At 44.2% G+C, this 72089-nt stretch overlaps 2 protein-coding genes and 1 non-coding gene across 4 annotated transcripts; all 3 read right to left on the reverse strand.

Annotated features, from left to right (window-relative positions):
- Positions 1-12630: 12630 nt before the first annotated feature.
- LOC127292481 (uncharacterized) lies at positions 12631-15798 on the reverse strand. The gene is made up of 7 exons (XM_051321895.2): positions 15628-15798; positions 15028-15087; positions 14269-14410; positions 13987-14156; positions 13556-13847; positions 13115-13278; positions 12631-13038 (listed from the first exon to the last, which is right to left on the reverse strand). Exons 2-7 carry the CDS (start codon positions 15053-15055, stop codon positions 12884-12886), a joined length of 951 nt encoding a protein of 316 aa, XP_051177855.1. The 5' UTR covers positions 15056-15087; positions 15628-15798; the 3' UTR covers positions 12631-12883.
- A 9612-nt stretch (positions 15799-25410) lies between these two features.
- On the reverse strand, positions 25411-25484 carry TRNAR-UCG (transfer RNA arginine (anticodon UCG)). Its single transcript has one exon. It is a non-coding gene; the product is annotated as a tRNA-Arg (tRNA).
- A 1074-nt stretch (positions 25485-26558) lies between these two features.
- On the reverse strand, positions 26559-35686 carry LOC127292497 (uncharacterized). 2 transcript variants are annotated; one of them, XM_051321914.2, is made up of 18 exons: positions 35344-35686; positions 34267-34473; positions 34007-34102; positions 33663-33715; positions 32778-32874; positions 31733-31806; positions 31257-31374; positions 30394-30504; positions 30004-30080; positions 29755-29821; positions 29168-29233; positions 28504-28611; positions 28216-28346; positions 27901-28042; positions 27743-27810; positions 27565-27658; positions 27261-27331; positions 26559-27159 (listed from the first exon to the last, which is right to left on the reverse strand). In XM_051321914.2, the coding sequence occupies exons 1-18, from the start codon at positions 35473-35475 to the stop codon at positions 26826-26828; spliced, it is 2046 nt and encodes a 681-aa protein (XP_051177874.1). In that variant the 5' UTR covers positions 35476-35686; the 3' UTR covers positions 26559-26825. The 2 variants fall into 2 exon arrangements, with proteins under 2 accessions (XP_051177874.1, XP_051177882.1); XM_051321922.2 differs by having other exon boundaries at positions 27901-27967; positions 35344-35682.
- Positions 35687-72089: the final 36403 nt, after the last annotated feature.

The following is a 72089-nucleotide window of genomic DNA, read 5'->3' on the forward strand; positions in this document are numbered from 1 at the left end:
ACAGTATTTTAATCCTGCTGTTTACTATAATCACTACTGTTGTCTTTGTTACACTGCTGCTGCTATTTCACTACTGCTACTGCTATAAAATTGTTACTACTGATAAACTCTTGCGATCAAGTCTGTTTCCAGGTGCAGCTGAATTGAAAACTCCGCTGTTAAGGCTTTCAAGTATTCTTTGTCTCCCCTTGTGTCGAATCAATAAATTGGGTTTTACTTCCCGCGAAGACTGTTGCGATCCCCTATACTTGTGGGTTATCAGCGTGCGGGCGTCGTCGCCGTCCTTGCAGTACGAGTGCGGCAGTGTTTTGATCATGGCGTCGTCTACAGCGCGGGCGACGTCCAATGGTGGTGTCTGGCAACGTCCTGGTAGGGTGTTGAGTGAGCGTGCGCGAGGAGAGAGGGAGAGGAGGACGACAGCGATGAGTGCAGGGCCGTGTACTGGCGCGTCCAGTGGCGTGCCAGTGCACGCTCTGGCGCGCCCGGGCGTGGTGATCACATTTGGTTCAGGGCTATGTAGTGCACGATTTGGCTTGGGATCATGTCTAGTAGATTCAGCATGAGTAGGGTAACTAGTTTGGCAAGGTGAGGTGGAGAGGAGAGGTCCAGGGTAGGGTTGGGCATGGTGGCCGGTGAGCACCATGCTGACATGTGGTGGCATGGAGGTACTTTGGGCATCTTCTTAGGTTCACTCTTGCAGGGTTGTGTTCAGTGTGATAAGGCAAGACTAAGGGACAAGGTGAGAGTGAGTAAAGGAGTAGAATGGCAGGGGTTGGCATGGTGATGTCCAAATCAAGGACATGGCTTGGCATTGATCCATTTGTGCTCAATTCTTGTGTAACCAAGGTTCTGCAAGATTGAGTGTGGTGAGGTGAATCTATTTGACATGGTGCACAAGGTTGGAGAGGCTAGATGTGTGCACAAAGGATTAAAGTGAGAAGCATATGTGGCACATGCAAATGAGTGGCATGCTTGAGCATGGTGATCATGGCCAAGGTGGTGTCATTTCATTGATGTGCCTTTAGGGTACAAGGTTTACTATCAAGGAGGACAAGGGAGAGAGAGAGGAAAAGTGAAAAGTGAAGATAAAGTGGTTGTACCTCCATTTCACTTTATGTGTACCTCCCATTTCTAAAGCAATGACCTCCCTTGTGTTTAATTTTGGACAAATGGCTGAATGGTTGTGTTCTAAATGATGTTGTGCAACAATGTGTGGCATTGGTTTGAAATTTTGAGAGGTTTTGTGAAAATTCAAAAAAGTGGAGGGAATCTAGAATCTGTTTCAAAGTGGCATCTTGGCTTGACAAAATGGAGCAACGGTCAAAGATTTGGTCAAAGTGGTCAACATCAAAGTTGCTCATCTTGATGAGGTCTTGGATGAGGTGCAAAGAGTTGGCAAGGTTTGGTTTAAGAATTTCTTAATAAAAGGGCTCAAAGTAGGTATGCTGTTAAAAATGTCACATGTGACCATTATCACATGCCACAAGGTTTTTGATTTTTCTTTGATTCGATTTGATTTTCTTGACCCAATTGATGTTACTTAGTGTTGAAATGGTATAGGGTAGAGATCCAACCATTCACACCAAGTCTCAAGGTCAGTTGCTTAAATTTGTAATTTTGCTATTTCTTCTCATATGCCTCTATGGCATTTTTATTTTCTTTTTCTTTTATTTTGTTTTACCTTAGATTTGTTTGGTTAAGTACTAGTTAAGGTTTAATAAGGTTTTCTAAACCTCTAAACAAGGTAGAAGGGCCTAGGGTAAAGTTTTACAAAAATAGCCATAGCCTCATATATGAAGCTAGTAGCATTTCTCTTTTTCTTAAAGGTCTCACTTTGATCCAAAAGATCATGGATTAGGGTTTAGTGGAGTTTAACCATGGTTCACAACCATTTGGAAAAGTGGCTAGGGCAAAAGCCAAGGTTTGCAAATTAGGGTTTTAGGTTATTTTCAAACACTAAACAAACCATCATGGCAAAGATCATCACACATATGCATTAGCACTATGCATCTTGATCTATTAAAATAAAGTTTTTGTTGGTTCCAAATTTTGGAAAAAAGGAAACTCGTTTTCTTCTTTGTTTTAAAATCTGGGATGTTACAATGGGCTAGAATCAAATAATGGCTATGTAGTCGTTACTAGCCCATTTAAATTATTTTCAAATTTAGGATTTTAAATCTATGAGGTGTAGCCCCTCATTTAAATCATTTTCCCAAGTAATGTAAGGTGAGGTGATGACCTTAGCTACATTGCCTCATACTTGCTTATTTGAGGATATTAAATCTTACTAAGTTTAATGAGAGGAAATTATTTTTCCTCACCATAATTAAGTAAAGACCCTAGTGTTAAGTGGAGTGATGTTTGTGATGATGCTAGATCATCTTGAGTGAGCCATTAAAGCTAAGTATCCCCTTAAGTATTGATTGGTGATAGTTACCTCGTATAGACGCTAGTACCGAAGGCTGCGAGGAGGAGGAGGTCTTCTACGAAGAGGAAGAAGAACACTTTGACCAGTACACCAACCAAGGCAAGCTACCCTAATACAAGCTCTACTAAGGCCAAGTTACTAGTGCAAGATACATGGCACTAGTATTGGTGTTTCAAGTTTTATCTTTCCAACTCCCAGTTTTTATCTTACAAGCTTTTACTTTGCTTTACCAAGTCTTGCTTTGAGTTAATTCTGGTCTAAGTATTAGAGTACCACAAGAGAGTCACACTTAGTCTAGAAGAGCAAAAATGTAGTTAGCACCCCTCATGATTAGTGGCTAGTGCTAAACAAAAATTGACCTACTCTAGGTGGGAACTTGTGAAACAAATAATTTTGAAAACCTTGGAATGATGACTCATTCTATTGAAAGTTTTTAAGGTGAATGTGACTCTTGAATGACATGGTGAATCTGATAAAAACTGATGGTTGGGTTCGGATGCGATACCATTCCAATTTTAGAGTACCCCCACAATACCTGATTATGGGTAAGGCTTTAGCTGGAAATTTATGTACCTTAGTATGGGTTCCCTCTAAACAAGCGTCATAGAGGTTATGCCGAGGCTGCCTCCGTTGAAAGTAAAATAACGTGAAAAGAGTTCAATGTCCTTCCCAAGTCCTGTGCAGTTCCTAGGATGGGAGTTTGCTATCACTAGGAGGCCAAGCTCATGGGGGAGATGCCTATACTAGAGTATGTAAGTGAAAGGTTAATGGTTGCTGATCCGTATACTGAGTTATGATAATTCGGGGCTATCCCTGACGGATGTAATCAAAAGCTGTGGCACAAGTGTACAACCTCTGCAGAGTGTAAAAATATTCGAATAGCCGCGTCCGCGGTCATGGACAGTTGGAAAGGCCATACTGTTCCGTTGTCAGATATTTTTCCAAAATGAATGGTGACTTGAATGGAGACTTTGACTTGAATCACAACTCCACTTGAGTAAGTCTAGGTAAATAAAGAGTCTTAACTAGTAAGTGCTTATGAAATAAAACCGGCTTTGTGCAAATAAACCTAGAGCTTAGAACCTACTTAGAGCTATTAGTAATTCTATTAGTATAGATTGCGAGTACTTTAAAGTACTCATGGCTTTGTCCCTAGCTATTCAAATGGCCAGACTATGAAGAGAAGAACCAGTACCCGGAAGGTGATCAGCAGGACGTCTACGATAACTAGGACTACTTCCTGACGTCAAGCGTTGCCTGTGAAACAGATGAACCACCACTACGTATCTTCCGCTATGTGTTATGTATTTGATCTCTAGATCAATTGTTGTAATAAGACTGGATCATGTGATTCTTTGTTGTAAGACAATTATGGTTTGTAATAAATGATGTGCTATGATATGAACTTATTATGTCTCGCAAAAACAATCTTCCTGGGATTGTGATGTATGGCATAATAGGCATCTGGACTTAAAAATCCGGGTGTTGACACGCCGGCACCGGCGCAGAGGCATGGTCAACCAGCGCCTGGAGCAACGGCCTAGAGCAGCCTCTCCTCCTCGCCGCGCCTGGTTTCGGCGGCTACACCGATGGCCTGGAGCATGGGGTGGACCTCGTCGAACTCCGCCGGCGTCCGACCAGATCGAGGACGAGCGCGGAGGGCACTGCGCCACGGAGGACTTGATTGATTTTCTTTGTTTTTTTAGGGTTCCAGATGCAAAGTTTACAAACTTTAGTTGTATTTTGTCATTTGAATCCTGTAATAACAATTGTTTATAATAATAGAATAAATGTGCTTTTTATCGATGCTTCAACTCACCTGCACCGGTACCACAACCAGGTCCCACGTGGTCTTTTTTTATTTTTCAATTTATTCAACAAGCAGTGGCGCACCCGATTGTGGCGCATCCAGTAACTTTAGGAGTGGCGCACCTTTTACCTAGTAGTGGAGCACCTATTAGTGCGCCACTGCTGTATAACTTAGGAGTGGCGCATCACTAGTGCGCCACTACTAAAAGTTAGCAGTGACGTGATATCAGTGGTGCACCACTAGTGCGTCACTGATAAGCAAAACAGGTGCGCCACTGATAAGCTGTTTTCTAGTAGTAGTGCAGTGGAGAGTCAGTGACGGATCACAACAACCTTCTTTTTGGAATGATCATAGACGGTTATGACCAAAGTTGTCGGTCATAGATTCTATGACTAGAATTTATGGCACTAACAATTTAGCCTATCCACGTTAGATCCTTATTGAAGGCTTCCTCGGTGTTTTCCGTCCCTCCAGGGGTGCTCTTGGAGATGCACCTCGAGACACCTTCTTGTTGTGGTTTCGAACAAAAGCTTCCAAGGATGAAGATACTGAGCACCGTTTCCTTATTTTACGGTGGCAACAATTGGGTTGGTATGGTGCCCTTCGACTTTAGAATTTGTTGGTTGTGTAATCTTGGTTGATCGGCCCTCTTCGACGGTGCAGGTCGCCTCCTCAACATGCAAAGTGCTTAGGGATGTCCCTTTGGTTGAGTCTACGGTCAAGGTTCGTGACGTTGGTGGAATCTCGGCCTTGCAACTCCCTTCGATGCTATTGGAAGAGGCTCCTCGCACTTTTGGCACCCAATCAGCCGATGAGCTTAGTGGTTGCATCATTCCCTTGGCAAAGTTACGCCCTTGGACAATGCCAACTCCACTCGTTGATCCTCATATGCTCCTAATTGACATCTAGTGGATAGTTGACATACAAGCATGTGATAGTGGTGCAATCTACAAGGTCTTGGAATTGTGATACCCTTCGATTGCATTAGTGTCACTCCTCAATGCACTGCTTATGTTTATCTTCCTGGTGATGGTCGTCGTGCGAGCATGCCAGTTAGTGCTTCTCAATTGCAAAACCATGTAGACAAAAATTGAATAAAATTCAGGTAGAGGCTCTTCTCCCTCCCCTGGTAACATTTCAAAAGAAAATACAACAAAACTTACCAAACGTGTTGGCAACCATGTCCGCTTCCCTCTTCATCGTCACCATTTGACCCCTTCGAGGCATCACATAACATCAAAACCCCCCATGTTTTTGACATCAGCAAGGTGGACAAGTCGGGAGACACAGCACAAAGAAGATGGTGGACATAGGAGCAATTAGTTTCAAGAATAATAGACATACAGATCCATAACAACCGCAACCCCATAGTCAAGTTTGAAGCTCGGCCTTCTGTGCACTGGAGCAAACAAGCAGTTTTTTTCCTGGCCGACATAGGAAATAATCATTTGAATCATAGGAGCAAATCATATTCTTTCAGCCTTAGTCGAACCAGCTTCAACATTTAACTTTACCGATCCTCCGGGACATGGTTATCATCGCATGAAAATTCCTCACTCTCCCCAAAGTCCTTGCTCGGCTGCGGTTGGCATGTATGTTGTCGAGACTAAAGTAAACTTGCTCTTTTATTGTGTGCAATTAAACTTTTACTAGAATGGGATAGAAAATGCTGCCAAAGAATTAATGAAATATAGAAGCTAATCTTGAACTGTGGTACTCCTTAGGTGGGATTAATGTTTGTATACATAGTTAATTGCTGTCTTGTTTTCCTTCAGCAAAACCTTCTTTATCTTCATATTTGCTCCTCGTTATGCAGCCATGGCATGATGCTTCTTCTCTTTCATCGATTCCCCCCTACAAGGGTAGCAACTAGCAACCTACACCCGCTTCTCCATGCCTCCTTGGCCGCTTTGTCTAGTGTGAAGTGGAGATGGAAGCTAGGGACGGTGCAGTGTGAGTGACACCGGCCCCATGCCATGTCTATTGTTCGTTTCGTGTAAATAGGTAGGATCCATTTTGGGCAGCCCCCTACGTGTCGACCAGCCGGTGGTGTGGTGCATTGCCCAAGTCTGAGCACGGACTATATGGTTTTTGCTTAGCAGATTCTGACATCTCAAATCGAAGATACGTTCGATTCCGAAGATGCTAATTGATCACGTGTACCGTCAATATCGTTGCAATGCTCGCGGGCGGGTTCCGAGTTGCAAACATGCGGACATAATGAACATATCCAGTCGCCCCCCAAAGCCGTTCATTTTCTTTCTAGTGGGTCTCTTCAAAGTTGTTTTTGGACCGGCACTAGCCGATTTTGCTATCGGCGCTTCCAGCCCGCTCACAACCCAAAGGGAGGGCAAGCGGGGGCGCCGGTAGAACGGGCATCTTCGACGGGACCTGTCTTGCAGTGACACATCGCGGCGGCAAAGCCTCGTCCCCCGTGCCTGTAGCTTTTCCATCAGCGGCGGGCATACAACCAGGCTCTCGTCGCATTAATGGCACAAGGCGGCGTTAATGCAATGCCACTGGCCCATCGGCTTTGCGACGTGTCTGTCCGCACGTATATCTACCCCTCTTTGCTCTCACGCCGCGCACAGTCCAGATCTCGTCGACACAAAAAACCCTAGCGCCATCCACCCACCAGCCGCTGCAGCCATGGTTGCACTCTACGAATGGGACGGTGCCGACGCGAACGGCTTCGGTCACCGCACCCTGCACGAGGAGGAGGCGGGCGCGCTCTACGGAGCGGCGTACATGGCCCCGCCGGACATGCGCGCGCCCTCTGGGTGGCGGCTGAGCGCGGGAGGCATCTCGATCCCACCGGAGCCGCGTGGGAACGCGCGCGCGTAGGCGATACACCAACACTTCTACGCCGAGCTCATGCCGAAGCAGCGCGCAGACCCACACTAGAACCTGGAGAACACCCCGATGTGGGACAGCTTCTTCATGCAGCGGCGCTAACATCGATATGCTATATCAGGTACTTAGCATTACCATTCCTGGTATGAAGTCCAAGATGGAATAGGCGAAGGCCCACGAAGAAAGATACATGAAGCCGAATCCCAGTTATTATGTAAATAGGAAAGCTAGACTCATATCGGGTAAACTGATATACACAATGTAATCGACTTCGAGGTGGACCCTGAGACCTAGCCTACTATATAAGGGCTAGGAGGAGCCACCATGGGGAGATAGATTCCACAACTCGCAACACTCCTCTAACCCTAATTCTCGATAATCCAATCTCCGTGATTTTCCTCCTTGATCGTACTTTCATCGGCTGCCTAGTTTGGCTGACTGGTCTTTGAATTCACCAGCTCTCCTTCCTTGAAACCCAAGTCTATCATTATGGGCATTGATAAGATGACCCCTTGTCAGGCGCCTCTTCGAGCTCAGCACTACTAGGGGAACGAGTCGCCGCCCGCTAACAACAACACGACGGCGTGTCGGATCTGGTGCGGCACCCCCGGCGGTGCTCGAGCACATTGCCTACGGGAATGAGCAACCACTCAAGTTCCCGGCGATCTCGAGGAGGTGGATGCCGTGGAGGATGGACACCGCGTCCTTGTTCTCGTCGTCAGGCTCAGGGGCCTCCTCCGCGGCCACGCCAAGGATGCCAAGGAGCGGCGGCAGACTCTTCATCCAACAAGTGTCGTCGGCAGGAGCGCACCGGCAAAAGCGCGAGGACAGCGGTGGCGGCCCCACATCCAAGAGGCAGCAGGAGCACGCCGTCCGAAGTTCGAGGAAGGCGGTAGTGGTTCCTTCCGGTCCAAGAAGCCGAAGGCGGAGGAGCCGGAGTGGACTCCGCCTGAGAAGTACCGTACCGGCTAGCTCCTCTACGCCATCGTGGATGACCCGGAGGAGTTCCCGGGGAAGAGGGTGGCGCTTCTGACGTCGTTCAACGAAGTCCTGCCATTGTTCGACAACTTCGTGTTGGCGTGGTCACGGTCCAAGGTCAAGAAAGAGGCGGCTGAGCGCGCGTGCTGCATCGGCATCCTCGTCGAGTTGGAGGACTCGCCGCCAGAGTGGCGTGGGTATCCCGGCCAAAGCTGCTGCTGCCCGTCGCCGGTCCCCAAGGATGAGCCCAAGGATGACGGCAGCTCCGACAAGGACGGCGGTGACTACGCCGTCTTCTTATGTCGCCTAGGGCTCAACTAGTTCTTTTTCTGTTTTTTTACATTTGTTAATTATGTTTCGATGAACTCGGTTCGATCGGCGCATTGTTGGCGCTAGATATCTCTCTATATCGTCGCCGTTTTCAATTTTAGGGGTGCTATGGGGGGCACAACTGGGTAAATCCCCCCCCCCCCCCACCCCATAATAATTTTATCGTCGGTGCCCCCCATATAGCCGACAAAGCGTCTTTTCTAGACGCCGTATGGGGAGGACGGCTGGAGATGCCCCCAAATCACGCCAGATCGAGCATTTGGGGGACGTTTTTTCTTTATGCCGCATTTGAGGCGCATTGCTTCCCTGTCGCATCCCCCAAACGCACCCCCAAACATTAAAACAACTCTTTTTTGCATTTTCGTTTCAATAGAGAATATGGTTAAAACATTACACAAACTAATACATAGTTTGGAACATGGTTAAAACATTGCAAAATAAGTAAACCTAACTAGTGTTGGCCTCGTCGATTTCATGTGTTCGCTGCCAAGAAAGAACAGTCTCAGACACTCTCAGTCACCCAAACTGGAAAATGCAGCTAGTTGAGAGAGTGCTCGGTTGTTGTTCTTCGATGCGCGGGAAGAACATCCAGAAACCTACACTAGTGGCTTCAATTGACCAGCGGCCATCTTCGCTGCAAAGAAAGAACACTCGCCGTGTTCAATCATCGTCTTCGCCGTCGTTGTTGTGGTAGTGCCAGCGGAAGGACGTGTCGTCGAACACCTTCACGCTCAACTCATCGGGCCTTGGTAGGAGAATGTGAGCACGCAACCGGCTTGGAGGTCGTGGTAGCGCGCGAACTTCTCCCAGCAGGTGTGGAGGTACATCTTGCCACGTCCGTCGAAGAGCACGTCCACCGGACACCGGCAGAAGCCCAGCCAGCCTACCACAGTTGCAGCGTGGCCGGCTCGTTGCCGACGATGAACTCGACGAACTTGTCCGGCAGCCTCTGGATGTCGAGTGGGTCGCCATTTAGGATGACGATGAACTCGAACTCCCACTCCCCATCAGAAGACAACGATGGGCAGGCAACGGCGACAGCGACCGTGTAGGCGTTAATGCTCCAGCACGGCCACCGCGGCCACGGCTGCGACCTCGACCTCTACCTCTACCAACCATGGAATGGCCCTCGACTCCTGAGATGGTGGAAGCTAGGGTTGGGGAGAGAGGCGCTAGGGTTTGTGTGTGAGAGATGATGCGCAAGCACCCCTTACTATACGCCGGAGGGAGGCGAGGGAGCGGTGGCGCGCATTAAGGCTCGCACGGTGAGCAAGGCGCGACGAGATGTGACGTTGCGTCTCTGTGAATACTGCACCGTCGCTGCGTGCAATAACTTCCGTCGTGAGGTAGGCGACAGTTATACATCCTTGGTGTGGATTGAGATGCTCTTACATTTCTAATATAGGGTACTTTCCCTATGTATGAAAGCGACGCACAGCAAGGGAAAACCCTCCAAAAGCCAAACCGATAGGATGGTAGCAATGTCTTTTTTTGTTTTGGGTGACTTGGGCCTTGCCTTTGTTTTTCCACCCTTCTCTTCTTTGTAAAAGCATCTCCAGCCGTCTCCCCGACTAGACCCTCGGCAGACGTTTTTTCATCTGGATGGTGTTATTAGGCCTAGCCGCGCCCCCGGTTCTTCGTTTTCTCCCGGAATAGGCCCTTAATCCATCCGGAGAGCCCAGACCATCCCCAGCCCCCCGGGGTGCACTCGGGGACTCCGGACGAGAGAAAAGCGGTGACGGGCCTGCTCTGTCGGCGAGAGAACACACGAACCCCACCACTTTCTCGTCACAAACCCCCCTCCCTCTCGTTGCGTTGTCGCTACCAGCACCACCCCTCGCCAATCCGCCGGCCGGTTTCCTGCACTCCGCCATCCCTCCTCCCACCAGCCTATATTCCGCCGTCCGTCATGATGTCTGCCTATATTCCGCCGTCGAGCAACTCCTCGCGTCACGCCTCATTGACACGCCCGGCAGGTGTTCGTCCATTTTCCTGGGCGGACATGGACTCGGATGAGGAGGAGGAGCAGATGTTTGCCGAGATTTTTAAACAAGAGATAGCAGTCGCCGCCCAAGACGAGGAGCAAATGTTGATCCTAGCTTTCCTACCCGGCTTGTACGCGGAGAATGCCATTGGTCGCCGTGGTGGATCGGCACCAGGTCACCGGAAGTGCAAGCCGAGGCAGCGAATGGAGGGGTACTGCATGCTCTACGCCGACTACTTCGCCGACAATCCATTGCACGGTGAGGCTGTTTTTAGGCGTTGTTTCAGGATGAGCCGGAAGCTCTTCCTGAGAATTGTGTATGCCCTTGGAGAGTATGACTCCTATTTCATATGCAAGTTGGATTGCACCGGCATGGCAGGGTTTTCCGTCCTCAAAAAATGCACGGTGGCTATGCAAATGCTGAGCTCCTGGTGATTCTACCGATGACTATCTTCGGATGGCGGAGTCCATCTCCCTTGATTGTTTCTACCGGTTCTGCAGGGCGGTGATAGCAGTGTTCGGGGACATCTACTTGAGATCACCCATTGTACAAGACACTGCTCAGATCCTCTCTTTCAATGAAGCTCGAGGATTTCCGGGGATACTTAGTAGCATTGATTGCATGCATTGGAAATGAAACAATTGACTGTTTGCCTGGCAGGGAATGTACAAGGTCACAAAAAAGGCTGCAGTGTGATACTTGAGGCAGTGACTACCCATGATCTCTGGATTGGCACTCCTTCTTTGGTATGCCGGGATCGAACAACGACATCAACGTCTTGCAGTGCTCGCCGATCTTCTCCAAGATTGTTGAGGGTCATGCTCCCCCGGTTGACTTTTGTGATCAATGGTCGGTACTACAATAAGGGATATTATCTTTCAGACGGTATCTATCCAAAGTGGGCAATATTTGTAAAGACTATCTCAAGCCCCGTCCTTCTGAATGAGGTGGAGTTTGTTAAGGAACAAGAAGGTTGCTTAAAGGACGTCGAACGTGCAATTAGTGTCCTCTAGCAGAGATTTGCTGTAGTCCGGTTCTCCGCTTTGACTTGGTCCAAAGATCAGATGTGGGAGGTGATGAATTGTTGTGTGTGCTTACACAACATGATTATCGAGAACAAGCTAAAGTATCCAGTTCCTCTGAGCAAACAAGCTGCACCATATGACAGAGAGGGTCCTCTTGCATAGCCTAATCACCAGGTGCCGGCATCGTGGGCTTCGTTCATCGCTATGCGTCAAGAGATTCGAGACTCCACAATGCATCAGCAGCTGCAGGCTGGTGGAGTACATATGGAGGCTTCGAGGCAACACAACTAGTTTCCATTTGATTTGTTTGAAAACTTGTCAAATTGAGAACCAACCTGAGGTTGGGTGGTTGGGAGGGTGGTTGTACCCCCAGCCCACCAGAGTTCAAACCCCAGGTTTGACATCTGTGTGTCTCATAAAGGCGGAATATTCTTTCAGTGGGAGGCGACGTTCCCGTCGATAGCGAGGCGCCTGTGGTGACTTCGTCAATTTCAAGATCCAATCCGCCGGCTCGGTCTTCCGGAGGTGCTCATAGGGGTAGGGTGTGTGTGTGTGCGTTCATAGGGGTGAGTGTTTGCGCGTGTATGTGAGCGCCTGCGTTTGTACTGTGTTTCTCAAAAAAAAAAAAAAAAAAAAAACTTGTCAAATTATTTGCTTGTTTTGTTGAAATGTAACATTTATTTGTTAAAATAAACCAAATATTGGTAAAATTTATCAAATTCGCCGAACTGTGAATTTATTTGTGAAACTAAGACAAAAACATCTCCGGGCGTCTACCTGGAGAGACGGCTGGAAGTTCGGCGCTCCCCACGCCAAAGTTTTGTCCAATCCGGCACTATTTATCGCCGGATTTGGTCGTGTGGAGCGCCAACGGCTGGAGGTGCTCTAACAAACTTTCTATCTAATCAAGGAATTTAGCAACTCTCCCGCTAACATTCAAAAAAAAGATAGGATGGTAGCAAGGTCGTGTCACTTGGGAGTTTTAATTTTAAGTAACCTTGCTGAGAAATTTGAATTCACTTTTTGGTTTTTGAATTTGTTCGAGAACCGGTCAGGATTTCTCGGTTGCAGCGGTAACCGGGAATCCCGAGCCCCGTCGCGGGAAAAAAAAGAACTTGTCGGGAACAAAAACCCGAGCACAGTAAGTTTCATGTTGCAAATACTGAACTACCCTACCTATGTAAACTTTTTTCTTTCTTTCTCAACCGAGTATTATGCCTCTAAAGTTGAAGATGTCCGCAACAATGCACAGGGCATCTTGTCATTTCTATTCGAGTGTCTTCCACTAAGCATTTACTTCTATCTAAAGCTTCACCCACATGCATGAAACACATCATAATACATGTCAACGTCATCAGGTTTAGACTCCTTGTACGTTCAGCACAAGCAAACGACTAAATACCCAGAGGCAGAATAGCAATTCAAGTTAAATACAGGCACACAAATGAGCATATGCGGAAGACGAGTAATCTAGCTACTCTATCTTAGAGGAACCAATGACCGCAATCTGAGCTTCAATGCAGCACTTCTTCTTCAAGAGAAAACCATTTGACGAGTCCTTGAAATCTTCAAGCGATATGAACTTGGGCCATCCCCAACTGGGTGAATTCTTTGAGAATTGGCACCGGTCTAAAGAAAAAAACAACGCGTCAATCAGGAAATTTGGATGATAATACTTCAAGTAGCATTCTACTCAAGAACAAACCTGATAGTTTCCGGTGCTTGCCAGTTTCCTGGTCTTTGATGCTTATGCTAAGTTCTACCAGGTTTCCAGAGCTCTGATGGAGAGTATCCGACACCTTCATTCTCAGGTACAAGGAAAGGTAGTTCCCACTCTTATCTTCTCCAGATGGATGGATAGTGATGAACCTGGAAATCGGAGAGCATCACATAGTTTAGTCCATCATGAACAAGAGGTCAAACCCCGGCAGTCTTTTATTTTTGTTTAATCCATCATTAACAAGATGTCAAATTGGAGAGCATCACATAGTTTAGTCCATCGTTAACAAGAGGTCAAACGCCTTTCAAACTGAATTCAGCTAATTCTGGAGAGGTGCCCGGGTTCTTTAACACGAAGAATCCAGTAACTAAGAATTTTTTTGAGGCAAATCCAGTAACTAAGAATTAACATCATCAGTATCGTTACCATTTGTGTCCACAAAGCTCAAACTCTGGAGAGGTGCTCGGGTTCTTCAACAAGAAGAAGTCGTCAATGCTCCAGTTGTAGACTTGTGAGTCACTGCAGATGTTGTTAATCTTCTGAACAAACAGCGTCTCCGACATAAAATTACCTTTAGCAACCACAACTCTTCCAAACTCAACACCAAAAATACAGCAATTCTTATCAAGGAGTCTGGACGACTTCTCCCTTAGCGTCCTGAGAGGTATCATGTATGAGGTTCCAGAGATTGAGCTTGTACTCTGAAAGTTGTGGCTCACTGCAAAGAACCCTCTTTTAGAATAACAGATATTTTTTCTTGTAAAACAGGCTATAAATTGTACTATCATTCTAGTAGGCGACTAGCTATAAAGGTCCAATAACCTACTTTACTTTTCAGGAATAACTTGTTAAGGTACCTTGATATTCTTTATTGTGCTTTCCATATGACTGGTCATATATCAAGAACTTGAAAGATGCATCCACAACCGTGCCAGATCTGACGTGTTGTTGGGCTAGCACAAGCTTAAGCGAAACATATTCTTTCACACCGCCAATCTTTGTATCCCTTGGGTTCAGTTTTAAGTGCCTGCGAAACAAGTCCACAGAAAGGAAGAGAACAAAAAAATGAAAATGAAATTTGTTCATGACATGCTCTCTGTTGGAAGAACTGAAATAAAATAGTAGCATGGTTATCGTACCAGTTAAGCCCCCTGATCTGAAACACACTGGAGTTGGTCCATCCATTACCCTTATCAAGAAGGGAAGAGAAACCATCGACCGTCCACTTGAAGGTTGTCTGTGCCCCGTTGGGTTCCTGGCTCTGTCCATGGTTTGACTGGACTGGAACAGCAATGCAACAATTCTTGCATCAGTAACATCTTTAGAAGATCACAATGTATGGCAGCTCAAATTACTGCTACAGATAATGAGACAAAGAGGCGCCATGATCGATCAGTTTGATTAGTGCAGCCTTGTCGATTACTGTAAAGTACTGTCGTTCTTCTCATTATGTACAAATTAATTTAATGTCATTGTGCACCACATAAATGGGGTGAGGTTTATGCCATCTTCTTCCTGTGGACTTCGGACAGACACAAACATTTTCCTGAGATCTGGGACTGAGGAAAATTGATGGAAGAAACTGTATTATATGATACTGGGAATTTCCTAGTGTCCGTATGATAGTTACTTTGGCCAAGCAGGAGGTGAAAGAAAAGGTAGAACTTCTGCTTTTGCATGGAAAAATACATAAGAAATTGTTAATCTTATTTTTGCTCATAAAAAGAACAGTCTGAATCTTGTTTGTAAAATGAACAATCAAGCCTAATTCCAGTAGGAAGCAGAAATATGCTCAAAAGAAATACTTCCAGACACTAGAAACAGCAATGCTTGCATTGGTATAAGGGGATCAAAATTAACACAAGCTGCAAAGTAAAAAGCTCAAAAGAAACCCTTACCGGAACCGGTAACACATGAGTTGCCCATAGCTCTTGGACCAGCTCTCCCCTTTCAAAGCTCTGTAATAGAATCACGATGCCATGAATAAATAATATGGTATACTTGTGTTAAGAACATCATACATAGTTGTGCATAGTAGAAACAAAAGAACATGCTAATTTTCAGTTAGTGTTGATCGATCTCAGTCAAATAACTACCAGCAAAACGGGCAAGGAATCATCGCAAACAAGAGAGGAAAAAAAAAACCCGAAAAGGAAGAACAAGATCTCCACGAACAAGGCAGACTGAAAGTAAGAAAGAGCACTCCACTCTCAGTCGGTAACATACCCTACATAAAGATAGCTAAGAATTTGCACCTCAAACCGACCACAACTCATGAAAGATGGCAAGCTAGTCCCTTTCCATTTCTTCTCCCCGCTCACAATACCCCATCAGATTTATGCACATCACTAAATAATTGCCGGCAAAAAAAAGAAAGACCAAGAGCTCCCCAACCAAATCAGATAGAAAAGAAAAGAAAAACAACACATCACTGAACTCTTGATCGGTAAAATCCCGCTCATGAACAAAGCCAAGAACTTGCATTACGAAACCCCTACCCGTGCACATATAATTTCTTCCCTTTCCAGTTTTCTCCTCAGCTCACGGTATCTGGTGCGCTTATAATTGGCCAGAGAGACAGAAGGATGGGGAAGAGGATTTAAACATAAGGGCCTGAAGGCCCGGCTTTATAATAAAGCCTCAACGAGGTAGGATGGGGATCTCCACCTGTCCGAAGTAAAACAGACACCTCGGTTTGGATCGGGCCGCGGACACAACATTGGCCGCGCCGTCCTTCTTATCCGTTTGGGTCGGAGGCTGCCCTAGCGCACCGACGCAAATGTTTTTTTTTTTTGTAAAATCTATTGATAGAATACATAATTTACATAGATAAAAAATGGGGAAAACATTAAAATTAACAAGCCGAAACCTAGGCCTACTCTACTGCTCGTTGTCGTCGTCCTAGGTGAGGTCCACGGTCACTGGCTTCTCCCATGGCCAGTTGGGTATCGGCATCGGCAGAGGGTTCACCGCGGCGGAGGAGGAGGGACGGCCGGGGTAGACGGTGGTTCCTGCTCCAAGGGCCAGTTGGACGCCCCATGAAGGCAGAGGATATGCCGTTGGAGGAGGGGGTGAGGCCGGGGCAGGCTCAGGCCACTGCTCCCACGACGATCATGGCACGGGGGAAGGGCGGTGCGCATGATACGACCCTGAGGGTCTCCTCCTCGGAAAGCCGTTCCTGCATGAGCGCCGCGACATAACTGTTAGAGTAGATATGTGTGTATTATATTTTGCCCATATGTTAGGGGCCCTTTTGCATATTGCACCTGTACATTGTACTATATATTGTGGCCTTTTGGCCCCCAGTAATACAACACAGATTATTCTCCTATCATGGTATCAGAGCCGTAAGGCTTCTTTTTTCGCATCGCAGCCGCCGCCGCCGCCCGCCTTGGCATCTCGCCGCCGCGCCCGGTCGCCGCCGCCGCCTCTCCTTCACCAGCTCCGGCCGCCCGCCCTCCAGGGCCGCCGCCTCCGTGCCGCCCGTCCGCTGTTTCGGCCTCCCGCCGGCTGTTCTCGCCGTTCCGGCCGCCTCCCGTCGGCCGCCCGCTTCGCGCTGCTTCGCCGGCCGGCTGCTCCGGCCGCCGCCGGCTGCTCGCCGGCCGCTTGCTCCGGCCGCCCGCCCTCCAGGCCGCCCGTCCGCCTCCAGGCCGCCCGGCCGTCCGTCCGCCTCCAGGCCGCCCGGCTGCTCGTCCTCCAGGCCGCCCGTATGAGCTTCTGCTCCCGATCGATTTGGAGATCGATCTGATCTCCTGATCGGCTCGGCTCGGCTCGGCTCCTTCGGCTCGGCTCCTGATCGGCTCGATCTGAGCTTCGGCTCGGCTCGGCTCGGCTCGGCTCGGCTCCGTCAGTTAGTAAAAAAAAAAAAAAAAAAGCAAAAAAAAAAAAGAGAAAAAAAAAAAACGACAGAGCTATGTCTTCCTCGTCGGGTTATGTTGCGATTCCTCGCTGCCCGGTGACTTTTGATGGCGCGAATTATCCTGATTTCGCTGCCTTTATGCGCGTCCACATGCGCGGTCTTCGTCTTTGGGGTGTGCTTTCTGGCGAGGTCCCTTGTCCGTCGCGCCCCGTTGCTCCTACGGCGCCTACTGCACCGACGCCCGTTTCCCTTGCCCCCGATGCTTCTCAGGAGGACAAGGATGCAGCCAAGAGTGCCGCTGATACTGCTCTGGCTGATTATGACCGGAAGGTTGAGGAGTATTCTCATCGCTGTTGCGACCTACCGGCTGGATCCGACCGACTACACTCGGTGGATCGATGATGATGCTCGTGCTGCTGCTGTTCTCACTTCCAAGTGTTCTCGCCTCGCATGTCGCCGACTTCATGAGTCTTCCCACCGCCGCTGCTCGGTGGGCTTTTCTTCGTCGCGCTATCAGCCGTCTGGGGATGCTCTTTATCCGTACGTGGTTCGTCAGAGCATGATCTTCAGCAGGGTGATTCTACTATTGACGAGTTCTATACTCAGAGTGCTGCTATTTGGCGTCAGCTTGATTCTCTTCGTACAGCTGTGTGTGGCACCTGTCCCTGCTGTCTGACTGTGCGCGCGGATCTGGAGTTTCAGCGCGTTTTTGAGTTCTTGTCGCGGCTCCGCACGGAGTTTGAGCCGCGTCGTGCCCAGCTGCTTGCCTGTGGTCGTGTTCCGCTCTCTGAGGTACTCGCTGAGCTGCGCGCAGAGGAGACTCGTCTTCGTGGTGCTGGTCTTCTTGCGGTTCCCTCGCACTTGCCGCTCGTGGTCCTCCCGTGCCGTCTGCTCGTGGTTCTCCCGTGCCGTCCCCTTCGTTGCGGTCTCCAAAGACCGCCGTTACTCTCTCCTCCGCCGGTCCAGGGCCGAGTCGGTCTCAGCAGCCTCGTGGTCCTCGTCCTCCCGCGCCTTCGTGGCAAGGCTGGCCACGACGTCTCTCGGCTGCCGGAGGAGGGACCCCGCCTTACGTCGCCAGCACCTTGATAAGCTTGCTCGTCGGCAGTCGGTTCTTCGTGCTCGTCTCCGTTGCGCTCGTCTCGATCAGGACATTATCCGTGGTCTTCGTGGTCTGCTCGCTACATGTGCTCTTCTTCGACGGGTACCGCTGGTTCTCGTGTCCGCTCTTACGGCACCGCGCGACCACCACCTTCTACACAACAGTACGTCATCCCCGTGGTATCCGGATTCTCGAGCTTCTTTTCATATGACTTCTGCGTCTTCTATCCTTTCCGCTCTTCGCTCTCTTCTTTCTCCTGTCCGTGTTATCACGGCTGATGGTTCCTCTCTTCCTGTTTCCAGTCGAGGCACCCTTTCTACTTCATCTTTCTCTGTTCCTGATGTTTCTCATGTTCCTAGCCTTAAGATGAACCTGTTTTCTGCTAGTCGCCCATCGATTTCGGTTGTCGCGTCATTCTTGACGCTGATTCTTGTGTCGTTCAGACCGCCGTACACAGTGCCCTGGTTGGAGCTGGCCCTCGCAGCCTTGAGTCCCCGGGCCTCCGGGAGTTAGACTGCTTCGCGCTCCTTCCGCCGACACTTCATCTGCCAGCTCTCCGCAGCTTGCCGCTTCGTCACTGGTTCTTTTCAGCAGTGGCATCATCGGCTGGGTCACCTTTGTGGCTCCCGTTTATCGTCATTAGTTCGTCGTGGTCTTCTGGGGTCTGTCTCAGGAGATGTGTCTTTACATTCGTGTCAGGGTTGTAGGTTAGGCAAACAGATTCAGCTTCCCTATCCTACCAGTGCGTCTGTATCTCAGCGACCTTTTGATTTAGTTCATTCTGATGTTTGGGGTCCGGCTCCCTTTGCTTCCAAAGGGGGCCATCGATACTATATTTTGTTTATTGATGACTTTTCCCGGTACACCTGGTTGTTTTTTATGCGCTCTCGCAGTGAGGTGCTTTCTATTTATCAGCGCTTTGTGGCCATGGTTCGTACTCAGTATTCCACTCCCATTCGTGTGTTTCGTGCTGACTCTGCAGGAGAGTATATCTCCCAGCACCTGCGTGGTGTCCTTGCTGAGCAGGGCACGCTTGCCCAGTTCTCGTGTCCCGGCGCTCATGCTCAAAATGGTGTCGCCGAGCGTAAGCATCGTCATATTCTTGAGACTACCCGTGCTATGATGATTGCTTCCTCTCTTCCGCCGCATTTACGGCGGACGCTATCTCTACGTCCACTTATCTTATTAACATTCAGCCTTCTCGCTGCTCTTCAAGGTGGCATTCCTCTCGAGCGTCTCTCTGGCAGCTTGCCAGACTACTCGACTCTTCGTTTATTTGGTTGCGTTGGCTATGTTCTTCTCCCTCCTCGCGAACGCACCAAACTGACGGCTCAGTCTGTTGAGTGTGTTTTTCTCGGATACAGTGATGAGCATAAGGGCTATCGCTGTTGGGACCCCGTTGGTCGTCGGATGCGCATCTCTCGTGACGTCACGTTTGATGAGACGCGTCCTTTCTATCCTCGTCCCACCTCTGGTACATACCCGGTGGATGATCTCTCTTTTCTTCTCCTTCCTGATGCACCACCCTCTGTCCCTCCTGTTTCTCCTCCTGATGCGCCCCCTCCGACTCCGGTGCCATCGTCGCCTCCTAGTTCTCCTTCCTCTTCTTCTTCTGATTCCACTGGTCCTCCTTCTCCCTTGTCTCCTTTTCCCTTCCACTATTCTCGGCGTTCTACAGTTCCGGACTCTTCGCCTGATGATCCTTCTCCCTCCTCTTCCGATGAGTTGTCTTCTTCTGATGATTCTCCTAGTTCTCCACCTCTTCCGCCTGTTCGTCAGCGTCGTGCTCCTAACCGTTTCTCTCCCGGGCCAAGACGGTCTCTCCGTCGCCTCCGAGCCGACTTCTTATCGGGATGCTAAGTGCCATCCTGAATGGCAGCTTGCCATGGCTGAGGAGATCGCTGCGCTTGAGCGCACTGGCACCTGGGATCTTGTTTCTCCTCCTCCTGGTGTTCGTCCTATCACGTGTAAGTGGGTCTATAAAATTAAGACCCGCTCTGATGGATCTCTTGAGCGCTATAAAGCGCGTCTTGTGGCACGTGGCTTTCAGCAGGAGCACGGCCGTGATTATGATGAGACTTTTGCTCCTGTGGCTCATATGACCACCGTGCGTACTCTTCTTGCTGTTGCTTCTGTTCGACGCTGGTCTGTCTCTCAGCTTGATGTTCAGAACGCTTTTCTTAATGGCGAGTTGAGTGAGGAGGTTTACATGCAACCTCCTCCTGGGTATTCTGTTCCCGATGGGATGGTTTGTCGTCTTCGACGTTCTCTTTATGGCCTGAAACAGGCCCCTCGTGCCTGGTTTGAGCGCTTTGCCTCTCGTGGTGACTCGCTGCTGGTTTCTCTCCTAGTTTTCATGATCCAGCGCTATTTGTTCACACTTCTCCTCGTGGACGCACTCTTCTCCTTCTCTATGTTGATGATATGATCATTACCGGTGATGATCCCGAGTATATTGCCTTTGTCAAGGCTCGTCTTCGCGATCGGTTTCTTATGACCGATCTTGGTCCTCTTCGCTATTTTCTTGGGATTGAGATTTCCTCCACTTCTGATGGTTTTTATATCTCCCAGGAAAAGTATATTCACGATCTCCTTACTCGTGCTGCTCTTGTGGATGAGCGCACTGTTGAGACTCCTATGGAGCTTAATGTTAAGCTTCGTCCTACTGATGGTGATCCTCTTCTCGATCCCACACGCTATCGCCATCTTGTTGGGAGTCTTGTTTATCTTGCTGTCACTCGTCCTGATATCTCTTATCCTGTTCATATTCTGAGTCAGTTTGTCTCAGCTCCTACCACCGTTCACTACAGTCATCTCCTTCGTGTCCTCCGTTATCTCCGTGGCACGATTACTCGTCGCCTTTTCTTTCCTAGTTCCAGTTCTCTCCAGCTCCAGTGCTACTCGGATGCTACTTGGGCGAGTGATCCTACGGATCGTCGTTCACTTTCTGCTTACTGTGTGTTTCTTGGTGGTTCGCTTGTTGCTTGGAAGACGAAGAAACAGGTAGCGGTTTCCCGTTCGAGTGTTGAGGCTGAGCTGCGGGCTATGGCTTCGTTGATTGCTGAGGTGACCTGGTTACGGTGGTTGCTTGCAGATTTTGGGGTCTCTGTTACGACACCCACTCCACTTTTGTGTGACAGTACAGGTGCTATCAGTATTGCACGTGATCCGGTCAAGCATGAGCTGACCAAGCATATTGGTGTTGATGCCTTTTATACACGTGCTCAGGTGCATGATCAGGTTGTTGCGCTTCATTATGTGCCTTCAGATTTACAGTTGGCGGATTTCTTTACAAAGGCACAGACTCGCGCGCAACATGACTTCTTACTCTCCAAACTCAGTGTTGTGGATCCACCCTGAGTTTGAGGGGGGGTGTTAGAGTAGATATGTGTGTATTATATTTTGCCCATATGTTAGGGGCCCTTTTGCATATTGCACCTGTACATTGTACTATATATTGTGGCCTTTTGGCCCCCAGTAATACAACACAGATTATTCTCCTATCAATAACAAGGCAGCACGCGTGGCAGCGGTAGCTACTCCAACGAGGCCTTGACGGCAAGCATCATCGCCTCCTCCTCGCCCACGCCTTCCATCATGACGGGAAGGCTGGTCCCCTGCGCTCTATTCCTTGGCCTTCTCCACTAGGTAGACGAGGTAGCCGATGAAGTCTTCGGTGTCTTCGCATTCCTACTCGTCTGGGACCTAGTCTCCTCCTTTTCCTCCTCCGCCTCCACCGTCACTTCCGGCTTCAGGGGAGTGTCGTAGTCGAACTCGTCTCCGCCTAGGAACCTGGGTCAGTGGCGTAATTTCCACTCAAGATGGCCAAATGTGTCCGACATAGCCGAGTTGAGGCCGTACGTTGGGTCCGCGACGAGAACCGAAGGCAGAAGTGACCGGCGGCGAGTGATCTCTTGGTGCCCCTCGTGGCCCTGCCGCGGCACCGGCGGCATGGGCACCCTCCGATGGGTAAGGAGCCAGCCACCAGGGAGGTGGACGTTGCTCCACCCCACACAAGGGGTTCTGTTGTTGTAGAGCGCCCCCGCCACATTGACACTGACGGGGACGCGGCTGTGTGGATTCATAGGCTCCCCACCGACAACCCCGCCTCGTGGTTGTTCTTGGGCTTCCTAAATTTTTCGATAAAGTGAATATATTAATATCAAGAAGATACCAATTACATCCAGCCTCTGCAACAACGCACCACCCTAATGGCTTCCTAAATGGCCACCCCTTGTACATGGCCGTCATGTAGTGGCCTAGTGGTGATGCATATTCTCTCGGAAGCAGAAAAGGGCAATGGTGGGGGCATTGGCAGTGGATGGGTAATGCCACTGCCCTTAAAAAGGCTGGAGATGCGGCCGCTTTCAATGTCGGCGATGGATTCCAGGCGTGTGCCATTGATGGCGGTGCGCCTCCTAGCAGTCCTGGTGCGGCCGCTGAAGTCGAAACGTGTCATTGATGGCGCCGCAGCGACCAAAGCGTCTAGGAAGGGAAGAGAAGCATCAGCCGCCATGCAGGCCTGAGGTGGTGGAGGAGACGGACACACACACGTAGACTATGTTGTGTCGACGGCGACGCATTGCCAACCCAAGTTTGAACCGCAAATATATCGCCGCGGACTAGTCGATCCTTTTGCTCATACCGTTAAGCTGGAGTTTTGCTTCCCTAATGTCCGTAGGGACCAAGACGGACAAATGCGGTTCGTCGCTGGAGATGGTCTTGCCTCTCACACCGGTGCCTTGAGGGTCGAGCAGCGGAGGTGAGAAAGTTTTGTCCGTCTTGGTCCCTCACGTTTATGTTGTTCTGACTAGAGGAAATTTCAACCGGCTTTCAGGTTTTATGACGTAGTATAAGGTGAACGTTTTGGATTTATAGTTGGAATTCACACTCTGTGGTCGACATGTAAGACTTTTGCAGTGCAAATTAAACTTGTTCTTTTGATATATATATTTGCAATTAACCTTTTACTTTTGTCATCTCAGTCTCAGGTATGAAACGATGGCATGCATGATGCTTTCTTCTCTTTCGTCGATGCCGCGTGCAAGTACAAGCGTGTGGCTACCTACACCCACTTCTCCATGTCTCCCTGCTTGGCCCGTACTGAAGTGGAGAGGGAAGCTAGGGACACCCCGTGCCATCCCTGTTTCTCGTTTCTCGTAAATAGGTAGGATCCATTTTCGGCACGGTGGCTACTTTAGGAATGCCACAGCCCCTGCGTGTCGACCATCCAGCGGTGTGGTGCACTGAGCAAGTGTGAGCACAGAGTGACTCTTTTCACTTCTGTTGGTTGAGCAGAAATACGCGGTAGCTTCCTCGTCGATGGAGCAAAGGTACCCGGCGGACAGCAACACGTACGCTCTACAGTGATTAAACAACTGTTTCACCATGTTTTTTTAGGGCAAAACACACTTAGCTTTATTAATCAATAATGTTTATTACAATAGATGGATAAAATGGAGGGTTTATCAGCCATACATGGTGGCCCTCACAAAGGCCTAAAGCGTGTTTTGTGAGGCCATGTGCCTCACTACTCGAACTTCTACCTTCATGTATAATAGAACAAGAGGTAAAATCTCTATCAGATAAACCAATCTCTTTAATACCGCAGCAAAAACTCTTCCAACTCCTTGATTGATATAATCCACGAGGTTTTGCCATGTGTCACTGCATGTACTACAACTAGACCTATCCATGGGCATCTCCAGCTCGGCCCATCTTGAAAATGAAAAGTGTCTGCTTTGGTTTGTTTGGATCGACCTGTGGGTACGAAATTGGCTATCTCGTCTTGTTTGTATGTTTGAATTGGGGTTAGTCCTAGCGGTCCGACCCAAAAGAGAGAAACCACGATATGGTTATATTCCATGTTCTATTTTAAGATGAAAAATATTTCATAGTAAAATGATGGAGCAAGAGAAGAAACAAAGGTACAAATAAAAAAATAACTAGAACAAAGCTAAACTCTTCGTAGTCGGATGCTCATCGCTCGGGATGCATGTCGTGCCGCCAGAGGACACCGTCCACCTCTACTCTTCCTCGTCGGAGTCGAGGAGGACGATGCCGGCCTCCGTAGCCGACCGAATGAAGGCTACTTTGCGGGCATTCTCGATGACGTCCTTGACGTTGCGACCGGGTCTTGACCAGAACGTGATCCGCCCGGCCATGTTTTTCTCCAGTGGTGAGTGCTCACCGCCGAAACGGTTCGACGCCGCCTCGCATTACACCGCATTACACGTGAAATAACGGTGTCCAGTACTTGCTATCAGCGTCGTACTTTGGGTCGAGCCAAAACGTCTGATCCTGCCTGCGACGGAATACCTTGTATCCGAAGTCTTTCCATTTGGGCAATGGAGGCACAGGCACCCCGCCCAAGCTGATGGTGAAGCCCTTCGGCACCATCACTTCATGTGTGGCGAGGATGTCATATTTGGCGAGCTCGGTGGCCTCGTGCCTGGACACCCAACGTCTATCCATGGCGGCGATGGGAGAGAATGCTTCCATTGCCGGTGGTCTGGGAAGCAAACAACGACTTAAAGGGCAATGGCAATCACTCGCAGGTTCTGCCTGGTTAAAAAGGATGTTTGATGCCCATCGTCAATGCCGGTGGAGGAGCCGAGCGGTCGGCTTTGATGGCGGGTAGAAGGCGACATGGCTACTCGATTGCTGCCATGCGCGCACGAACATGGCCACGAATGGGTCGTCGCGGGCACGCTTGTCCGTTTGTGTCGGGTCACTAGGCTAGGGTTTTGGTACTCGGCTGCCCACGCGGACCAAAACCGATATGCGCGGTCTATTTATGTCGGGCCACTAAAGATGCTCTAATATTGTGTCTACAAACTTAGTAACTCCTGCTTGTTTTAGCTTATATTATTACAAGTTACGAATTTCTTGTGCTCACCTAGCACCGGTCGTTGATCTCGAATTGCATACTTTCTCCATAGTGTCTGCATACATCTAAAAATTTAAATAAAGTAAAGATATCTTTTGAGAGGACGGAGGGAGTGTTAATAAAATTTACGGAGTACCACATTTGCTAGTGCGGATGCTTGTCCAGTTTTCCCTTCTGGTGATGTAATTCATTTATTTTGACGGAACATTGATGATATATCTTCGATACTGCATACCATACGCGCTTGGTAAATCGCCACCGGTTTGAACCATGTCATTGATCCAAGTTTTAAAGTGAAATTGGATATCCGGCTCTGTGATTTAACAAAACGAGCGCGAAACAAAATAAAAGATATCACAACTGAATGTGAAAATTAGCGGCAACTCAATGAATGCAGAATAGGTCATGACAAATGAGTGTGAAAAAAAAAATTGCGACCACAGTGGGAGTCGAACCCACGACCTTCTGATCCGAAGTCAGACGCGCTAATCCACTGCGCTATGCGGTCTTACATGCCGTACTTCACACAACTACACTATAGAATTTGTTTATCTACATCCCACTAACCACCCCTAGTCAGAGTAGGAAATCGTCATGGAGATATGGAGTTGAGTGATGGAAATTTCTTGAGAAATTCAACACCGTGACTCGTGAGATATGGTTTGACTTTTTTGTATACTTACCAAGATAGTTAATTCCGCCGGCAAGCTGCTGAAAATGAATTAGATTACAATCAACAAACTTGTTGTGCAAACTAAATCTCAGTAAATCACCGATACAGCAATACTGGCAAGTGCAAACGGCAGTCATGCATTGTACACGTACATCCCTGAGCAGCAAAGAATTCACATGTGTTCCACTTGAGATTGCTTTCGGGAGAAAATCTAAACGTTGAATGACAATGTAAAGTAATGGCTTAAATTACCCAGAAGAGCCCATTGCTTTGGATCGTGATGTATAACAATACAACGAGATTGAAACATGCACATTGATTACTGAGCGTGAACGTTTCTTTATGAAGTTTTGTTGCACTTCATATAAACTAACCTTAAATAAACTTTAGATGCTTTTGTCGTAACAAGGGTTACATAAACAGTTTATATAACACAGAAAAAAAATGAGGTGAATTTAGAGCTAGCTACGGTAGCTAAGCTACCCCTCCGCTCCACGAAAAGATGTCGTTTTAGACATACGGCCATATAGATTTAAATTTTCTAAACATTAGCCATAGTATGATTTTTAAATATTTAGATTGGTCGCTTAGATTTATATGTGCAATTTTGTCTCTTAGACTGAGATTTTATTTATATATCACAGTAAAATTTAATTACCAAAGTTTTTAAGATGAAATTTAATTGACAAAGCTGCATTTTAGAGACCATGATGACATCTATGAAAACAGCTATTAGGGGAACCAGAGGGGGTTTTAATTTCCAAAAAATGTACAGCATTAAGCTCTGTAAAACAATACACCTTCAACTGAACGCCTTTCAAGGAGGTGGATGAGTTCGCCAGCAAGAAATGAGTGCAGCTTTTAATCAACACCTTAATCAAAGTGTCTCTCTGTATTTTCTTTTAAAAAAAGTCCAAACTTATAAATCTTACAACGGTGTTGTTCAGTAATCAGTACACATGTAAACTGGGACATCATCATGGCAAGAACAAACAAATAGCAACTGTCTTGCCAAGGTTACAGGTCAGTCGCACAATCTGCATACCTGCAGACAACGCGAAGATGCAATCGAACAGACACCGCTATATACATCCGACGCTACACATTTCTGTGGCATGTCGGAACTGGAGAAATACATGTTAGTGCAGATGCTCGATTCGGATGATGAGTCGGCGCTCAGTCCTCTTCGAGCTCATCAAACTCCCACCCACTGATCTCCTCACCAGAGTAATCTTTGTCATCCTTCCCGAAACCTGCTCCCAGGTCTGCAAGTTCAGCATCAGAATGCACCTGCTGCTCGGCCTTCAAGGGAGATTTGGGGGAATCGACATGCGCGGCTCTAGGGGTAACAGGTGCTTGGATAGGTGAAGGGCTCAAGTCAGATCTTTCCTCAGGTAGTGGCCTTGATTTGTGGTCTTCTACACTTAGTGTTGGCCTTTCTATAGATTCAAATGCTTCCCTCAGTTTCTCGATCTCATCAATTAGCTTCTTGACCTCTGGGTCATCTCTCCTGAATAAATATGTCAAGTTCAGAGTTCAATTTCCACAGAGTAAGACCACGTGGATGCCAAATTGAAAATAAATCATCAAAGAGAGAACAGCCGACAATACCTAGAATTAGCCCCATGCTCAGAATAGAACAGCTTCTTTATGTGATCAGCGATGCTGAAAGCAATTATGATCTGAAAAAATTGTTACTATCAGCCATTTACATATTTTTTTCCTATGAAAAGCAGAACAGATATCAAAGTTGTAAAACTAAACACAAATATGGAAGCATTAGTATAACAAATGACCCTATCACTTCGGAGGCTGCTGCAATTATGTCCAATAACATTGCGTAAAAGAGATGTGAAAACACGTGAAGGAAATCAACCGTAAAAGAAAAAATGCAGTTAAAATTTGCAAAACCAACCTTCTTTTCAGTTTCCAAATATTCCTCCTCGAGGGATTTAAGTGGGTTTGTCTTCTCTGATGATTCATCATCTTTATGTTCTCTTGTCTCTTCCCTACAAGATAAATTCAACTATAACTGCGATACCACATGGACACCTACAGTGTGAGAAATACAGAATAGGCAGAGACTGCAGTACCTTGAGTTCAAGACTGCCAAATTATCCACATATGTTTGGATACTCTCAATCGACGGGCTTAGGACTTCCTGGTAAATACAAAATTTGCAGATGATACAGAACAAAATGGAGACGTAATATCCAAGTGCATGGATGCTATGGTGAATCGCAAGACTTACCTTGAAGGCTGAAAGGTGATGTTTGGTCAACTTCAGAAAATCACTCACACATCTCTCCAACTCAACACTGCAAAGTCCATAACATATTATATTACAAAAGGGCAACTTCAGAAAATCACTCACACATCTCTCCAACTCATCACTGCAAAGTCCACCACATATCACATTACAAAAAAAGGGTAAAAATAGGTCGTTGACCAATTTCATGCACAATAGTTTAAATATTGGAACACTTTTCAAATTAGAAATTTTACATGAGAAGGAGACACATCAAATAGAAGGAGCAATCAGGGTACAGCAACAAGCGCTTCATACCTTGTTTTCTTTTCCTTCTGTTCATTGTATGAGGACTGGAACTGCCAGGTGTTCTCAAGGAAATCGATCCAGGTTTTGACTACATTGGCTTCAACATTACATAAGGTGATGGATTTCGAGAGGTCGTCTTCCTGAGTTGATGTGGAAAGAAAACTTGTCAAGCACCATCTTGAGCAACAACTATGTTAAAACAAAATTAAAGACGGGTAACAGTATGACAAAGAGATTGTTGTTGAAAGTAGCTCCTCAACAAAACTAAATCCATCACAAACAGGAAAGTATCAGCACCTTCGTTTTTAAACTAAATATAATTTGGCTGTTTGCCTCATCAAATTGGTCTCTCTCTTCCCTGGTTGTCTTGAGCCGCACAGAAGCAGCCTTTATTGATATATTGACCTGCCAATGAGAAATGTCTTCATAAGAGAACATAATTCAAAGAATATTCTGAAGATACTAATGGTGGATATTAATTGAATCTCCTATTTCAATTATGATGTACGGAAATCTCTACACCTAGTAGTTCTCTCTTTTCACATCAGTAACTCAGATGGCAACCAGATAAATGACTAATTGTTTTTGGCACAAAATCAACTATTTTGTATAACCGGTCAGATACACAGCCTTACTCTCTTGCATCGTGCACACTCTAGTGTACTGAAAGAGAAGTCTCAGGCCACATTACTTCATTTTTACAGTTTAACCTTACTAACAAAGCATTATAATCAGATCAATAGAAAAGTTAGTTGAAATAAGTTCAAGCAACTTGTCACCATACCATCATATATGTATAAGATCTGAACTGAGATTGGGCAAATAAGGTGTGTGTGTAACTAAAATATGCAAAGCTCCATCAAGATATATATTTTAGGACCAAGTGGTACACGTGGTGAGCAACTAAACAATTGTTAAAAAAATATATTTTAGGAACCTACATCAAGGGGAGAGAAGGTACCTTTTTCAACTGAGCCTCAAGTTCATCTCTTTGCTTCTCCAATTCAGTAATCTCAGAAAGCAATCCCTTTATCAGGACATAGAAAGAAAATAACAGTAAGGATGCCACACTTATACAGAATAAGCAGGGTGGAAGACATATAGCTTAACCATCAAAATATTTTTGTAGCATATCTGGATATACATGCAAACATGAAATTATGTGCAACTAAAAGTGCATGTTCTGCGGGGACCATACTAAACATGCATAAATTACTTCATAGCATGCAAGTTCTAGGAAATAAGAAGCTACGATATAAATATAGAGATTACAGACACAGGTACTGGATATAAGTCAAGGTAGTTGCCAGTTGAAAACTGAGAGGCTGACCCTACTTGGGCACAGGAATTATGTACGGATTACAGAGGAAAGCAAACATCGAGGCCATTAGATCTGGAGTTCCCTATGGAATCCAAATGAGATTGGTTTCAAATGGCTGCATTTTTTTTGGAACAAACAAATGGGTGCATGTTTCAATCAATTCATGAAATTAAAGTCCCAAATATACACCGATGTATTTCAGTTCACATTCAATCTAGCAAACTTACCTTCTCAGCTGCATTCACTTCATTCTCTTTTTTCACACGAAAGTTCAGAGCATCTTCTTTCTGACGCCTGGTATGAGAACGAGGTTAGACATGATAGAAGACCAAGAATTTCTGGCAACAATGAACAGGAAAAGCATAAACCTGCATACATGCTATACAGATGAGAATGGATAATTAACACAGCAAATGTCTTTCATATCAAAAATATTTCCAAGAAACTATAAAACAAAATATTCTCAGAAACAAAACCTGTGGTCCATGATCTGCTGTTCTGCTTTGGAGGATGAACTAGCAAGGGAGTCTGCCAGGACCTTAAGCTTGTCGACCTGCAAGATTTAGTGAAGATGGTGAGTAACCGAGACCACATATTTGTAGGTCTCCATGATGAATCTATTTTATATTTAGCTGAAAAGCATACATGGTAACCACCAGTCACCAGTCACCACAATGTAAATAGCACACTAGTTTGAGCTATACAAATCCTACTTGCTATACTTTCTCGTGGTGGAACTATATTGTCATTCTTTTGTAAGTCTGGCAACTATCCCATGAAAAGTATGAACTCCTTAACATTTCAAGGAATGTAAGGCTCCATAACTCAACATCAAAAAAGGTTATAAACATAAAACATATGCATGCCTTCTGAGAATGAATCTCCATGGAGTCCCCAGGAGCAATCGACTTCTTCTTCAGTAGAAGTTCTTCCACTCTAGAGCAAAAGCGGACTTCTGTAAGTGCCTCTTTCAAAGCCTGGGAAAAAAAATCAGTGTTACCTTCCTTATGAGCATTGAAAAGAAACACCTTCAGAACAAGATGAAAAATATCCACAAAAAAGTTAAAAATTATTGGTCAGGAATAAATTAATTCATATCCATGTACAGTAAGGAGGGAATGAACGAATGGTTGTAATCAATACAGAGTTAATTCATACAGCACATCTCTCTAGTCAGACAAAAAAAAAACTAGCCCCTCCTTTGTGAAATAAATGTTTTGGATGCATGAAGTCTTTTCTAACTTTGACCATAATAGCTATTTAGACTGATGCTCTGAGATGATACCTCTTATCGCAGGATGGTACTGATACCTCTTTTGTGTGATGATACCATTAAATTAGTTATCAAAAATGTATTTCATTACATATTATTTTATGCAAACGCATTATTATGAATTAAATATGATTGGCAACTTACATATGGGAGACCATGTCTATGTCAAAAATCAAATACATCATGTTTTTGAGACAGTAGCACAGGGACATAGATTTTTATGGAGGCAAATAAACATTTAGAAACTTCTATGAAATATTTGCAGTTTGAAATTTTTAACTAATCGATTCTGAAGCCAGAACAGATATAAATAAATTCCCAACCCAGATAGAGAAATTATCAATGCCGAACCCCTTGGCACATCTAGCCGCCAAGTACTAGACACTAGGCAACAAAGTATGATAAAATAAGAAGGGAGGCAAGCACAAAGTCATAGTATATATGACTATGTAATACCTCAATATTGGCAACAGCAATCTTCTCTGATGCTTTATCTTCATTTTCAGTTGATTGAGACCGTGAGTTCTCCTTCCCTTCTAGTTCTCTCCACAACTCAAGGGTTTCAGCATCTATCCTGAAATTTAATACAAGGTGCACACTAAGAAGCTAATCTAGCTTGAAACCGTAAATAAAAGCACCACAGTATTCTGGGACCTTTAGGTTGCAGGAACGCACGTGGTATTTGTAATACTGATCTGCAATATTTGATATTTTAAAAATTCTGTAGAGGACTTCACATGAGTTCAGTTTGTACTTGAGGTGTTACTAATTCAGAAAGTAGAAGTGCAAACACCATTTGACTTTTTTTTATGTTCTGCATAAATTAAGCTACAAGCTAAAATGTCTGACTATTCAGAACAGATTGCAGTTTCTGGAGGTAACAGCTACTCTGAATACGAGATAGGTAATTAGGAGATTAAGTAATAATTCACCTCATAATATCAGCATTTCTCTTTAGTCCTGAAATAATATTCCGTGTATATTCAAGTAACTCTTCACGCTTCACCTGTTCACACAGATACAATGAATTATCGAAGTTAGACACACCATCTACAGAGCTAAGTAATGGGTGCATCAGTCATTTTTGAACTTAGAAAATGCTTCCAAAAATAAAAATTGGTAGCAAGAAGTTGTCTGTTAAGAACTGTTTCTTATTTTTCTGCAGTGTTCTAAAAAAAACAGACACCACATAAGCAGTTCCCTAGTGTTAATTCTTGGAGCAACATTAAGGACAGTTCAGAGTCTGGAGCCCAATCAAAAAGATCCAACATGTTACTATAGGTTCACCTAAGTGTCTTCATGAAAAACACATTTAATTTAACGTATCCACAAGAATTACTGAAGGGAATGCGCCTGTAGTCATGTCTGGTATGACAGTAAGCAACACTTGAACTCGGTTAGTTCTGAGACAAAATTAGGCTGCTGTTTGAAAGAAGAAAATACTGCTAGTGGGCAGTCAATTCAAAATTTTCAACCACTTCAAGAGTAAAAACTTTTGTACACCCACGCATGGGTGTGGGTGTTTCTATCACCGTTCATTTATTCCTCGAGATTCGTGTCCACCATGGTAGATAGAAAGATTCCTTTCTCTCTCCTCTTTTTATCCGAATCTTAAAGCACAATGAACGGTGACGGAAACACCCACACCCATGCGTGGGTGTACAAAATCCACTCTCGTAAAAAGGTACTCCCTCCGATCTTTTTTAATTGACTCAAATTTAGTACAAAGTTGTACTAAATTCGAGTCAATTAAAAGAGACCGGAGGGAGTAGAAGATGGGGATAGATCCAAAAGGCCCAGTTCATACGGAAAAACTTCATCTATTTGCTCTAACCAATTAGACTAAAGTTCTCTTTATGAGACACTCATGGTAGCGACATGTACGAACAACATGAGTAACAGAGCACTGTGTACCATTATATTATGCGGTTAAGGTTTTGATAAAACATATGCGATTAAAGGCAATAGGGAACTTACCAGGACTTCATCTTTGTAATTTGAGAATGCATTGGCCAGATCTTGCACACTGTTCACGATTGCCTTGTTGACTTCTTTCCCACCAGTGAGACACAGTCTGCAAAACACAATATTAGTTGCAAATTAATAAATTATAAAACGTTTCACTGATGAGAGAAGAGTAAATAAGGTTATGTGTGAAGTGTCAACTGTCAACTGTGAAGTACCTGAGAGAAGAGTAAATAAGGATCTGTGTGCCCAGAAAAACTATGATCTCAATAAACTAGTATTGAATATGTTTACTAAATAACAGTTAAGAGTGTCCAAGTGTCAGCAAAAAGCTAGTAACATAACATAAGGAATGTGTAATGCTACATTTAAATGGTAAGCCCAATTGTAAGACGAAAACAAAACTTCCAGTCACTAGCTTAATACAATTCAATAAAAGAGGTGGCGAGCTATCAGTTTACACCCCTACACCATACAGATAGTACAAATCTAAACAACACAAGGCAATGGAAATGCTGTTCAGCGAAAGCAAGGACTTGCTACAGGGTGCATTATGTGAAACTTCTTTTTCATTCTTTGTTACAAGCTCTAACTATTCCATACTTGAGTTTGATACAGTATAGCCCAAGCCCCAAAGCTGAGTGAAGTATAGTAATAGTCCTGAACTTTGTATTAGGAATTCAATTACTTCCTCTGATTCATATTAGTTGCCACCAGCATGGATGTACCTAAAACTAAAATATGCCTAGATACACCTATATTAGTAGCACCTAATATGGATCGGAGGGAGTAATAATATTGATAAATAAACTCTGTTGGCTGGGACAATTTTAACTACGTTGAAAAAATAACAGATGACAGAAAATATATAAGCAGGCTATTTCAGAAGCAACTGACCCAAAAATTTCCAGGAGAAGTGAAACTTCTTCCTCAGATGGAGCTTCAAGAATCTGTTTGCATAAAAAAAATTAGTAGTGTATAGCGCGAAGCTGAGCAAGAACTAACAGTAGCATTTTACAATTTAACGTGTGGACTGGTTTCAAAAAAAAAATATATATATATATATAAATATATAGCTCAGACATATTATTAACTACTCCCTCCGATTCATATTAATTGACTTCAATATGGATGTATCTAAAACTAAAATGTGTCTAGATACATCTATATTAGAGTCAATTAATATGAACCGGAGGGAGTAGTAATTATGTGGACAGAGCAGGATGGAAGGGTCAACTCACCATGGATTGTGTAATATCTTCAAGCGCCTGGCTGTACAGGAACACATCACGGAAGTTCATAGGTGCTCCTTCAATATCAGGATCATAAAACAAAGCCTGCTCGCGACAGTTCAGTTTAAAATATAATTATATGAACTCAGGGAATTTAAAATATAACAAAGGTATGTACAAATGAAGATAAGAGAACTTGACTAAACTCAGCTTCTTCTCAAAATAATTAGGCAAAACAAACAAACATGAAATGGAAAAGACTAACTCACCAATGGTGGTTTTAAAGCATCTAATTCACCAGCAGAATCATGATGTTCAGCATCCTTCAAATCTGATCCGGCAAGTTCAGCCTCAATGTCTTGTAGTACTCCCAACCAACGCCTTAACAGTTCAACTCTATCGCTCCCATGACATGAAACTGCTGCCTCTTCCAAGCGCATTACTGTTTTCTTGAAACTTTTGAAGCTCTGTGTACCCTGTGAATTAAACAGTAACCGTTTGCATGAACCGTACAATATGCAAATCTAATCTGAAAGTAATCCACATTCCCCATGAAGCCTCAAATCTAATCGGAAACTAATCGACATGCCCCATCAAGCCTTAAACTGCAGACCCCATTCCTTTTACTTGTATTCGATCTGCCACCGTGGTCAAATCAAAGCTAGAAAACACTAATAGATCAGTAGAGTTCTTTTTTGATGAACTGTACCATCATGACTCGTGAGATACCATGATGAACTAATCCACATTCCCCATCATCCCTCACTTCCTACTAGCTATATACCCATGAGGCACGAAGTTGGACTACAGTTGTTCCATTCCTCAAGCCAAAACTTGTTAGATTCGCAGCTATGATCCGTCACCATCCTGTTTCTCAAGCCGCACACATCACAAGTCCACGGACTTGCTCTGAGTACAAAATGCCACTGGGGAACCATGAACGCTCTAAGGAAGAACAATGTAATCTTGTTCTTGTGTGTGGATGGAATCAAAAGGCATAAGCGAAAACTAATACTCCTAGGTGAAACTGTGAAAACTCATCAGCACAACAAGAGGCATCGAATACCCGTACTGAGGCTCTTCTTGGCCCGTCCAATTCAAGGCACACACAAGCTAGGGCACTGACCGCAGTGGTCGCATGGCACAAATTAGAGCTTCGATCCATGAACTAGTGCGCCGCGTTCTTCACATTGCCGTGCGGGTGCGACGAATTAGCCCCTCGGAAAGCCCCGGCACTTGCTCCACGCCGCCAGAGGAAGCCGAATTTGGATTTGGCGGCCATTCGGGGAGACCGATAGGATGTTGGCGGGGAAGGAAGAGGGGGGAGGGGGGTTCCGTGAGCTCACCCCGCGGTCGTGGAGGATTTCGGAGACGGCCTGGCCGGCATGGTGCGCGACGGCGTCGGCGTACCCTTTGACGGCGCGCGCGACGCCGCTGCGGCCGGCCCGGCTCACCGCGCTGCGCAGCCACGACGACATCTCCGCTCCGGTGGGTCCCCTTTGTGGAAGCTAGGGCAAGGGGCTTGGGGTTCTGATGGCGCGGGCGCCGACGACGAGGTAGGACGGCGGCGCGGCGACGACTTCAAGTGGAGTGGAGGCTACGGCGAGAGAAAGGAGGGCGACGTCCCTGGATTTGGGTTTTGGAGTCTTCTCTCCGCGTGGTTTACTCTCTAGGCATTCTTTCTCGGTGACGTCAGCCGCTTAACATTTTCCTTCTTTCGGAATTGCTAGGTCCAGGGCGACCACCCAAACGCCCACTCTAAGAAGGGCTCAAGCCAGGTTTTTAAAGAAACAAAAATTGTTAGAGGAGATCTCAAAAATTGACCGGTAAACTACATGGGTTAGGGAATGTTGCTATCAGGAGGTGTATAAATAATTTTTTCCATGCACGAGACTAGATAAGGTCAACATGCGAGGGATGTTGACAATACTGGTCTAAGATTTGGTATTCAGGGTCAGCCACCGCTAGGAACGAATAGGCATCCTCATAGAGAAGGGCCTCAAAATTGATTAGTGGACAAGAATATAGAATATCCTAGTCAAGCTAGTTGTTAGGAATCTTGTTCTAAACGTTATTAGTGCTTATGCCCCACAAGTTGGGCTCGACATGAGCGCTAAGTCGTAGTTTTGGGAGGACTTAGAGGACGTTGTTGGAAGTGTACTGACAAACTAGAAGCTTTTCATTAGAGGAGATCTCAATGGTCATGTGGGTACAACTAACATAGGGTTTGAGGTTGTGTGTGGAAGCATCGGGTATGGCAATGAAAACCAGGACAGCAAAGTCATCAAAGGTTTTGTGCTTGCCTACGACTTGTTGGTAGCTAACACCTTCTTAACGAAGAGGCGATCTCATTTAGTGATATTTAGCAGTGCTCAACAATCTAGCCAGATTGACTTTGTTCTTACTAGAAGAACGGATAGGAGGGATTTCTTGGATTCCAAAGTGGTCCCTGAGGAGTGTGTTCTAGATCAACATAAGCTTGTGGTTGCCAACTTTCGTTTTCACTCTCGTGTAACATCAGACAAAGGCTCCAAAATAATAAGAACAAAGTGGCGGAAGCTTAAAGAGAAAGTGCAACAAACCTTTAGGGAGAGGATGATCATGGAAGGACCGTCAGACGAAGTGGAGGTGTGATGAGTCCAAAAAGCAACATGTTTTTCATTACATAAACATTTTTTTGTCTCATTACATGCTCTATCTAGTTTTGAGTATGTCATAAATGCATGATTACAAGTATTGAGCCATTTTCATTAGAGATTTGCACAACTCGTAGTTTTATTTAGTAAGATTTTATCCTTTTTCCTTGTCTTTGATGTGTGTAGGTGATCCAAGAGCCGTCTCCGTCTCCTCCTTCCTCCTTCCCCCTCCATGGCGACCACCACGAGACTAGATCAGGAGGTGTATAAATATTTTTTTGCATGCACGAGACTAGATGAGGTCAACATGCGAGGGATGTTGACAATACTGGTTCTAAGATTTGGTATTCAGGGTCAGCCACCGCTAGAAACGGCATAGGCATCCTCATAGAGAAGAGCCTCAAAATGGATTAGTGGACAGGAAGATAGAATATCCTAGTCAAGCTAGTTGTTAGGAATCTTGTTCTAAACGTTATTAGTGCTTATGCCCCACAAGTTGGGCTCGACATGAGCGATAAGTGGTAGTTTTGGGAGGACTTAGAGGACGTTGTTGGAAGTGTACTGACAAACTAGAAGCTTTTCATTAGAGGAGATCTTATGGTCATGTGGGTACAACTAACATACGGTTTGAGGTTGTGTGTGGAGGCATCGGGTATGGCAACAAAAACCAGGAGGGCAAAGTCATCCAAGACTTTGTGCTTGCCTACGAATTGTTGGTAGCTAACACCTTCTTTATGAAGAGGCGATCTCACTTAGTGATATTTAGCAGTGCTCAACAATCTAGCTAGATTGACTTTGTTCTTTGCTAGAAGAACAGATAGGAGGGATTTCTTGGATTCCAAAGTGGTCCCTGAGGAGTGTGTTCTACATCAACATAAGCTTGTGGTTGCCAACTTTCGCTTTCACGCTCGTGTAACGTCAGACAAAGGCACCAAATAATAAGAACAAAGTGGCGGAAGCTCAAGAGAAAGTGCAACAAACCTTTAGGGAGAGGATGATCATGGAAGGGCCGTCGGACGAAGCGGAGGTGTGATGAGTCCAAAAAGCAACATGTTTTTCATTACATAAACATATTTTTTTGTCTCATTACATGCTCTATCTAGTTTTGAGTATGTCCTAAATGCATGATTACAAGTATTGAGCCATTTTCATTAGAGATTTGCACAACTCATAGTTTTATTTAGTAAGATTTTATCCTTTTTCCTTGTCTTTGATGTGTGTAGGTTCTATGAACCTTTATTGATAAAGCACGATAAAAGGAGCCAAGCGGATGAAATATGGGGAGTTACGGGCACCAGGACTTTGCCATTTCAAGGGTCGAAATAACCTGATTTTTTTATCATAATATAATAAAGATCCAAGATCATGGTGTTATATCCCTCGTCCATACAACTGCAACGAGCCTAAGAACACCTAAATGGAGTATGTATGAAGAAATAACGCTCAAATTACTTCACAATCCAAAGAACTTAAAAGAACACCCCCTTGGATTGTTCTCTAAGTTTGTTGAAGCCTTTTTAAAACTCTAGAAGTCTCGCTAAAGATCTTGCTTTAGGAAAGTTCAGTAAACTTGGACAAGAGAAAGAGTACAATCATGTGAAAGGATCGTATGCCGCACCTAGAGGGGGGATGAATAGGCCGGTGCTAACCAATTTTTAGTTCTTTTTCAATTTAGGCTTGACACAAAGGTAAATTCTCTAGATATGCAACTAAGTGAATTTACCTATATGACAAGGTAATCAACTAAGCAAGATATAGCTACGCAATATAAGAGATAGAATAGGATAGAGGTAACCGAGAGTGGAGCACGCGATGACACGGAGATGATTCCCGTAGTTCCCTTCCTTTGCAAGAAGGTACGTCTACGTTTGGAGGAGTGTGGTTGCTACGAAAGCCAAACCAACAGCCACGAAGGCTTCACTCAGATCTCCTGTGAGCAACGCCACGAAGGCCTAGCCCACTTCCACTAAGGGATTTCCTCGAGGCGGAAACCGGGCCTTTACAAGGTTCTTGGGGCACACATCCACAACCAAATTGGAGGCTCCCAAATCTGTAACAATACAACAATCAACAACAACACATCAACAGCAATCAACTAGGGAACCAAATAGGAACACTAGCAAGAGATCCCTCAAACAAATGAGAGGGAAATGTAAATCGCTTCGGTGAGGATGTAGATCGGTGTCTTCTCCTTCGAATATCCAAAGATCAAGAGCTTTGGTTGGGGGAGGAAGGAGATCTTGCAAATCTTGTGTTCTTGAGGTGGCTCTAATGGAGGTGAGACTTGGCAGAATTTTGTGCAATGATTGAGCAAGGAGCAAGGTAGAAGAAGGGGGTATAAATACCCCTCTCCAAAATCAAGCCGTTGGGGCTTCCGGGGGGCCGGATAATCCGGCCTAAGTAAGGGCCGGATAATCCGCCCCCCCCCCCTGGAAAATCCGGCCTCAGGGACAAAACCTAGCAAATATCCGGCCAAATGTCCGGCCCCTGTCCAGAACTGCTTTTCTTCGGGTCCTTAGCCGATTTCGAGGGGGGCGGATATTTTGGAAATATCCGGCCCTGGGACAAAACCGGGCAAATGTCCGGCCCCTATCCAGAAGCATACTGAGCCACAATTCCTCAAGTCCTTAGCCAAAAAATGGGGGCCGGATATTTTGGAAATATCCGGCCCAGATTATCCGGCCTGGTGATCCTGTTCAGCTTCCTTTTGACACAACTAACCACATCCATCACACATATATATGTATCTATAGATAAAACATGTACCACTTAAAAAAACATTAGTGTATCACATACATTGACATCAAACACACAAAACATAATATGAGAGATGTTCTTTCAATCTCCCTCTTTTTGGTGTTTGATGACAATATACGGATTTGCAAGAGAATCACTATAGAGTCAAGCATGATGGCAAAACATAGAGGCACTCCCCCTACATGTGTGCATATAAGTAATTTGCATTTGAATACAAATACACAACACATAGGTGCGAGGTGCCTCAACACAAGAGGTATCCAATCATGAGCTCTAACAAGAGACATAGACATATATGAAGTTGAGATAAGGTGCTAGAAATCATACCCATGTGTAGATATATAATACGGAGATATAGCATCACACATAATATAATAACATTGATCTCAACAAATAGAAATCCGAAAACCATAACAATGTCTCACACCACATAGCACATAGTTTTAAACGGAACACAACCAAAACAAATAGTTCAAATAAGAGGGAACACAAGCAATAGAAGAATGATAAACGCATATGCTTGTGCCCAAACCATGCAAATCCCCGAGAGAAGTCCTAATAGAACACTTCTCCCCCTTTGGCATCGAGACACCAAAAAGGGGACAAGCGCGATGCTACTCGCTCCATGGGGATCACTCGGAGCCATCTTCGTCATCGGACTGGTACGCCGCTTCCTCTTCTTCATCTTCAGTGTCAGGGGCATCCGGAGAGCGGCGAGTGAGGTTGGACCTTTGAATGCAATCATCAAGATCACTCCACGGAACCTGTGAAGAATGCCACCCACTGTAACCTGGGTGAACTAGAGGCTGAGGCGGGGGTCCTTGCTCACCACTGAGCTTGTGCAGAATGACCGCCTGAGTATGCTTAATCTCATAACGCTCTCGGCTGGCCGCATAGTTCTCCTTATGGATCTCAATATTCATGCAAAGGATGTGACGCTGAAACCAATTAAGCCTGCTCACTTGCTTCTTCATGGCAGGGAGGTCAGCATGGCGAGCAGGAGCAAAACCACTAGAGCGAGCATCACCCATAAAGGAGTCAGGAGCAGGTGCAGCAGAAGAAACTGGCTTAAGCTTGTAAGCCTTCTTGACAGTGTGCTTCTCCAATGGGAACCGGCTCAAGTCTTCACCATCCATGGCCACAGAGTTGTTGATGAGGAGCTGGATATATGGTGCATAAGGTATGGTGGTCCGGGAGACCATGGCATCATGAATCTCATTGAAGATGAAGTCCATGACATCAAGAGAGTAGTCACGTTCCTCATTACCATCACGAGCACACCTAAGGCTGAGGTGCATAAGATCCACAAGAGCTCCCCGGAGTGCATCATTGTTACCACCACTTGGAGAAATGGTGGCCCGAAAGAACCTGAGCAACTGACCGTAGATGGGAAGCAGCCCCTTGGTAGTACCAACTGCTCCATCTGAGGTATAGAGATCAAACAGCACATTCTTATCCGTCTTCTGTGGTCCATGGAGGCGACGTCCTCCTCCTTCAGGAAGTCCAAGAATACCAGCAAACCGGCGCAAGGTTGCCCTACAGTGAGTGGAGCCAGACATCCATTCCATAGTGCGGTCATCATCTTTCTTGATGGCCAAAGTGGCAAAGAATTGCTTCACCAACTCTGGACTATAGTCACATTGAATCTTCATCATATCCTGCAAGCCCAACCTGCCAGTCACCCAGATGGCATCCTCTAAGTGATTGTTGACTGCCAGATCATCCACATTGATAGCTTGCATGGGTCGCAGTTTCTTCATGGGCTCATAAATGTCCTTGTAGATGAACTCCTGTTCCACGCACCAGTATTTCCTGCCCTCTGTCTCTTCATCCCTTGGGAGATCTTCATACCAGTTCTTCATGTGGATAGCTGCATAAGTGACAATGTCCATTGTCTTGTAGTTTTCCCTTGTAGCCTTGTTCTTCTGCCTAGAAGCTGAGGACTTGCGAGGAGCGTTTGGTGCGAACTCATCACTTGAACGATCACGCCTTGGGCGTCTCCGAGCACCCCGAGAAACACCATCTGTGAACAGCAAAGGCGGATAGCAAAGAGAAGATAATGCTCATAAGTCATGTATGATACAGTAATGTACTCTAGAAATGTACTATAAGTCGGTACAAGTCTAGACAAGATAGATTGAATCAATACTGCAACGGCGATGAAGCTCCAGGCCAGATAATCCGGTGTCCCCGTGGGGCGGATAATCCGGCCTGACCGGATAATCCGGTCTACGCGGGGGCCGGATAATCCGGCCCTGCGAATCTTGCAGATCTTCCAATCAAAAGCTTGTCTATGACCAGATCGGCATCATAGCATGCAAGAGGAGTATACTACACACGATTTGGAACAACTAGACACCATCTCCACCAACAAAATAGCACATACAAACCACAACACCTAGGGTTAGGGATTGTGAGTCATACCCGCATCCATTGGGGAAGCCGCTTGGAGGAGATGGTAGCTAGGGAGGAGAGGCACCCGATCCACCCAAAAACTCCGAGAGGGAGCGGACGGGGCGACTCCGGCGAGGAGGAGGAGCTCCGGCGGCTGAGGAGAAGGAAGAGGGCGCGTGGGGGGAACTGGTTGCTGTGGCAACTGTCCACCCCGCGGCCTCTCTAAGTCCTCCCGCAACCGGCCCAGGCCGGATAATCCGGCCCAAAGTAAGGGTGGATAATCCGGCCCGGCCGGATATTCCGGGGTGCCACTAGGCCGGATTATCCGGTTTTCTGGAAAATTCCAGAACACCGGAAATTCTGCCTATCTTTAGTTGGTTATTTGCATGAACCCATATGTGATGCAATAATGTATCACGTCACATATAAGATGCATATTTACCAATAAGATGGGGCAACCTAGATCATCTGACCGAGAATCCTCAAACTCCAAGTTTTTACCAAACATGACAAATGAGCAAGATGGAAATGGCTTATAGGAGAGTGTAGGCTTAGGTTTAGAGGGTACAAACTGTTAATGGTACATGATCACTCAAGTTTGCAAGATATGAGAAAATAAGGCCAAACTAGAGTGATTTCCCATAAGAACATGGAGTTGTCAAATAAAAGCGATAAGATCCAAATAACTCCAACTCTTCACAAAGAAGAGTGTGGTGGCCTAGGCCACCATATATGAGTGTTGTGGCATGGCACCGCGAAGATATATCTTGGGTCCAAGCCACTACTCATCATTGAAGCTCACATATCAACATATGATATAAAGAGAATGATTTCTTAATGTTGGCATTATGGGGGGAGGGATAGCTCAATAATTTAAACCGCACTCCCCCTATTTCCATGCCCACATCTAAACCAAATAAAGTTTTGAGACAAAGGTGTGTTTGCAAGATGGTCAAGCTATACTACTTGAATCAATGATATTTAGCTCATTCCTCAAATAAGAGAACCTTGCTTCGTCAAGAGGCTTCGTGAATATATCGGCAAGTTGATCTTTGGTAGGAACATAGATAAGCTCAATATCACCACGGGCAACATGATCCCTAATGAAATGATTCCGGATCTCAATATGCTTCGTTCTTGAATGTTGCACCGGATTATAGGCAATCTTGATGGCACTTTCATTGTCACATAATAGAGGCACTTTGTCACAAATGACACCGTATTCCTTTAAAGTTTGCCTCATCCATAACATTTGAGTGCATCCACTTGCGGCGGCAACATATTCGTCTTCGGCGGTGGAGAGAGATATACAATTTTGCTTCTTAGAAGACCAACACACCAAGGACCTACCAAGGAATTGGCAAGCCCCGGAAGTTGATTTCCTATCATCCTTGTCTCCCGCCCAATCCGCATCGGTGTATCCATTGAGAATAAAACTTGAGCCTTTGGGGTACCAAATACCATATCTTGGGGTTTTATCAACCAAATACCGAAAGATTCTTTTGAGAGCCATCATGTGGCTCTGCTTAGGAGAAACTTGATACCTTGCACACACACCAACACTCAACACTATGTCCGGTCTAGATGCACAAAGGTAAAGCAAGGATCCAATCATGGAGCGATATACCTTTTGATCCACCTCTTTACCATTGGGATCAAGTGCAAGATGACATTTAGTAACCATAGGAGTGGCTACACCCTTCAACTCGGTCATCTTGAACCTCTTGAGCATGTCTTGGAGATATTTTGCTTGGTTGATGAAGGTTCCTTCCCTCAATTGCTTGATCTCAAAACCAAGGAAGAACTTCATCTCTCCCACCATAGACATCTCAAACCTATCGGTCATAAGCTTTGAGAATTCATCATTGAAAGCTTTGTTAGTAGAGCCAAAGATAATATCATCAACATATAATTGGGAAACGAAAAGCTCCCCATTGACCCTCTTAGTAAAAAGAGTGGGATCAATTAGCCCAACATCAAACCCACGGTCTACCAATAATTCTTTAAGGTGCTCATACCAAGCTCGAGGAGCTTGTTTGAGACCATAAAGAGCTTTATCAAGCTTATAGACATGGTTAGGGAAGTTGAGATCCTCAAACCCCGGGGGTTGCTTAACATAAACCTCTTCATGCAAAGGACCATTAAGAAATGCACTTTTTTGACATGGGCATACCCTTCGGGTACCCATTATTAGTATACCTGGCTCGGCCCAATATGGTGAAGACTTAATATGGAGAAGGCCCAACAAGGCAACCCGAAGAAGTAGTCGACTAGGACTCTTGTAAAACCCTAGGTTGGTTGCATATATAAAGCTAGCCAGGGCACCAGAAATAGAGAGGCCAACAGATAGACAACAGATAGACACCATAGCTCCGCTACGGCGGCACCCTGTAAACATACATATGATCATATACTGGATTGCTAGCAGCACGTAGGGATCCTCCACCGAGGGGACCCGAAGCTGGGTACGTCGTGTGCCTAATCTCGACCCCGGAATCTCCATCGTCGCTCTCTCCCGAAATCCAAGTCTACAATACGTAGGCATTGCCGAGATGTTCCCTCGTCAATTGGCGCCGACCGTGGGGAAAGCGACGATTGGATTTTGTCATCCGGACGGGATCCGTCAAGTTCATCGTCACACATCTGGGTATAAATTCGTCGAGAGCCGGCCGGATTTTTTTTCGCGTCACCATCTGGTTACTCATCGGCGGTAGAGGTTCCAAAAATTTCGCTGCCATCCTTCGGGTGTTCGGCTCGATCCGTCAGATCCGAACATATCCTAGGCGATGCTGCCGACAGCGCCAGATGCAGGCGAATAGTATCTGATGATTTGGATCTGGACTGAGGTGGTCGGTACTGGCTGTTTCGTGGGGTACTGGCTGTTTCGTGGGCTTGGAAGGGCAACTCGGCGTAATCAGGAATCAAAGTTTGACGGATTGACCCTTCAGCTTACTCAAGTGCAACGTGGCCACCACCAGCTTTTCTCCATCACGGCAGACCTGCACCCGCGGGGGCTTCAAGTACCAAGTAAAGAAAGGAACGTCCAGGCAGTTGATCACCTCGTAACACTCCCGCAGGATAACACGTTTCCGTGGGACTTTTTCTTCCTTTTCCCTGATTATCTCTCTTCATCATCTAATTGATTGATTGACTATTGATTTACTAAAATCAGATCTAATTTATTACATGTCTTTTTGCACGTATGCACTATCTGGAAAATTTCTATGGCTAACAAAACAAGCGGTGGATTACGGAGGCTCGCGGCATTGGTTCGGCGGGGGCTCGCCTGTCATGGACTCGATATATTTGGGTGCTCACCAATCACGGATCCACTACGACGATTATGCTCTCTTCATTGGCTACTACTCCCCTTCATGGATCAAGCCATCAAGTTCATCAGTGACGAACATCCGACATAAAGATCATCAGCCAGGCGCCGCACAACTACATACCGTGTCCGCGGCACGACTTGCGTCCATATCGGCGCAGCCGATAAAAAGCTAAGTTTCCCTTTTCCTCTAAGATTCAATTATTTCTGTATTTTCGCTACACCCGAATACTCGGGGTCTACACAATTGCATTATTATAACAAACTAGACCATGAAAGCGCGCGTTGCTGCGCCCGTCCATATCGAGAAATGGATAAAAGAAGATAGTTGAAAATAATCGGTTAGTTTAAATACTGAGAAATATGTACATTATATGAGTGATGTGGATCCTGTAGAAAAATTCTACATTTTAGTATAACATGCAAATATTTTACAAGCGGCAGTTTAATGGATCACACCGATCGATGCGTATTTAGAACTACTGTTTAACTTAGGATACCATTCAACCAAAGAGTCCTAAGGACTGACTTGAGGTCGTTCCTGCTAGCTGTTCCATGACCTTCTAAATTTGCATAGTTGTCTTGTTAAGTCTTGCTTCCAAGTCATTGTACACGTGATCACTATACTAAAACTGTTTCAGAAAAGAAGAATAAAATTAGGAGTTGCTATTCCATAACATGGCTCTATGATGAATAGTAGGTAATTTGCACACGAAATTGTGAAGTCTAGCAAACACAGTAAGTACACAAAAAATTTCCTTGTATAATTCTTGAGAGGCAAACCACACCCTTTGTCCATATGGCGATACAGATACTTGTACATGAATATGATACACATTACCCATACCACCGTTTCGAACAACATGTGCGCGCACGCACACATACTTTGAATGAAATCATTGTCGGTACTGAAGTCAATTTTGTTGGCAGCTAGATTACATAATACAAATATTTTTTTAAAAAACAAGCAACAAAAGTCTGTAAAAAGCAAAAATGAACAATTTTAACTTTAGATGCTTACAGGAGGCTCCATATTGATTTGATGGCCTCCATTATTTTGTTCCGACGAACAGAGCAATTTCTAGGAAAATAAGCCAACTTTTCTTTAGTATATACGAGATGAGTTCAGTCAAATCATAATGAGACAACATGCATGAAGGCTGAAGTCAAACAACAACACATCAATAAAAGATTGAACCCCTGTTAAATATATGGACTGAGTCATCTCCTCAAATTATTGCCCAGCATGGCTACAAATCTTATGAATGACATAACTTAATTTTTGCCATATCAAAGAAATATGTCAAAACATGAATGACATTACATTAGTGTCATGTTCGTGTCAGCAACAATGTGTTATTCCAAATGTTTATGCAGCTTCCAAAGCTAATCTTGGTGCGAACCGCAATTTTCTACGTACGGCAAAATAAACTTCTAGCTATATGCCATATGAACTCGTGTAGAACTATAGACTCAACAAGGAAAGTTGCAACAGTACTTTTCAAACCAGATCAACATGGTCTACAGGGCAATCTTGTTAAAAAAGGAAACCCCAAAACTCAAAATTCACAACTAAGAATAGAGGTGTGGTCGTTGTTTTACCTTAATCATGGCGAGCCGACGAATTGATCTGGTATTGACCTACATCAATTTTGCATGGAGGTATGGATGCTGGAGCGCCCTGAAGCTGGATGTGTCCACAACTCCACACACATCCGTTGGCCCTGCCGGTATAGCGATACAGCCTGCCTACCATGATAATAAAGAGAAAAAATATCAAAACCTATCAGATTAATTGGGAAGATATATCAACTATCAAGGTGAGAAACAAAAAGTGTGGCCACTGCACCTTGAAGCCAGCCGAAGGGGATGGGATCGACGGATAATGAAAAGCCTGATGGAAGAAAGAATGAACCAAAGGCACGCACCATGTATAGAATGGGTAGGAAATAACATACGTCAACTCTAATTAACCTTAATGGAACGGGGACGTACGAGCTTCATCGTCATTACTCCTCTATTGTCAGTCGCGCTTTTTTTCTTTTTGGTATCGCTATCGGTTTCTTTGCAACTAAGGAAGACCTGCAGAGGGGAGAGACGATGATAGGGTCGCCGTGATGGAGAAATAAAGTGGCTCAAAGAACTAAACTGGGCCTTAAAACCATCTAAGAGTGCAGCAACGGAAGTCTACAAAAACCAGTTTTCAGTGCAAAAGCCCATGAGAAAATCAGCAGCCTCGCTGTCAAATCAGCCCAGTTAATAAGAAGGTGTCCAGCTCGATCCTCACAGTAGCAGCCCGCTAAAATGGGCCGGACGGACATGCGGGACAGTAAAAATGTTCCAGCGATCCCAAGTGCAGCTAACTAACGATCCAATCCCTTAAATAGCAGGATCGGACGGCTGACGCGTTCAATTTGCTGTGAGGGCTCCTAACTCGTTCCATTATACTGTTACTCAATTCACCCGGCATATGGGGCTGCGCTATTATTTCGTTACCACAAATATACTCGGTTACTTGGTGGATTTTTTTTTCTTCGGCTCTGGATGTATCTTTTTCGGCTCAGTGGAATTATTTTCTACGACTTAGTGGATTTATCTTCTTCGGAACAGTGGATTTATCTTCTTCGGCTTGCTGGATTATTTCTCTTCGGGTTATTATTGGTTCACTCTTATACAATATTACCCGATGCGTTTCCGGGTCAATGGGTTCATCTTCTATGGTTATTACTGGAACTATTTTCTTCGGCTCAATGGATTCATCCTCTATGATATCAGCGGATTCATCTTCTACGGTTATTACGGGATTCTTCGGGTCAATGGATTCATCCTCTATGGTTATTACTGGAACTATTGTGGTGACCCGGCATACCACTGCATGGTGTAGTATGCAAGTCTGATATAACACCAATGAAACACCGTTTCACTAGTATTATATCGCTCAGAGTGGTACAACAGAAACATATGCGGGTCCAAGGCATGTCTATAGAATTACAACACAGACTCTGTTACATAAGATCAGCACAGCCTCCTACTTTACAATGAGGTAAATCTGCAAATAAACTCCAGAAGAACGACTCGTAGTCTAATCCTATCACGAACTCTATTTGTAGAGTATTTCACTAACTACAGAGGCTAAGAATAGACTCTAGGCTAAATAGGAGCTAGGTTTAGGAAGCTAGTTCCCTTCTATGGCTAAACTAGGTTTTCTCCTTGTTGAATATGGTATCTGACTCCTCTGACAAGGTCATGTCTCGTGAAGTAGTTGTTGACTCCTCGACCTTCGAGTTGCACTGTAGATCCTCCTTCGATGCCTCCGTATCTAAGCAGGGGATTTAAGAGTGGGATGAGTACGAGCGTACTCAACAAATTCATTATAGGAAAGAGGTGTTTAATGCACTAGCTACAACATTAGACCAGAAAGTCTAATACCAATGCAAGTTTTCATAACCATTTCTTCAAAAGGTTGCTTTTATTCCGAAGAACTATGTCCGTCAGCCTTCACTGGTTTACTAGAACTTCATGGAGCTCGTTTCCGGCCGCGTTCGCAGTTCCATATCCCGGAACAGGGAGTGACAGGTCACGGTTCTTTACACTCTGCAGAGGTGTGTTGCTTTACCCATAAGAGATCTTAACCTTGGTGCCAACCGAGCCGCGAGATCGTCCACACTTCCTATGGTGTGAGGCCCGGTATAAGGTCTAGCCAATCATGTTCCTCCGCTACCTCGAATACCCACCCTTTGTTGCATACTCCGACCCTGGGTCCACACCGGCCCTATTATTCCCATAGATTTCAGGGTGGACTCCGACCACGACAACAGTTTGGGACTCGTTAACCAAACTCCTTCGCCGGTAGCTGCAACCCATCATAGACCACAATACCGTGGGGACTTAAGGCCTCCCCAGCCAACCGCTTGCACTTCGAGCGACAAGTGTCTACGGACTATGCCGTGGGGACTTAAGGCTTCCCCAGCCAACCGCTTGCCCTGACAGATACAAGTGTCTACGGTAAAGCGCATCCGTTGATGAACGAGAGGTGGAAACACTTTTGACTACTCCGTCCCACTCCGGATCTTATGGTTAACACGGGTATTACGGCACAAGAATCACTGGCGACATTTGTTGTTTAATCCTAGATGGATATAAACCCTTGCAATGGAACCTCCACCATATCAACACAATCCATGGTTCCATTTCCAACCACATAGTCATATTCATAGTTATGAAAATAGTGGTTTTGCTTTTTATGCAATAGTGATAACCATAGTATTTTGCAAGTAATTTGATAGAAATACTCAAATGACATGAGCAAGTGATGAACTTGCCTTTCTTGACTGCAAGATTATGCAGGCAAGGTCTTCGATACGCAATAACTCCAAATTCTAAAATAGCATCATCGTCCGGTAAGGACGATGTTTAAAAGATTGGCAAGGATGCAATAATGCATAAGTATGAGATGCAATCGCTCTAAGCGTGACCTAACCCCGATGATTTAGGATCAGTGAGTTGTAATGATTGGTTCAGGGTGTGTTGCACTTTTAGAGTGATTTACAAACAAGGTTCTTATTCAGGTGTGATTACTTGGTATTATAAACAGGTAGATAATAAGGCATAGTAATCAATTGAGCACACAAAGAATGATAATTGGCATAATGTTAACAAGTAAGGAACAATGGTTAGTTTTAACACTATATGGCATGGTTAATGATTAATTATCATATACTTCAAAAGAATAACTTTTGAAGAACATGTTCTTAATAAAGAACAAGTATAATAATTAAGGTTGTGGAAGTCTCTGGTTTATTATGGTTCTAGTTGGGTTCTAGAGCAAGTATTAGATGGATCACAACAGAGTTGGATTCATCAATAGTAGGTGGAGTTATGCCTAGGCATCCTAAGCAATTAATTACACATGGGTGCTATAAAGGTTGATGCTACTTTGCTGGTGATCGATGGCTATTGTCTATAGGTCCTATTAGGCAGTTTTGATGATGATTCTTTAGTTACTTCAAAAGAATAACTTTTGAAGAACATTCTTCTTAAATATTAAGAAGTATTGCAATTAGGGTTGAGGTGGTCTAGGTTTTACTGTTGGTTCTATTAAGTAAGGAATAATTGACTCCTAAATAGGATGGTGGATAAATATCCCACACTAGTAGGGTTTAGTGGAACAGGGTTATGTAAGGTAAAATAGTAGGTATGGTTGCTGTTAGGGTTCATCACAATGGTGTGATGCTAAATAGGAATGAATAAGGATGATGACTTTGGTAATAGGATCTAGGGTTTACACTTGGTTAACCCTACTTAATTATCTAGGTCTGATGAAGATGAACACCTAGGATGCTAATTAGTAGTGATAGGGTTCCCATATTTTATGTGGATTTGAACTAGTATTTAGTTGCTAGATATGAATCTATGATTACTAATGAAGTAACATGATCACATGTTACTTAGGGTTTTAGGTTTGGAAACAATTTTAGGGTTCATATGAAGTAATGGATTTGGGGTTCCTAATTGAATTAGGGTTTTGGGTTTCACATGAAATGATAGGGTTGTGATATCATTCCATATTAAATTAGGGTTTGCTATTTACCATATAGTTCTAGGATTAATAACTTCATTTTTAAAGTTGAAGTTATTAATAACTTGGAAATAAAAATAATATTGAATTTGTCATATTATTATTTTTATTGAATTAATAATTAAGGTAATTATTAATTAGGGTTTAAATTTCCCTAATAATGATTTAATAGGATAGCAAATAAAGAAAATTGGTTTTCATGTTTTCTTTATTTGCTTACTGGTTTTAGTTACTTTATAAATGGTTTCTTAATTTTTGAATTTTTAATTGTATTTAGAATTTAAAATTAAAGGCTTAAATAACAAGTATTAAACAATTGAATTTTTATTAAATATAAAAATTTCATTTTATATTTTTATTGGATAGAGTTTTCTTTTCTAAGAATTTTGATATCTTATTTGTATTTTTCTGAGTTATAATGAATTTCCTAAATATTTGCAAAGTTTCAGCAATTATAGAATTTGAAATAAAACTGAAATGGACTAAACGTACCCAGACAGATACCACCCACAGTCTATGACTGGTGGGGTCTGTCCACCTCACCTGCCACGGGGCATTTGACTGGGTCAAAATTGCCACCGTGGCGAGGAGGTTGCTGGCCGGCGGCCAGACGGGATCGTCGCCGGCGAACGCGGTCTCCCGCGGGGTCATGCGCGGGCTCGTTAGAATCAGGGCGACGAGACGAACATGATGGTGGCGGCACCGCTCCCTAATGGTCGCCGGAGCGGCGGCGGCGTCTATGTCCGACGGCGGCGCACGGTGGCCGACGGTGAGAGCGAGCTACGGCGCGAATTGGGACGCAAGACTAGCACCTACCGACGGAAAATCTTACCCTGATGCTTGCTAGCTGGTCGCCGGAGTCGATTGAGGACGGTAGCAACGAGGCGGTCGCCATTTCCCTCGCAGTACTGCGAAAGGGAACAGCCTAATTCTTCCACCTCCGAGCTCCCCTCGGCGTGTAACTACACCAGATGGAGGAGGACTACGCGGCGCTCCTCCAGAGCTCATCGGCGAGCTCCGAGTTGGTCGGCAACGGTGGGGCTATAGGGTTGCTGGCGGGTTAGGGTTTCGGGATAATGGCGAGAAGAAGGAAATCGGGGCTCTAGGGTTTCCTCTCTCGTATTTATACGGCCACTGGCAATCGTCGATGGTCGCGGTGTCCACTTCGGCGGCCGGGACGTGGCTCGCCGGCGTCGTGCTGTCGTTCATGCGGAGGAAGAAGGAGACGAAGGTCTTCTCGTCCTCCTCGCTCTTATCCGTGGCGAAGGGGTACTTTGGCCATGATGGGCTGTGATGGGCTGGTGCAGTTGGGCCAGGAGTTGGGCTGTGTTGGTGGGCTGCTCGGCCAGGTAAGTTCCAGGTGGGTTTTCTCCTCTTTTCTTTTTCTTCTTTATTTTCTGTTTTGTATTTTTATTTGTTGAATTCAAATTTGAATTCAATTCTATTTTTTAAAATTTCCATTTCTGGTTTTGTTCAATTGACTTCAAAGTTGAACTGTATTACTCTTGCAGGTTTATGATTATTTGATTTAGAATTTGATAACAATGGTCATTGAATTATTTTATTTCCCAAGACAATTGTGTAATGCTTGATTTTATGTGTATCTTTGTGATTTCCCTTTAAGTTTCAATTTAGCAATGACTCCATGTGTTATTTGAAATTCCTTTTTCTCCTTGGAACCCATCTCTCTTTTGAATCATTTAAATTGGATAATTTCTACTCAAAGTATTTTTAAGGATTATTATGAAGTCTTAATTAATTATAAGGATGAGTGGTTGATCCACATATGGTTTTAATCACATGATTTAGCACTAAGTTATTCTGAAGTTCCATATTTGAGCATAAGCTTTAACTATTGAGCAATTCTATGATTCTAATCATGTTCACCTAATGGCTTATGGTTTGGAGCTCAAATGTGAACTAGGTTATATTTGTGATCACTCAAATGATGCACCTATTAGGGTTTAGTCTCCCTATCCATAATAAGATGGTTGTTTACTTAACATTTTATGTTCTCCTCTAGTTACTATGATATTGAGAATTAGTTTTATCTTCTACCAATTGGCTTCTATTATTAACCTCAATTTATCATTTAAGTAACTACATTGGTTATAGTTCTTTTTATAGTTAACTTTGGTCATATGGATATATGGTTTCTCACCATATTAAGTATGGAGTTTTACACTAAGGTTTTCTTGTGGTTCTTAAGTGAAGAATAGGTGAAATGTGAATGTGGTAGGATTCTACTTATGATCACCAAGTGATTCACAAGTTAAGGTTGGAATATAAGCTTAGGGTTTCTTACTAGTTATCTCCCTATGATTTCATGTGGAAATGGGATATACTTATCCTAGTAGGGTTTAACTTATCCTCACATACCTCAAGAGCATGATCATGGATTAGGCATGATCAACTTGTTCTTAATATCTTTACCTAAAGTTCTTAGGGTTTATGATCATTACTCAATTTATAATGATCAAGGTTTGGCTTTCTCAGTTATCTCTCATGGAATGGGTTCTCACTTCCATGATCAAGCATAGTCTTGATCAACTAGGATATAACACTTCTATTTTACTTTCTTAGATGGGACTACTATGGTTGCCTCAATAATTTATATCCTAAGAGAATACCTGAGATACTCTGTTAGGGTTCTCTCAAGAAATGATGGTTTAACCTTTTGGATATTTGATTAGATCTCTCCCTTAAAACCAAGTGTTTCCTCAACCAACTTGAGTGTACACCGGATCTTGAGCTCTCTTATATAGGAATGGATTATTCTAGGGTTTATGGTGTTCTCACAAGATCTCAATAGGTATTTAGTCTAAAACTCCACTTGGCTATCATGGTTGAATTAATCTCCTCCTTACTTTATCAGTTCATGGATATGGTATTATTCCATGTGATGTTAGGTTGTCTCACCACTCCAAGATGAAATGGTTAACCTCCTAATACTTTAGTTCAAAGGTTGTCCTTTATTCTTAAATAGGTAAAGCTAGAATTAGTATGATTGGTCTCTCTCATTTGGGAAGGACTTTAGTACGAACCTAGGGTTAGGCTCCATAGAGGTTGATGTAATCATCAATGTCTATGTTTAACACAAATGGTTTCTCTCTCTAAGGAATGTCTTGAATAATACTCTAAGGTTCCTCTTAAAGATGATGATTTGAATACTTGGATGTATATCCAAAGTTTAGCTCAAGGTTTGGTATTGATTCTCTAATAATTATTATAGAACTCTCACCTCTCTAGGTTTGATGATAATAATATGAAATGGAGAAGAATATATACTTCTTGAGTGGATCTCCTTGTTATAATTCCAATGTTGCAGTGGAATGAATACCATGAGGTTTCATGGTAGGATCATGGATTAATTTTAAGACATGGAGAAGATAGTCAAGAATGTTTTCTCTTTTATTGTTACTTGATTTGCAATTGAATTGGTGTTCATATGTTATGACAAGGATTACCATATTATAATCTTTTATAAGATCAAGTAATTGATCATTGAGTAAAGTGTTGTTGTGTTGATTAATAGTTTCATTTGATCTAACCCCTTAGATCAAATCATCTCTACCCAAAACAAAGTTTTTGCAAAGTCACTTTGAGGTTTATAGCGCTTGACTTGATGAGCTACTTCAATTCCACCAAGGTCAAGTGAAACTTCAGTTACTGTGACTGTTTTACTTTAAAGCGCGAAAATTCCCCAGATTTTCTATGCATGAATGCAATGCACACATCTGTTTCCTCTATTTTTGTAACCCCAATACCTGGGATATTACAACTATTTTCTTCGGCTCAATGGATTCATCTTCTATGGTTACTACTGGATTCTTCGGTTCAATGGATTCATCCTCTATGATATCGGCAGATTTATCTTCAATATATGATCATATGTGATGGGGTAATCTTTAATATGGATTCATCTCAAGTACTTCATCTCGGATTTCATCCTTAATGGCCTTCTTTCGGTTACACGGATACTACTCGGGGGCTCGACAACGACTTCGCCCCGAGTAACAACTGTGACACGGCGTCTAAGCAACAATCATGACATCACCCCAGCAGTGCTCGGGGGCTCGGCTATCTCTTCATCAACAATTTGGTGGTATCCACTTTTGCTATTTGGTGGTTTCTACTTTGGCTAGATTTCTTATCTACACTCGAAGACTTCATCATGCATCGACTTCGTCGTGTTCAAAAAGCTAAGTGATCTTTTATTTTGCACAAAGTTGATTATCGTTTACTTTCATCGCACCCGACACTTGGGGGCTGCGCGGCATATATTCACTTTACATATCATCGAATCTGAGCATCTGACACTGCATGCGAAAAAGAGAGTCAAGAGAAAGATAGAAAAAGTTTGTTTATTTGTGCAGGAGAAAGCCGGCGAAATTGTCTACAAGAGAGAACCCGACGAAATTGTCTAAAGGGAGAACTCGACGAAATTGTCTTCAAGAAAGAACAGGACCCGAAAAATTATCTTCAAGAAGGTCCCGAAGAATTATCTTCAAGAAGGTCCCAAAAAATTATCCTCAAGGAGGTCCCAAAGAATTATCGTCAAGAAGGTCCCGAATAATTATCTTCAAGGAGAACCCAAAGAATTGTCCTCAAAGAGGACCTGAAGAAATTTTCCTGAAGGAGGAACTCGACGAAATTATCATCAAGGAGAAAAAAAGGAAAGAGAAGAGGATAGACAAATCTTCGGGTCCATTGACTCGTCATTTGTTCCGAGCAAGAGTATCGGCGATGTGCCTGCCGACAATATAGAAGAACCCAATATATTCGGCTGTCTCATCACGCCCGAGAAAAATATAGAAGAACCCGCAAAATGGGTCATTGCATCAGACGAACAAGGCACTTGACAAAATATTCTCAGAGCGCCAAATTTGCGATCAATCTCTGAATGCCGCAAAACTTTGCGAAGGTAAGACCCCAGATCCGTTCTGCGTGGCGTGGCGCCGTCTCTGACGTCGGTTTGCTACTTTTTTCCGTATCAACAGATACGAAGAAAAATCCTAACGGACGCGTTAGGTACCCGATAAAATATGACTGGGACTCGACAGAATGGTAAGACCTTAAGCGGCACCTGTCGAGTTAACACCAGTATCCCGAGATCATGTCCAGGGACGTGATCTTGAAGTAGGTTTTTGCGGATTGCCACTACAACAGATAGACACCATAGCTCCGCTACAGCGGCACCCTGTAAACATACATATGATCATATACTGGATTGCTAGCAGCACGTAGGGATCCTCCACCGAGGGGACCCGAAGCTGGGTACGTCGTGTGCCTAATCTCGACCCCGGAATCTCCATCATCGCTCTCTCCCGAAACGCAAGTCTACAATACGTAGGCATTGTCGAGGTGTTCCCTCGTCACTTTTCACATCCATTTGTTGTAACTTAAAGTTATGATGCGATGCATAAGCAAGAAGGATACAGATGGACTCAAGGCGAGCCACGGGAGCATAGGTTTCTCCAAAGTCAATTCCCTCAACTTGAGAGAACCCTTGAGCCACCAATCTTGCCTTGTTCCTCACAACATTTCCAAACTCATCTTGCTTGTTCTTGAAAATCCATTTAGTGCCTATAACATTGCGGCACCCCTTTGGCTTCTCTACTAAGGTCCATACTTTTTTGCACTTGAAGTTGTTGAGTTCTTCGTGCATAGCTTCCAACCAATCCGAATCTTCAAGGGCTTCAAATACTTTCTTGGGTTCCACTAAGGAGATATAAGCATGATGATTGCTAAAGTTAGCCAATTGCCTTCTTGTGGAAACCTTTGCCCTTACATCACCAAGAACCTTGTCATGAGTGTGTCCACGAAGTTCAAGGTTCCTATCTCTTCTTCCTAGACGACGGGCCTCGATCTCCTCCTTGGTTCTTCTTGGCCTTGGAGGTATCACTTGATCAACTTGATCATTTGGGTCCCCGTCTTGACCTTCAACTTGAGCAACTTCAATTTCTTGAGTGTGCTCAACCTCATGTGCTTGATCTTGGACATCATTTGGTGAGGAGCAAATATCAAATGGATACTCGTCGGAGCCATCATGAATTCTTGGTTGATCTTGTCCTTGATCTTGTCCTTGATCTTGCACACAAGAGGGAGGGTCTTGTTCTTGTTCTTGGGTTGGTGCATCATTTGCTTCACTTGATGGGGTTTGTTGATGTTGAGAAGATGAGGGCTCCACCGTGGTAGAGCATAGTCCTTCCCGAGACGCCACACCGTGTCCCTCAATGGGGCGGAAAAATCCCACACCCATTCTTACTATGGCATCTTGAGGTATTTCATCACCTGCACATAAATCAACTTGCCCCACTTGGGAGCCATCATTTTCTTCGAACTTCACACTACAAGATTCGATGATAATCCCGGAGGATATATCAAATATTCTATAAGTGTGAGATTCGGCACCGTAATCAACAAATATACCCTCCAAAGCTTTAGGAGAAAATTTAGATAAACGAACTCCTTTGATTTTGTAGAAACACTTACACCCAAACACCTTGAAGTATGAGATATTAGGCTTGTTCCCGGTGAGTATTTCATATGGAGTCTTGTTCAAGCCCTTGCGGAGATAGAGCCGGTTAGAGGAGTGACAAGCGGTGGAGATGGCTTCGGTCCAAAAGTTATAGCGGGATTTATACTCCGCCATCATAGATCTTGCCATATCCATAAGAGTCCGGTTCTTCCTCTCTGCAACACCATTTTTTTGAGGGGTGTAAGCAGCGGAATATTGAAGTCGAATCCCCTCATCACTAAGAAAATCATTGAGTGTATAGTTCTTGAACTCGGAGCCGTTGTCACTTCTTATTGCCATAATGAGGAGGTTGTGTTGGCGTTGCACCTCGGTAGCAAAGTCAATGAATATTTGTTGAGTCTCATCTTTCGTCTTGAGAAAGTAGACCCAAGTGTATCTTGAGTAATCATCAACAATCACCAAGCAATGTTTCTTCGCACCAAGACTTGCATGAGCAACGGGACCAAAGAGATCCACATGAAGGAGCTCCAAGATCCTCTTGGAAGAGATGATGGTCTTGCTTGGATGCGGAGAGTCATGCATTTTGCCTTCAACACAAGCCCTACAAACACGATCTTTGGCAAAAGACACATTTTCCATTAGTCCCACAATATGGTTCCCCTTGTGAAGACTTTGCAAAGTTCACATGTTGACATGGGCTAGGCGGCGATGCCACAACCAACCCACATCCGCCTTTCCGAATAGGCACATCGCACTTGTCGTGGTGGTCCCCGAAAAGTCCACCACATACAAGTTGTGTTCGCGATACCCAACGAAAGCGACTTTTAGAGTCTTGCTCCACAAGAGGACCACAATATCATTATCAATAAAGACGGCGAAACCCATCTTGCCAAGGGCGGAAACGGAAAGCAAATTGTAACCAAGGGTTTTGACAAGCATGACATCCACAGGTGTAATGTTGTGTGCAACCACAACCTTGCCAAAACCCAATACCTCGGATGTAGAATTATCGCCAAAGGAGACGGTGATACTATTTATGTTGGGCCTCAACTCCTTGACGAGGTTCTTGCCGCTGGTCATATGACTTGTACATCCACTATCAAGTACCCATTTTGAACCTCCGGCGGCATAGTCCTACATGATATCAATTCTTGGATTTAGGTACCCATTTCTCAATGGGTCCTCTTTTGTTAGCAACAAGGGTCTTTGGAACCCAAATAGACCAAGCAACATAACCATCATATGGACCAACATATTTAGCATAAACATCACCATAATAATCTTTAAAAAGAACATAGTGAGGGTTATCAATTCCCGCACCATCATCATTAATGGTTCTGCCCTTTGGGGTTTCACCATTAGTGGTGGCTTTCTCATGTGCGGGGTTGGCCTTTTTCTTGTTTGCCTTTTTAGCCTTGGCATTATAACCAAGTCCCTCCTTCCCATTGTTTGACCTTTGCTTACTCAAAAGATCATCCAAGGAAAGTTTACTTTGGGGAGAGGAGGCCTTAGCAAGTTCATCCTTCAACCTAGCATTTTCCTCAATAATATTTGCATGATCACATGAAGGAGTAGAGGTACTAGGTATGTCATATGAAGCAAGCCTAATTTGAAGTTGCTCATAAGACTTGGAGAGGAGTGAGTATTCACTCTTCAAAGCTTTGTGAGCCTTGTCTAGTTCATCTAGATCCTTCACAAGTTTCTCATGATCAACACCAAATTTGGCCTTTTCCTTTATAAGCACTTTAGTCTTAGCTCTAGCAAGATCTCTAGCTTTAGTGAGCTTGTTAAGTTTATCTTGAGGTTCTTCAAGATTTTCTAGCCTCTCTTCAAGAGATGCTATGGTTTCTTGACATTCCTCAAGAGCATTTTTAAGAGCATGTATTTCAAGAGTCTTCTCTCTCTATTTGGCACTTTTTCTCAGGAGTACCATTTAGTTGAGCTATACGAACCATGAGATTTGAAACATGCTTCTTAGTGTTACCTTGTAGGTTAAGAATGAAATCATCAAACTTTAGCATTTCTTGTTTCACTTTTAGACTAGCAAGATCAACCCCTAGATCATTTGAAATGTTGGGCGTATAGGGGTTAGGAGATGATACCTCGGAAGATTTAGCCATGAGGCAACTTTCTTCCTCCACATGAATGACCTCATTGGGAGATTCACTTGTTGATGAAGAGTTAGTGGAGAGGGAGGCAAGGGCAACCAATCCATTTGAGGTTGCATCTTCTTCATCATCAACATCATCATCTCCGGAGGTATACTCTTCTTGAGTTGATAGCACAATTGATGTGTCCAAGGTGGACCTTGCCGTGAAGCAATGTGCATTCTTGAATTGAGGATTCTCATTGGGTGAATCAAAGAGAGAGGAAGAGGGAATGTTGGTAGTGACAATGGCGGCCACTTCTCTTGAGCTTTCCTCTTCATCATCACTAGCACTTTCAATCTCATCGGAAGAATATTCTTCTTTAGTCACTAGCACAATCCTTGAGGGCCTTTTGCCCTTCTTGTTCTTGTTATAGAATTTCTTGTTGGGGGGCTTTGAATACTTGCCCTTTGAGTCTTTGCTCTTGTCCTTGGGGATGAGCCTTCCACCATGAGTCTCCCTATTCTCATAGGGGACATTCGGCAATGAAATGGCGCTTGTCATTGCAATTGTAGCAAGATCTTGTTCTTGGGCCCGAGCTTGTGGGACCCCTTGAGTTGTTTCTCTTGATGTTGTCTTCTTTGGCCTTGGATGGGTCAATCCAAAAGGTGTTTGCATGGAATGCCATGTGGTCATGGTAGTGGTGTTCCAAGTCTTCCGGATAAGACATGCTCCAAGATGCCCTATAGATTCTTGAGGAATCACTTCTTCCACGGAGTTGACCACCAAGGCAAGGTTGGACCCTTTTGACATCCCAAGAGCACGATTGTGAGAATCATGAGAGTTTTGCTCAAGAACCTTGAGAGCTTGCATCTCGTGCGCGGCTTGTTGAGAGGTGAGAGAGGGATAGCATTCTCGACCGACAAGAGTCTTGACATCAATAGGTTCAAACGACATCATGCAATCGATGTACTTTTCCTTGATCCAAGAGTCATCGATGTGGGTGGCACCAACATTCCGGAAAGCATCGGTGACATGGGCATACCCTTCGGGTACCCATTATTAGTATACCTAGCTCGGCCCAATATGGAGGAGACCCAATATGGAGAAGGCCCAACAAGGCAACCCGAAGAAGTAGTCGACTAGGACTCTTGTAAAACCCTAGGCTGGTTGCATATATAAAGCTAGCCAGGGCACCCGAAATAAGGAGGACAACAGATAGACAGAATATAGACAACATAGCTCCGCTACGGCGGCACCCTGTAAACACATCTATGATCATATACTGGATTGCTAGCAGCACGTAGGGATCCTCCACCGAGGGGACCCGAAGCTGGGTACGTCGTGTGCCTAATCTCGCTCCCGGAATCTCCATCGTCGCTCTCTCCCGAAACCCTAGTCTACAATACGTAGGCATTGCCGAGGTGATCCCTCGTCAATTGGCGCCGTCTGTGGGAATCGCGACGACTGGATTTTGTCATCCGGGCGAGATCCTTCATCGACATCTGCAACAAGATCTTCATTGGCTTCTTCACCCGCGCCGACGTGTTCAACATTACCGTCGTGGTGGATTTCCGTTTGATGGATGTCCACGCCGGATCGTATCTAATCGGATGCGTCATCACCGGCAAGGGAGGCCGTTTCCTGGATGCTCCAGCCAAAACCGTCCGTATCAGTCAAATTTCTACATCAACTTCGTCCGGCAATCAATCGCTGGCGTCAGGGCGCTGAGATCCATCTACGTAGAAATCACTACGCGTTGTTTCCATCCAGTACACGGAACAAGCAGGAGGCAACGAGGGAATTTGTAGAAAAAAAAAAAACTTGGAAGCATCGGGGTGCCGCGAGCTGGCACGTGATCCGTCGGGTCGCTAGCATGTGTGCTAGGACTCGTTTCAAGTCCCAAGGAGAAAACCTTGACAGGAGCGTGCAATTATGGCAGAAAGTTTCCTAATCAATTTTAAGTTTCTTTCCCGTAGATAAATATACTACTGCATGGTTATTTGCAATATGCATACTTAGTTGAAACCATGGGATTGTGTTGATCGATGAAACAAGAACAAACTAGATCAATCAAACGTCACGTGACATTGTCCCTATTGAAATCTTTTACTATTTAATATCTTTCTTTTAATCTATTGGTTGATCTACATCATCTGCTTGGTTCTAATTCCACATCATTGTAATCTACCACACGATTTTGCTCTTGCCTGCTTTTCCCCATTTCTTATTCAAGTTTATAGTCTTGCTCATTGATTATTCTATGCATAAATATCTAGAATCTAACCTCCACGTACGAGAATGGTTCTCTTGTATTGCATGTTTCTTTCAAGCGATGGAGTAACGAGCCAAAAAAAATCAGCGACCGTCATCAAGAATACGCTACGCCCGGGGATCACTTGTCGTTGACCATCCATCCGACACAACAAGAACTATCAGGTCGATTACTTCATCCGTCGGATGACCTGCTCCACTTCATCGGCTGCGTCCGCTTCGTCGACTCCATCTACCGGACGATCTACTTCCACGCCGATTCCGCCGCACCCGATAAAAAAGCTAAGTATTCCTCTTCCGAGAGTTAGTTATTATTTACTTTCGCCATACCCAAATACTCGGGGGTTGTGCCATTACAATATTTTAGCAAATACACCTGACATTAGGGGCTATGCCATTACTCCGTTACCACAAATATACTCGGTTACTTGGTGAATTTCTTTTCCTCGGCTCTAGATATATCTTCTCCGGCTCAGTGGAATTATTTTCTCCGGCTCAGTAAAATTATTCGGCTTAGTGGATTTCTTTGGCTCAGTGGATTTATTTTCTTCGGCTTACTGGATTTATTTCTTCGGGTCAGTGAATTTATTCGGATTCATCTATATGGATATTACTATTTTACTCCTATACAATATTACCCGATGTGTTTTCGGGTCAATGATTCATCTTCTACGGTATTACTGGATTTATTTTCTTCGGGTCAATGGATTCATCCTCTATAATATCAAGGGACTCATCTTCTATGGTTATTACTGGATTCTTCGGGTCAATGGATTCATCCTCTATGTTATCAACGGATTCATCTTCTATGATTATTACTGGATTCTTCGGGCCAATGGATTCATCCTCTATGATATCGACGGATTTATCTTCAATATATGCTTTATATTTAATGGCGTAATGGATTCATCTCAAATACTTCATTTGGGATTCATCTTCGTATATTATTGTCTATGGCTTCATCTTAAATGGCTTCACCAAATATGACGCCGCGACTCCATCAAATTATTTCGACGTCACGCCTAAACGCTCGGAGGCTCAACAACGATTTTGCCTCGGGTCACGACTGCGACACAACAATCATGACATCACCTCAGCAACGCTCGGGGGCTCGGCTATTTCTTCATCAACAATTTCGCGGCATCCACTTTTGCTATTTGGTGGTTTCTACTTTGGCTAGATTTCTTATCTACACTCGAAGACTTCATAATGCATCGACTTCGTCGTGTCCAAAAAGCTAAGTGTTCTTTTATTTTGCACAAAGTTGATTATCGTTTACTTTCGTCGCACCTGACAGTTGGGGGCTGCGCGGCATATATTCACTTTACATATCATCGAATCTGAGCATTTGACACCGCATGCGAAAAAGAGAGTCAAGGGAAAGATAGGAAAAGTTTGTTTATTTGTGCAGGAGAAAGCAAATTTCAAAGTATATAAGAGAGAACCCGACGAAATTGTCTACAGGGAGAACTCGACGAAATTGTCCTCAAGGAGGTCCCGAGGAAATTATCCTCAAGGAGGTCCCGACGAAATTGTCCTCAAGGAGGGACCAAAAAAAAGGAGGAGAAAAAAATAGGATGGACAAATCTTCGGGTCCATTGACTCGTCATTTGTTCTGAGCAAGAGCATCGGCGATGTGCCTGACGACAATATAGAAGAACCCAATATATTCGGCTGTCTCATCACGCCCGAGAAAAATATAGAAGAACCCGCAAAATGGGTCATTGCATCAGCCGAACAAGGCACTCGACAATATATTCTCAGAACGCCAAAGTTGCGAACAATTTCTGAATGCTGCAAAACTTTGCGAAGGTAAGACCCCAGATCCATTCTGTGTGGCGTGGCACCGTCTCTGATGTCGGTTTGCTACTTTTATCCGTATCAACAGATACGAAGAAAAAACCTAACGGACGCGTTAGGTACCCGATAAAATATGACTGGGACTCGACAGAATGGTAAGACCTTAAGCGGCACCTGTCGAGTTAACACCAGTATCCCGAGATCATGTCCAGGGACGTGATCTTGAAGTAGGTTTTTGCGGATTGCCACTAGAGCCGTTGAGTACCTGATCCGTCAGATGAACTAGCCCCAATTACCATTATCCCTGTACAATATAGATATGGATGTCAAATAAAAATAGCAACGGTCTGGAGTCGATAAAAAGAGGGGTTGCGCCAAGTTGTTTATCGAGTAGTACAACTTGAGCCTATGCCTAGGTGCAAGCACCTGCTCATAGGCTCGGGGGCTACTCTTATCGAGAGTATTGTTCATCCTCCCGATAAGAAATAGGAAAAATTGTGGAGTCGATTACAAGCAAGTTGAGCCTACACCCAAGTGCAAACACTTGGCTGTAGCCTCGGGGGCTACTCCCATCGGGAGCGCTGGTCGCGCACCCGATAGAAAAATAACTTCGACAGCATCTATGACAATCAAGGTTTGTAGACTCAACTCGATTCTACGACTCGAGTGGAGCCTACTCCCATCGGGAGCACATGGATTTCATCAAATCCTCCAGAAATATAGTTATGTTCTTTATCGAGTAGTACAACTTGAGTCTATGACCAAGTGCAAGCACTTGCCCATAGACTCGGGGGCTACTCCCATCGGGAGCGCTGCCGCGCACCCGATAATTTCAAGAATCGTCAACATCATCTACGCTACACATGATCTATGACATGGACCTCGCCTTGTATTTTCTTCGACTCCGGAGATGGTTATGCTTGGAGTTTCTACGCAAGTCTTCGACTTCCCTATAAACTCGGGGGCTACTGACATGGGCATACCCTTCGGGTACCCATTATTAGTATACCTAGCTCGGCCCAATATGGAGGAGACCCAATATGGTGAAGGCCCAACAAGGCAACCCGAAGAAGTAGTCGACTAGGACTCTTGTAAAACCCTAGGCTGGTTGCATATATAAAGCTAGCCAGGGCACCTGAAATAAGGAGGACAACAGATAGACAGAATATAGACAACATAGCTCCGCTACGGCGGCACCCTGTAAACACATCTATGATCATATACTGGATTGCTAGCAGCACGTAGGGATCCTCCATCGAGGGGACCCGAAGCTGGGTACGTCGTGTGCCTAATCTCGCTCCCGGAATCTCCATCGTCGCTCTCTCCCGAAACCCTAGTCTACAATACGTAGGCATTGCCGAGGTGATCCCTCGTCAATCGGCAACGGTGAGAAGTCTTCCATACATGACTTCATGATCTTCATCCGGTAGCCTCATGAATCCTTCGGCTTTATTCCGAAGAGCATTATACTTGTTCCTTCTTGTGCTCTCACTTTCAATGCAACTAGCGGCCAAACCATCCCAAGCATCCTTGGCGGTGGTGAAATGCCGAACACGAGTCAACTCCTTTGTCCCCACACTAGTTTGAATCATGTGCAAGGCGGTGTTGTCGAGTTGACTATCAACCGCTTCTCTTCTAGTCAATTTGTCGGGGTTGTAAGGCTTGAAGCCTCCCACGATGATTCTCCAAAGTTCATTGGAGGAACTGCGAACATGAGAGCTAAACTCAAATTGCCAAGTATCGAAATCATTAACGGAAAACTTAGGTGGGTCGCCCCGAATGTTTATATGAGGATGGGGAACCGGTATATCGGGAGATAGAAAAGGTGGAGGTACTCGATTGTAGCTCTCACCTCCACTAGTTCCCCTAGGAGATGCAATGGGGGATGTGATAGTGTTTAAGTTATCACCATTCACGGGTTTGGTAGAGGAGGGTAATACCGAAACATTTCCCTCTTCTAACGCATCCGTGACATTAACCTCTTTGGTGGGAGCCACGGGAGGGGGCGGAGTCAAAAGCTCGGAAATCATCTTTCTCATGCCTTCCATTTGAGCTTCCATGGATGACCTCAACGAATTGATATCATCCATGGTGACCATCTTAGCGTCCCCTTCCATAGGTTCTTCGCCCGGCATACTCTTAGGCGGTTAAGCCCGAAATAAGAGTCGAGGCTCTGATACCAATTGAAAGGATCTTATGCCGCACCTAGAGGGGGGGGGGGTGAATAGGTGCTAACCAATTTTTAGTTCTTTTTCAATTTAGGCTTGACACAAAGGTAAATTCTCTATATGCAACTAAGTGAATTTACCTATATGACAAGGTAATCAACTAAGCAAGATATAGCTACGCAATATAAGAGATAGAATAGGATAGAGGTAACCGAGAGTGGAGCACGCGATGACACAGAGATGATTCCCGTAGTTCCCTTCCTTTGCAAGAAGGTACGTCTACGTTTGGAGGAGTGTGGTTGCTACGAAAGCCAAACCAACAGCCACGAAGGCTTCACTCAGATCTCCTGTGAGCAACGCCACGAAGGCCTAGCCCACTTCCACTAAGGGATTTCCTCGAGGCGGAAACCGGGCCTTGATACGTCCAATTTGCATCACTATTTTATATCATAATTTGCTGTTATTCATTGATATATTTCATATTTGGACATAATACTTATGTTATTTCATCTATTTTGCATGTTTCAAGATTATTGGCGGATCGAGCACCGGAGCCAGGATTCTGCTGGAAAAAGCACCGTCAGAATGCAATATTTCGGAAGATCAACAGTTGACGGAAATTATACCAAAAATCCTATTTTTCCAGATGACGAAGGGAGCCAGAAGGGGGAGCTGAGGGGACCCGAGGTGGGCCCACCCCATAGGCCGGCGCGGCCCAGGGCCTGGCCGCGCCGCCCAGTGAGGAGGGGGGCCCACAGCCCCTCTCGCCTCCTTTTCTTCGCGAAATCCTTCGTCCCAAAGACCTAAGCTCCAGAGGGTACCTGGCGAAGAGTTACAGCCGCCTCTGCGAGGCGGAGAACACCAGAGAGAAAAGAGCTCTCCGGCGGGCTGAGATCCGCCGGGGAAATTCCCTCCGGGAGGGGGAAATCGACGCCATCGTCACCGCCATCGAGTTGGACATCATCTCCATCACCATCATCATCATATCCACCATCATCACCGCCGTCTCCACCGCTGGACATCGTCACCGCCGTAGCAATTTGGGTTTGATCTTGATTGTTTGATAGGGGAAACTCTCCCGGTATTGATTTCTACTTGTTATTGATGCTATTGAGTGAAACTGTTGAACAAAGGTTTATGTTCAGATTGTTATTCATCATCATATCACCTCTGATCATGTTCCATATGATGTCTCGTGAGTAGTTCGTTTAGTTCTTGAGGACATGGGTGAAGTCTAAATGTTAGTAGTGAAGTATGGTTGAGTAATATTCAATGTTATGATATTTAAGTTGTGGTGTTATTCTTCTAGTGGTGTCGTGTGAACGTCGACTACACGACACTTCACCTTTATGGGCCTAGGGGAATGCATCTTGTACTCGTTTGCCAATTGCGGGGTTGCCGGAGTGACAGAAACCTAAGCCCCCGTTGGTATATCGATGCAGGAGGGATAGCAGGATCTCAGAGTTTAAGGCTGTGGTTAGATTTATCTTAATTACTTTCTTGTAGTTGAGGATGCTTGCAAGGGGTATAATCACAAGTATGTATTAGTCCTAGGAAGGGCGGTACATTAGCACAAGTTCACCCACACAACACTTATCAAAACAATGAAGATTAATTAGCTGTATGTAGCGAAAGCACTAGACTGAAATCCCGTGTGTCCTCGAGAATGTTTGGTCATCGTAAGTAAACAAACCGGCTTGTCCTTTGTGCTAAAAAGGATTGGGCCACTCGCTGCAATTGTTACTCTCGCACTTTACTTACTCGTACTTTATTCCTCTGTTACATCAAAACCCCCTGAATACTTGTCTGTGAGAATTTACAGTGAATCCTTCATCGAAACTGCTTGTCAACACCTTCTGCTCCTCGTTGGGATCGACATTCTTACTTATCGAAGATACTACGATACACCCCCTATACTTGTGGGTCATCAAGACTATTTTCTGGCGCCGTTGCCGGGGAGTGAAGCGCTATTGGTAAGTGGAATTGGTAAGGGAAACTTCTACTATTTGTGCTGATTTTATTTCTGCCTGCTGCCATAATTCATTATGGAGAGATCTCCTTTTGAATGTTTATTTGGGAAATCTGCTACTACTGCAAAGGTAATGGATGAGGCGCCAGGTAAGGAAGAGATACCATACAAAATACCTATGAAAATTATTGAACGCGTAGTGGGTAACCGTTATACAGGGGATGGAACTGTCCACCCTGGAGATCATTTACTGTTCTTACATGAATTATGCGGTTTATTCAAGTGTGCAGGTATTGCTATGGATGAAGTGAGGAAGAAACTATTCTCTATATCGCTGTCTGGTAAAGCGGCGCATTGGTATAAATTACTGGATAATGGGGATTCTCTTGAATGGAATGATATTGTGCCCCGGTTTTATTCTAAGTTCTATCCTCCAAGTGAAATTCACAAGGATCGGAACCGCATATATAATTTTTGGCCTCATGATGGAGAGAGTATTGCCCAAGCGTGGGGGAGATTGAAGTCTTTAATGCTCAAATGCCCCATTCATGAGCTTCCTGGTAATGTTATTATTGATAATTTATATGCAAGACTTTCTTTTGAAGACAAGACCTTGCTGGATACTTCTTGTTCTGGATCATTCACGCGCAACAAAGAAGAGTTTAAAAGGGACCTTCTCAATCGGATCCAGGAAAATACCGAAGGATGGGAGAACGACAAAGATAGAGAATCAGGTATAAATTATGATTATAAATGCATTGAAGCTTTTATGGATACTGATAAATTTCGTAATATGAGTGCTACTTATGGTCTTGATTCTCAAGTTGCTGCAAATCTTTATAAAGCTTTTGCCTCTCATTATGAATTGCCTAAGAAGAATTTTGATAAGTATCATGAACCGTATAAAGATAAAATTGATTCATCTATTAATAAATGCGTTGTAGTTGAAACTGTTGATCATGTTATTCCTGAAGCTTATATTGAAAAAACTCCTTTCCCTGCTAAAATGAAGGAGTACTCTGTTATAAATAGTGCGGTTCATAAAAGTGAAAAGAAACCTATAGAACCTGAAGAACAAATAAAAGTTGAACCTGCTGTTGCAATAGTTAAAGATCTTGTGACTGAAAATGTGGAGGATGGTCATATTATTTTCTGTGAAGATGCTTCTAATATTGTTTCACATCCTAATAAGGCCAAGAAAGCTAGTGTTCCTATGCTATCTGTTAGAATTGGTGATCATTGTTATTATGGTTTATGTGATATTGGTGCAAGTATTAGTGCTATTCCTTATGAGCTTTACACGGAGATTATGCACGAAATTGGTTCTTGTGAACTTAAAGATATTGATGTGGTCATTCAGCTGGCTAATAGAGAAACTATCTCTCCAATTGGTATTGTTCGAGATGTAGAAGTTCTATGTGGTAAGATTAAATATCCTGCTGACTTTTTGGTACTTGGTTCTGCTGCTAGTGAATATTGTCCTATCATTTTTGGTAGACCTTTTCTAAATACTTGTGGAGCTATTATAGATTGCAAGAAAGAGAAAATTTTGACTAAATTTGCTGGTGAATCTTATGAGTTTAACTTCTCTAAATTTACCAAAACTCCTTATAAAATTGATCCGCCTAATGATGATTTTAAAATGGAACAGTGTGCATCTATTGTTCTTGTTCCTAATAATCCTTTGCAGCAACATTTGGAGAATAGCGAGAGTGAAGTTTTTAGGCAAGAAAGAGATGAGCTTGATGAAATTTTTCTTCGCCAACCTATTCTTAAGCATGATCTACCGGTGGAAGATCTGGGTACAACACCACCACCAAAGGAAGATCCTATCTTTGATTTAAAACCATTGCCTGATAATCTTAAATATGCTCATATTGATGATAAGAAAATATATCCTGTTATTATTAGTTCTAAGCTTACAGAGTTTGAAGAAGAAAGGTTATTGGAAATATTGAAGAAACACCGAGGCGCTATTGGCTACACTCTTGATGACTTGAAGGGGATTTCTCCCTCTATTTGCCAACACGCCATTAATATGGAAGATGATGCGAAGCCTGTTGTTGAACCTCAGCGTCGTCTAATTCCCAAGATGAAGGATGTGGTAAGAAATGAGGTATTAAGACTTCTTGAAGCTGGTATTATATATCCTATTGCTGATAGTAGATGGGTTAGTCCTGTGCATTGTGTTCCTAAGAAAGGAGGAATGACTGTTGTGCCTAATGATAATGATGAGCTCATACCTCAAAGAGTAGTTGTAGGATATAGAATGTGCATTGATTATTGAAAAGTTAATAAGGTTACTAAAAAAGATCATTACCCTTTGCCTTTTATTGATCAAATGTTAGAAAGGTTATCTAAAAATACTCACTTTTGTTTTCTTGATGGTTATTTTGGGTTTTCACAAATTGATGTTAAAGCTAAAGATCAAGAGAAACCACTTTCACTTGTCCCTATGGAACTTATGCTTATAGACGTATGCCTTTTGGTTTATGTAATGCTCCTGCTACTTTTCAAAGATGCATGTCTGCTATTTTTCATGGCTTTTGCGAGAGTATTGTAGAGGTATTCATGGATGATTTTTCTGTCTATGGGAGTTCTTTTGATAATTGCTTGCGGAACCTTGATAAAGTTTTGCAGAGATGTGAAGAAACTAACCTTGTTCTTAATTGGGAGAAATGTCACTTTATGGTTAATGAAGGAATTGTATTGGGACATAAAATTTCCGAGAGAGGTATTGAAGTTGATAGAGCTAAAGTGGAAGCAATTGAGAAGATGCCCTATCCTAGGGATGTTAAAGGTATTCGTAGTGTTCTTGGTCATGCTGGGTTTTATAGGAGGTTTATTAAAGACTTCTCCAAGATTTCAAAACCTCTTACTAATCTTCTTCAAAAAGATGTACCTTTTGTTTTTGATGATGATTGTAAGGAAGCGTTTGAAACTCTAAAGAAAGCCTTAACAACTACTCCTATAGTTGAACCTCCTGATTGGAATTTACCATTTGAAATTATGTGTGATGCTAGTGATTTTGCCGTAGGCGCTGTTCTTGGACAGCGAGTAAACAAAAAATTGAATGTTATTCATTATGCTAGTAAAACCCTTGATGCTGCTCAAAGAAATTATGCTACTACTGAAAAAGAATTGTTAGCTGTAGTCTTTGCTTGTGATAAGTTTAGATCTTATATTGTTGATTCAAAAGTTACTATTCATACTGATCATGCTGCAATCAGATACCTTATGCAAAAGAAAGATGCTAAGCCAAGGCTTATTAGATGGGTACTTTTGTTGCAAGAATTTGATTTGCATATTGTAGATAGGAAAGGTGCTGATAATCCTGTTGCTGATAATTTGTCTAGATTGGAAAATATAGCTTATGATCATGTTCCTGTTAATGATAGTTTTCCAAATGAACAATTGGCTGTAATAAAGGTGAGCTCGCGAGACAGTCCATGGTATGCTGATTATGCTAACTTTATTGTTTCCAAGTACTTGCCTCCAACCTTTTCAGCTCAGCAAAGGAGGAAATTCTTTTATGACTTGAGGCATTATTTCTGGGATGACCCACACTTATATAAAGAAGGAGTGGATGGTATTCTGCGAAGATGTGTTCCCGAATATGAACAACAAGAGATATTGAGTAAATGTCATGGTAGTGCTTATGGAGGACATCACGCCGGAGATAGAACTGCACAAAAGGTTCTACAATCAGGTTTTTATTGGCCGACTCTCTTCAAAGATGCGAGGAAGTTTATTTTATCTTATGATGAATGTCAAAGGGTTGGTAATATCTCCAGACGCAATGAAATGCCTATGAATTATACTCTTGTTATTGAACCGTTCGATTGTTGGGGATTTGACTTCATGGGACCTTTTCCCTCTTCAGAAGGTAACACTCATATACTTGTTGCTGTTGATTATGTTACTAAATGGGTGGAAGCCATACCTACAAAAAGTGCTGATGGTGAGACCTCTTTAAGAATGCTTTTAGATATTATTTTTCCAAGATTTGGAGTTCCTAGATATATTATGACTGATGGAGGTTCTCATTTTATTCATGGTGGTTTTAGAAAAACTCTTGCTAAATATGGTATTAATCATAGAATTGCTTCCGCTTATCATCCTCAAACTAGTGGGCAAGTAGAATTATCAAATAGAGAAATTAAATCTATCTTGCAAAAGACTGTTAATAAAACTAGAAAGAATTGGGCTAGTAAATTGAAGGATGCACTATGGGCTTATAGAACTGCTTATAAGAACCCCATGGGAATGTCACCTTATAAAATGGTTTATGGGAAAGCTTGTCATTTACCTTTAGAACTAGAGCACAAAGCTTATTGGGCAGTTAGAGAATTAAATAAAGATCCTAAACTTGCCGGTAATAAGAGATTGTTGCAATTGAGTTCTCTAGATGAATGGAGAAGTGAAGCTTATGAAAATGCTAAACTCTTTAAAGAGAAAGTTAAAAAATGGCATGATAGAAGGATTATCAAAAGAGAATTTAATATTGGGGATAAAGTCCTATTGTATCGGTTTCGTCTCAGATTCTTTGCAGGGAAATTACTCTCGAAGTGGGAAGGACCATATGTTGTTGATGAGGTGTATCGTTCAGGAGCAATTAAA

Source organism: Lolium perenne, chromosome 1 (assembly GCF_019359855.2).
Source record: "Lolium perenne isolate Kyuss_39 chromosome 1, Kyuss_2.0, whole genome shotgun sequence".
Taxonomy (NCBI): Eukaryota; Viridiplantae; Streptophyta; class Magnoliopsida; order Poales; family Poaceae; genus Lolium; species Lolium perenne.

What these genes read in the sequence shown, in the direction of transcription:
- LOC127292497 (XM_051321914.2), bottom strand. Translation starts at nt 35,475, where the DNA reads ATGTCGTCGTGGCTGCGCAGCGCGGTGAGCCGGGCCGGCCGCAGCGGC. An exon ending in AAATCCTCCACGACCGCGGG is followed by an intron (nt 34,474 to 35,343) that starts GTGAGCTCACGG and finishes TTTAATTCACAG; the next exon opens with GGTACACAGAGCTTCAAAAG. An exon ending in ATCACCTTTCAGCCTTCAAG is followed by an intron (nt 27,811 to 27,900) that starts GTAAGTCTTGCG and finishes TGTATTTACCAG; the next exon opens with GAAGTCCTAAGCCCGTCGAT.
- LOC127292481 (XM_051321895.2), bottom strand. Translation starts at nt 15,055, where the DNA reads ATGGGCAACTCATGTGTTACCGGTTCCG. An exon ending in CTCATGTGTTACCGGTTCCG is followed by an intron (nt 14,411 to 15,027) that starts GTAAGGGTTTCT and finishes TTGCTGTTCCAG; the next exon opens with TCCAGTCAAACCATGGACAG. An exon ending in CAGATCAGGGGGCTTAACTG is followed by an intron (nt 14,157 to 14,268) that starts GTACGATAACCA and finishes CTTGTTTCGCAG; the next exon opens with GCACTTAAAACTGAACCCAA.